The sequence below is a fragment of the Dendrobates tinctorius genome, unplaced genomic scaffold, assembly GCF_039654945.1.
Source record: "Dendrobates tinctorius isolate UK_male_01 unplaced genomic scaffold, ASM3965494v1 ptg000115l, whole genome shotgun sequence".
Classification (NCBI taxonomy): domain Eukaryota; kingdom Metazoa; phylum Chordata; class Amphibia; order Anura; family Dendrobatidae; genus Dendrobates; species Dendrobates tinctorius.
In genome coordinates, this window is record NW_027361783.1 from 11,839,788 (window position 1) to 11,911,876 (window position 72,089).

Below are 72,089 nucleotides of genomic sequence, written 5' to 3' on the forward strand. Positions count from 1 at the left end.
TTACTTTAATCCACTCCTCAATGGTGGTAAGCTAACACAGCAATATTTAGTAGATGCTTATGTCAAAATCGAAGCTAATCGCCTACATTACATCCGCAAACACCAAAAAGATTTAAAAGTGGAGGATTACTGCCTCCTTCAAGAACATCTACTCAAAAAATCGGTTCAAAAGGGCATCCCTATTGGGAAAACCGTCATTTTACCATCTTCTTTTGAAGGCAGTCCAAGAAACATGCAGCAGCGCTACCAGGATGCTATGGCTATTGTTACAAAGTATGGTCGACCAGATCTATTTATCACCATGACATGTAATCCTAAGTGGAATGAGATTACTACACATTTAGAACCGTGGCAGCGTGTTGAACACAGACCAGACTTGGTTGCACGTGTCTTTAAAATTAAACTGGAATCCCTCTTAAAAGACATTAGCAGTGGATTATTTGGAAACGTCACTGCAATGGTCCATGTCATTGAATTTCAGAAGCGTGGTCTCCCACACGCTCATATTTTAATTATTCTTGACAGCCTCTCTAAATTACGGACTGAGGCGGACATAGACAATATAGTCTGGGCTGAAATACCTGATGAAACAATCTACCCTCAGCTCCATAACATTGTTCTTCAACACATGATTCATGGTCCCTGTGGAGAACACAATCCTAATTCTCCCTGTATGGATCTTGGAAAGTGTAGCAAAGGTTTCCCAAAACAAAACCAACCATATACCATCAAAGAAAAGGATGGCTATCCCACTTACCGCAGACCCATTGGCAAAACATATGAACACCATTCTAAGACGATTGACAATTCATGGGTAGTTCCATATTACCCATTTTTACTCACCAAATACAAGTGCCATATTAATGTAGAAATATGTGCTTCCATTCAAAGTGTAAAATATTTATTTAAATACGTTTACAAAGGACATGACAAAGCCAACCTTGAAATTTCCCAAAATAACATCCAACATGATGAAACACACCAATTTACGGATACCAGATATGTTAGTGCACCTGAGGCTGCATGGCGGATATTTGCTTTTCCTATGCATAAACAATCTCATGCCATCATTCGCCTAGCCGTACATCTGCCTAATTCTCAACCACTCTATTTTCATGAGAATGACTCTGTAGACAACATCCATCAAAAGCTCAATTCCAATTCTACACTTATGGCGTATTTCAACCTTAATAAGATCAACCACAATGCACATAACTATTTCTACCGCGAAATTCCAGAACACTACGTTTGGAAACAAGGCACATGGGAACAAAGAAAACGAGGGGGTCTCACAGTTATTGGAAGAATGTATACTGTTAGTGTGAAAGACCAAGAACGCTATTATTTACGTTTGTTGTTACTGCATGTAAAAGCTGCTACCAGTTTTGACAGCATTAAAACCGTCAATGGAGTTATGCATGAAACCTTTAAGGATGCTGCGTTAGCACTTGGATTATTATTCGATAATAGCATCTGGAGACATACTTTAACAGATGCTTGCATTCTTAACATGCCTTCTCAACTTAGAGACATGTTTGTTTATATCTGTATTTTTGGCCCCCCCAGTAATCCACTTGAATTGTGGAATGAATTTAAGGACCATTTTTTACAAGACTATTGTCATACATACCACAGCAACACTGAAGAGTGTATCGATTGTGAAGGATATGCTATGAAAGATGTCCAAGATGTCCTCATAGTCCATGGAAAAACTTTTGCTGATTATAATTTACCACGCCCAGCAAAAAATATTAAACAACTCCTTAAACAATATGATAAGGATTATGAGTTAAAAAAAGCTGCAGAGATGAAAGAAACTCTTAATCAGGAGCAACTTTTTGCCTATGATGTCATTACTGAAGCTTTACAAAATAGCAGTTTAATACCAAAGTGCTTTTTTCTCGATGGACCTGGTGGCAGTGGAAAGACCTACCTATACCATCTACTTACACATCATTTAAGAGGACAAGGAGAAATTGTGTCACCTGCAGCAACTACAGGAATAGCATCTAACTTGATACAAGGAGGCCGAACAATCCACTCTCTATATGGCATACCTATTCCGATCAACGAAACATCTGTTTCCAGGATTAAAAACGATACAAATGCAGGAAAACATTTACAGAGTACAAAACTTTTTATTATTGATGAGTGCACTATGGTCCAAAAACATGCATTGAATGTGATAGATAGACTTCTACGTGACATCATGACAACAAATGTTGCTGAAAAAAATAAAACACCATTTGGAGGTAAAGTTATTGTTCTTGGAGGAGACTTCAGACAATGTCTTCCCGTCATCGCTCATGGTACAAGAATAGACATTGTAGATTCCTGCATTAAATATTCAGAACATTGGCAACATTTTACCAGACTACCGCTAATTAACAACATGCGCTCCACTGATCCTGAATACAGCACTTGGTTGCTTAAACTTGGAAATGGTGAGCTGTCTAATGAACATAACCTTGGAGAGGATGTCATTGAAATTCCTCCAGACATGCTTTGCACTGGCTCTATAGTAACCGAGATCTTTGGAGACCATATTTGCATTGATGTTAATGACCAACAAAGCCTCGACACTGCTGCATCACATGCTATACTATGTCCGAAAAATGATGACGTCGATTTTCTGAACTGTAAAGTAATGGATCGCATTAGTGGTGATTATACTGTATATACAAGTGATGATTCTGTCGATGCTGATGAGGCAGAGGAATGTGAAAACTACCCAGTTGAATTTTTAAACTCTCTGACACCATCAGGAATGCCATCACATCTCTTAAAACTTAAAATTGGCACCATTGTGATGCTATTAAGAAACCTAAACACCAAGAAAGGTCTCTGCAATGGCACTCGCCTCATTGTCATTGCCTTACTCCGCAACATCATACAGGCTAAAGTGATTACTGGCTCAGCTGAAGGAGACATTGTGTTTATTCCACGCATCGATTTGTGTCCTTCAGAAACTGGGTTACCTTTTAAATTAAAACGTCGACAGTTTCCTCTAAAACCTGCTTTTGCTATGACCATTAACAAATCCCAAGGACAGACCCTCAATCGAGTTGGAATTTTTTTGCCCGAACCTGTATTTGCCCATGGACAATTGTATGTTGCATTCTCCCGAGTAAAGCAACGCAGCAACGTTAGGGTCAAAGTGGTGGATACACCACTTCAAGGACAATTGCTACCTAATAGCCCAAAAATCTTCACTAGAAATGTCGTTTACAAAAATGTCTTACTTTAAACTATTTAAGTTGGTCCTGGAATTGATAGATATATAGATATATAAATAATAGTTACATTCTAAATAGATATAGATAATAGACTTCTAAGACTTCTATACATAGCTTGATATATGTTATATATATAAATATTTTAAGCAGATAGATATATCTTACACTAATTATCTCTTTCACATATATGTCATAGACATATTTAAATCCATAAAAATATACATAGGTATATGTATATATAGATTAAAAAAAAAAGGCAAAAACAAAAAAAATTTAGGCAAACATACGTAGATTTCAACTACATTGCTAACACATACCTACATAACTTAGGTAATAATAATTAATTTTTTATTTATTAATAGAGTACTATTATTTCAATAGCACTTTACATACATCAGTAATACTGTCCTTCTTGAGGCTCACTATGTAAATATCTTATCCACATAAAAACATAGGTGTGATACATCTATCTACTATAATAAATGCGCTAAGCAGCTTCCGGGTTGTAACAACTTCCGTCCAGTTGTAACTGGTGATGTCACAGCACACCTCTTGCCATGTTAACCCTCAACACACCACTCCTCCTCAACACACACTCCTGTCACCTTTCACTATCTCCACTAACGTCCAGTCGCAGGATTTTAGAATACTCAAGATGGCGTGGCCGCAAGAACATGTCGCCGGCGTGGACAACGTCGGGATTTAGGATGGCGCCGGTGGAAGAAGATGTCGGGGATCGTGGAGCAGCGATGATGACGGTGTGAGTATGAGAGACGGAGTGAGAGAAAGGGTCGTATGTGGAGTGAAAGAGTGAGTGGAGATGGTGAAAGGTAAGAGGAGTGTGTGTTGAGGCGGTGTGGTGTGTTCAGGAGGAGTGTGTGTTGAGGGTTCACATGGCAAGAGATGTGTCACTATCCTCCCGATGCGATAGCATCGGACCTTAATCTACTATAATAAATGCGATAAGCAGCTTCCAGGTTGTAACAACTTCCGTCCAGTTGTAACTGGTGACGTCACAGCACACCTCTTGCCATGTTAACCCTCAACACACCACTCCTCAACACACACTCCTCTCACCTTTCACTATCTCCACTAATGTCCACTCGCAGGATTTGAGAATACTCAAGATGGCGTGGCCGCAAGAACATGTCGCCGGCGTGGACAACGTCGGGATCAAGGATGGCACCGGTGGAAGAAGATATCAGGGAACGTGGAGCAGCGATGATGACGGTGTGAGTATGAGAGACGGAGTGAGAGAAAGGGTCGTATGTGGAGTGAAAGAGTGAGTGGACGTGAGTGGAGATGGTGAAAGGTGAGAGGAGTGTGTGTTGAGGCGGTGTGGTGTGTTCAGGAGGAGTGTGTGTTGAGGGTTCACATGGCAAGAGGTGTGTCATTATCCTTCCGATGCGAAAGCATCGGGCCTTAATCTACTATAATAAATGCGCTAATCAGCTTCCAGGTTGTAACAACTTCCGTCCAGTTGTAACTGGTGACGTCACAGCACACCTCTTGCCATGTTAACCCTCAACACACCACTCCTCAACACACACTCCTCTCACCTTTCACTATCTCCACTAATGTCCACTCGCAGGATTTCAGAATACTCAAGATGGCATGGCCGCAAGAACATGTCGCCGGCGTGGACAATGTCGGGATCCAGGACGGCGCCGGCGGAAGAAGATGTCGGGGATCGTGGAGCAGCGACGATGACGGTGTGAGTATGAGAGACGGAATGAGAGAAAGGGTTGTATGTGGAGTGAAAGAGTGAGTGGACGTGAGTGGAGATGGTGAAAGGTGAGAGGAGTGTGTTGAGGTGGTGTGGTGTGTTGAGGAGGTGTGTGTATTGATGGTTAACATGGCAAGAGGTGTGTCACTATCCTCTCGATGCGATAGCATCGGGCCTTAATCTACTATAATAAATGCGCTAAGCAGCTTCCGGGTTGTAACAACTTCCGTCCAGTTGTAACTGGTGACGTCACAGCACACCTCTTGCCATGTTAACCCTCAACACACCACTCCTCAACACACACTCCTCTCACCTTTCACTATCTCCACTAATGTCCACTCGCAGGATTTCAGAATACTCAAGATGGCATGGCCGCAAGAACATGTCGCCGGCGTGGACAACGTCGGGATCCAGGATGGCGCCGGCGGAAGAAGATGTCTGGGATCATGGAGCAGCGACGATGACAGTGTGAGTATGAGAGACGGAGTGAGAGAAAGGGTCGTATGTGGAGTGAAAGAGTGAGTGGATGTGAGTGGAGATGGTGAAAGGTGAGAGGAGTGTATGTTGAGGAGGTGTGTGTGTATTGAGGGTTATCATGGCAAGAGGTGTGTCACTATCCTCTCGATGCGATAGCATCGGGCCTTAATCTACTTATGATATAAGTGATATATGTGTGCAGCACAAAATTCTGACATAAAGACATCAGCTGTATTTACTGTAAACTGCAAAATGATGGTAATTGCAGTCAAAATGTTCTGTGTAAGTTTCATAAGTTTAAAAAAAATCACAGATCACTTAATTGTTAACAGACAGGGCAAAATGAGCCCTCTTTTTATGGACTGTTCTGGAATTTTTGGACCGTTGGAACACTGAAAGGGGAAACACTGCTGTGTCAGTCCAACTAATATCCTTACACTTTTCTATGTTCTTCTGACACTTTATTCTGATATATGGATTTATCATTTAACTACAGATAAACCAGATCATATTTCATTGGCGCTTGTCAGAAAAGGACAAATATAAAGCAAGCATTTCTTAATTTTTCCCCCATGACCTAGAACTCAGTCCAGAATTGGCAGTAACAAATGAGAAACTAACTATGCATAACATAGTTCTTATCAGCCAATGATATCGTGATATGAATTTCACAGTTTTACTTACTATTTCAGTTATGCAGTGCTAGGCTACCTGTAATCATTCTTACCAATTTCACTCATCCTTGGCTGCATAATTTTTAACAAAAAATACAAAATCATAATTAAAATTTTAAAAGTGAACTATTTAGAATTGTCACATTTCAACTAGTAATCTGCTGCAAAGTTGAATAGGTGAGAAATATTGCACGGAAGAAGTTGTGAATTTGCCAACAATCAACAGTCTTTTCTTTTCAAAGTGATAATGATCACATTTAAGATGAGTAAGAAGGGATAGGCTATTCTTATTATCACTTTCTAATGTGAAGTTAATTGTGTTTGTCATACGGTAGACAAACTTTATAACAAAGTCAAAAAGGAAATGTGTAACATGAAAATCTGAAAAATTTTGGATGATTTTTAATGTGAGATAATAAATGTAAAAGACATTTCAGACACCCAAATGCTTAGAAAACAATGCCAAATGGAGAAATCATACATTGAATTTGGTTTAAGTAATTTTGTAACATAAAATTATTTTAAGCAATGCCTAACACACTCATTTAATATTTACATTGTAAACGTGTGGTATCAGTATACACTACTGCTCCACTTAAAAACATATAGATAGTATAGGATAGATGTGTAGAAATCAACAAAACACATATAACCATAAATTAGTGGACCGCAATAGGACACAGTTGTGTAGAGAGTAAAATGTGAAAATAACAGTTGGTTTGATTCAAACAAGTGGTTTATAAGTATATTCACCAGTAGTAAAGAGTAACTTGTGCCCACAATGAAATACAGTTAAATATGATATATAAAGCTCAATGTGTGTGTGTGTGTGTGTGTGTTTGTATGTATGTATGTATGTATGTATGTGTGTATGTCGGGGATTGGCATCTGCACTGTTGCAGCTACAGCCACAAAATTTTGCACAGTCGCACGTCTGGACCCCGAGAGTGTCATAGGCTATGTTGTGTGGCGAAATTTTAACCCTGTGCGTTCCAATTCACCAAACAATTTTGCCCCTAGGTACATAATGGGGAAAAAGTGTATGTATGTGTGTATGTCCAGGATTGGCATCTGCACCGTCGTAGCTACAGCCACAAAATTTTGCACAGTCACACGTCTGGACCCCGAGAGCGTCACAGGCTATGTTGTGAGGTGAAATTTTAACCCCGCGTGTTCCAATTCACCAGACAATTTTGCCCCTATCTACATAATGGGGAAAAATTGAAAGGAAAAGTGTTAGAGGCAAATTTACAGCTGTCAGATGTGAACAAGGGGGACTTTAAGAATGAGAGTGATGGCGTCAAAGAGTATATACCGTACAGTTGCTAAGGTGGGGCCCTGACATGGGATACTCACCACACATGGGGATATGAACACGCACACAAAATGCACCACACACTTCCACGTGTTTCAACACATATACCACCCTCAGCACACATTTCACCACACATAACATAGTAACATAGTTTTGAAGGCTGAAGGAAGACCTTATGTCCATCTAGTTCAGCCTATTTTTATTGCAGCTGTCCTGCATTGTTGATCCTGGAGAAGGCAAAAAACCCACAGAGTAGAAGCCAATTTTCTCCATAGGGAAAAAAATTCCTTCCCCTAAGCTGGGTCAACCATCTACCTATAATATGCTGTTATTCGTAACCTTCTATACTGTTACTCACTAGAAAAGCATCCATTGCTTTCTTAAATTCATTCAGTGAGTTGGCCATCACCACTTCCTCAGGAAGAGAATTCCAGAGCCTCACTGCTCTTACCGTGAAGAACCCTCTTCTATGCTGGTGCAGAAATTGTCTTTCCTCCAAACGAAGAGAATGCCCCCTTGTTCTTGTCACAGTCCTTGGTACAAACAGTTCATTGGAGAGATCTCTGTATTGCCCTCTCATATACTTGTACATATATATTAGGTCTCCCCTAAGTCTTCTCTTTTCTAGAGTAAATAGACCTAATTTTGATAACCTTTCTGGGTATTGTAGTGAACCAACTCCATTTATCATTTTAGTAGCCCGCCTTTGAACCCTTTCAAGTTCAGTAATGTCTTTCTTGAGCACTGGTGTCCAAAATTGCACACAATACTCCAAGTGTGGTCTGACGAGTGATTTGTACAGAGGGAGAATTATGTTTTCATCTCGTGTCCGCAGACCTCTTCTAATGCATCCCATGACCCTATTTGCTTTGGTGGCAGCTGCCTGACACTTGGCACTTCAATTTAGCTTCTTATTGACTAAGATGCCTAAGTCTTTTTCCATGTCTGATTTCCCCAGCAGTTTCCCATTTAGTAAGTAATTATAGCATCTGTTTCTTCTTCCCATGTGCATAACCTTACACTTATCTGTGTTAAACCTCATTTGCCATTTTTCAGCCCAATTCTCCAATTTACTCAAATCTGTCTGTAGTTGCAAACTGTCCTCCTTTGTGTTAACTACCTTACATAGTTTTATATCATCTGCAAATACTGATATTTTACTGTGTAAGCCATCTACTAGATCATTAATAAATATATTAAATAGTAGGGGGCCCAATACAGAACCCTGTGGTACCCCACTAGTAACCCTGGCCCAATCCGAGTATGCACCATTAATAACCACTCTTTGTTTTCTATCACTAAGCCAGCTACCTACCCATCTACACCAACCTCACCATACACCAACCATAAACCAACCTCACCACATAAAAGTCGAAACACAAAAGTCACCACTCAAAACTCGCCACACTGTCTCAGAGCTGTTTAAAAGATGAAAAATGAGCTGTGATTGGTTGCTATCAGCAACAGTTTTCTTTGTAGACTGTTGTGGTAACTGAGGCCTATTATTCTTATCATTTCTATAGTGTTATCGTCCTTCTGTAAAGCTGAAAATAACACAATTTATTACTGTGCCAAAAAAGACCACACTCTGACACAGACTGCAGGGGGAGCCCAGTATCACACAGGATAGGATTAGATACACGGCTCAGCAATCAGTATCACACAGGACAGGATTAGATACACAGCTCAGCAGTCAGTATCACACAGGAGAGGATTAGACACATGGCTCAGCAGTCAGTATCACACAGGATGGGACTAAATACACAGCTCAGCAGTCAGTATCACACAGGACAGGATTAGATACACAGCTCAGCAGTCAGTATCACACAGAAGAGGATTAGACACATGGCTCAGCAGTCAGTATCACACAGGATGGGACTAGATACACAGCTCAGCAGTCAGTATCACACAGGATAGGATTAGATACACAGCTCAGCAGTCAGTATCACACAGGATTGGAATAGATACACAGCTCAGCAGACAGTATCACCCAGAGTAGTATTAGATACATGGCTCAGCAGACAGTATCACACAGAATATGATTAGATACATAGCTCAGCAGTCAGTATCACACAGGATAGGATTAGATACATGGCTGAGCAGTCAGTAACACACATGATAGGATTAGGTACACGGCTCAGCAGTCATTATCACACAGGATAGGGTTAGATACACGGCTCAGTAGACAGTATCACACAGGATAGGATTAGATACACTGCTCAGCAGTCAGTATCACACAGGATAGGATTAGATACATAGCTCAGCAGAATGTATCACATAGTAGAGGATTAGGTACACAGCTCAGCAGACATTATTACACAGGATAGGGTTAGATACACAGCTCAGAAACTGGATGTGCCAAAGGAGAGGACTAGAGTTGAGCGACTTTTGGTTTTTTAGGGTCGCGTTTCGTTTCGTGAAACCCGACTTTTCCAAAAGTCGGGTCGAGCAAGATCGTCCGATTATAGGGAAAAGTCGGGGTCGTCCCGAAACACGAAACCCAATGTAAGTCAATGGGGAATAAAAGTCGGCAGTGAGAGGAGGACAGGAAACACACCTACAGTGCCCATTTGAATGCCAAAAGCATCAATTCTTCTTACTTAAGCTTGTCAACCTTAATTAACTTCATAATACAAGTTACGCACTGAAAAATGGGGGTTATTTGGCTAAATTTGTGGGGGGGGAGGGCTGGCTGCAGGTTTTCATGTGCCCTGGGCGAAAGAGCGCCCCTTTAACACATACCACAACTCATCATGCTCCGATACGGCAGAGAAATAGCGGTATAGTACAATGAAAAATACCTCACTTTTTACATCTCATGACGAGGCCCATCTATTTCTCCATACAAAATCATTGGTCCCATATAATGTTTGAAACAGTATATGATGAGGTCCACATAATGCTACAGTATATGTTGGTCCCCATGGATGAAGCTCCACTGTCTTATGGGCCCAAATAATGCTCCAAACATAATGGGCCCCATTTCTAATGCTCTAGTGTATAATGGGCCCTGTAAATGCTGCTCCAGTGTCTGATGTCCACCTTTGGAATGTTCCAGTGTATGGTGGGCCCCATCTATCATTCTCCAGAGTATAGTGCTCCCCAAAAATTGCTGTCCCAACATAGAAAACAATCAAATAAGTCTCCTCGCTAGGGAATCCCTGTACTTGTCTGGACAGGTGCTGTAGCTTGCTTAACAGCTCGCCAGCCGTTCTCACGCCCAGTATGGATTGCACGTGATTGCACAAAGGTTAGAAAGGGTACCGTATCCCTGGATAACATGTATGGATAGCGTACACATTCAAAATATATGTCTATACAGCATGAGGCAGGCTCAGACGGTGTTAGGCCCAGTATGGATTGCACGTCATTGCACAAAGGTTAGAAGGGGTACCGTATCCCCGGATAACATGTATGGATAGCGTACACATTCAAAATATATGTCTATACAGCATGAGGCAGGCTCAGACGGTGTTAGGCCCAGTATGGATTGCACGTCATTGCACAAAGGTTAGAAAGGGTACCGTATCCCCAGATAACATGTATGGATAGCGTACACATTCAAAATATATGTCTATACAGCATGAGGCAGGCTCAGACGGTGTTAGGCCCAGTATGGATTGCACGTCATTGCACAAAGGTTAGAAGGGGTACCGTATCCCCGGATAACATGTATGGATAGCGTACACATTCAAAATATATGTCTATACAGCATGAGGCAGGCTCAGACGGTGTTAGGCCCAGTATGGATTGCACGTCATTGCACAAAGGTTAGAAGGGGTATCGTATCCCCGGATAACATGTATGGATAGCGTACACATTCAAAATATATGTCTATACAGCATGAGGCAGGCTCAGATGGTGTTAGGCCCAGTATGGATTGCACGTGATTGCACAAAGGTTAGAAAGGGTACCGTATCCCCGGATAACATGTATGGATAGCGTACACATTCAAAATATATGTCTATACAGCATGAGGCAGGCTCAGACGGTGTTAGGCCCAGTATGGATTGCACGTCATTGCACAAAGGTTAGAAGGGGTACCGTATCCCCGGATAACATGTATGGATAGCGTACACATTCAAAATATTTGTCTATACAGCATGAGGCAGGCTCAGACGGTGTTAGGCCCAGTATGGATTGCACGTCATTGCACAAAGGTTAGAAGGGGTACCGTATCCCCGGATAACATGTATGGATAGCGTACACATTCAAAATATATGTCTATACAGCATGAGGCAGGCTCAGACGGTGTTAGGCCCAGTATGGATTGCACGTCATTGCACAAAGGTTAGAAAGGGTACCGTATCCCCGGATAACATGTATGGATAGCGTACACATTCAAAATATATGTCTATACAGCATGAGGCAGGCTCAGACGGTGTTAGGCCCAGTATGGATTGCACGTCATTGCACAAAGGTTAGAAGGGGTACCGAATCCCCGGATAACATGTATGGATAGCGTACACATTCAAAATATATGTCTATACAGCATGAGGCAGGCTCAGACGGTGTTAGGCCCAGTATGGATTGCACGTGATTGCACAAAGGTTAGAAAGGGTACCGTATCCCTGGATAACATGTATGGATAGCGTACACATTCAAAATATATGTCTCAGGAGGCAGGCTCAGACGGTGTCAGGCACAGTATGGATTTGACGGCCCAGATTACACAGCGGAGGAGCAGGGAGAGGTAAAGATTGCAAATGCTGGGGCCCTGGCCAAGCAAGGGGGGCCCACTCGTGGGCGTCGGTACTGGCACTGGGCCCCTCATAGTACAGCGGTGTGTCTGATGGCGGGTGTGCACCACCACCGTCAGAGACACTTGATTGCACTATGAGGGACCCTGTGCCAGTGCCCGCGCCCAAGAGTCGGCCTACCCACCTGTACAGGGCAACGGCACTCACACGGTGTCGTGCGCTAGGTGGTGACCCCGGCCATGGGGGGGAGGCAGCACAGTTAGGGAGTTTTAGAAAGTGGCATATGTTGATGTTGGACATTCAACTGATGCAAAAGGCGAAATAGGTGAAGTACCAGGAAGAGGTGGACCAAAGCAAGCCATTTTTCTGTCACCCTATGTGTCATCAGGGGAAGGTGGGACAAAATCCTTGGAAACCCATGCGTGGTTCATTTTAATGAAGGTTAGATCATCCACATTTTGGGTTGACAGACGGGTCCTTTTTTCTGTCAGGATTGATCCAGCTGCACTGAAGACTCTTTCCGATAGCACACTTGCAGCTGGGCAAGCGAGCTCCTGTAAGGCATATTGTGCCAATTCAGGCCAGGTGTCCAGTTTAGCGGCCCAATAGTCAAAGGGGAATGACCTGTGTGGGAGAACATCGATATGGGAGGAAAAGTAGTTTGTAACCATAGTTGACAACTGCTGTCTCCTGTCACTTTCCATCGATGCAGTATTACCAGTTGTGTGAGCGGTATTTGAAAAATCAGTCCACAACATTGTCATGAAACCCCTGTCTCCAATGCCACTTCTGCTGTGTGCACCACGAACACCTCTGCCAAGCTGCCCCCGGCCCGTACGGCTCGTGTGAGAACCATCACCGCTGCTGTGTGCTGGGAATGCCTCAAGCAACCGATTTACCAGAGTTGCTTGTTTATTAGCCAATATTAGGTCAAGGTTCTCCTGTGGCATGATGTTTTGTAATTTGCCTTTATAGCGTGGATCCAGGATGCTGGCCAACCAGTAGTCGTCATCGTTCATCATTTTGGCAATGTGGGGGTCCCTTTTTAGGATCCGCAAGGCATAATCTGACATGTGGGCCAATGTTCCCGGTGTCAATGATGCACTGCGAGTGCTGGGTGGAGGAGCACTTTCTGGCAAATCCACATCCCTCCAGTCACGCACAAACCCTGTACCAGACCTTGCCACGCCAACATTTTCACTTGCCCCACGAGATGCATCCTCCTCCCCTAAGTAATCATCCCCATCATCCTCCTCCTCCTCCTCCTCTTCTTCCTCCACCTCGTCCAGGAGCGGTCCCTGAGCAGACAATGGCTGAATGTCATCAAGGCTTCCCTCCTCCTCTTCCTCTTCATCAACATTGGCTGCAGACGCCTGCTCCTTAAGGTGCATCAAAGTTTGCATGAGCAGACGCATAAGTGGGATGCTCATGCTTAGGATGGCGTCGTCTGCGCTTACCAGCCGTGTGCATTCCTCAAAACACTGAAGGACTTTACAAAGGTCTTTCAGCTTCGACCACTGCACGCCTGTCAACTCCATGTCTGCTCTCAAAGTGCCTGGCCGTGTATCCTCCCACAAATGCATTATGGCCTGCCTCTGCTCGCACAGCCGCTCCACCATGTGCAGGGTGGAGTTCCACCTTGTTGCAATGTCGATAATGAGGCGGTGGTTGGGAAGGTGGAGCAATCGCTGCAGCTTCTGCATACGAACGGAGTGTACAGGCGACCGGCGGATGTGCGCGCACAGTCTTCGCACCTTCTGGAGCAGGGCTGTTAACTCCGGATAATTTTTGAGGAAGCACTGCACCACCAGGTTCAAGGTGTGAGCCAAGCAAGGTATGTGGCTGAGTTTTGAAAGGGCTATGGCTGCCACAAAATTACGGCAGTTATCACTAACTACCTTGCCTGCCTCAAGATGTACACTGCCCAGCCATGACTCAGTTTGTCGCTTCAAGTACTCGGCCAGCACCTCGGCGGTGTGTCTGTCGCCCAAACACATCATCTGCAACACAGCCTGCTGACGCTTTCCACTAGCTGCTCGATAGGGGGACACATCGTGTGCAACAGTGGCAGCTGCAGATGGAGTGCTCGTACGACTGCGCTCTGTGGATGAGCTGTCGCTTCTGGAGGAGGAGGAGGAGGGTCGAACGCCTACAGCCAACTGTTTCCTATACCGTGGGCTAGGCAGCACTGTCCCACCACCGCTGTCCCCTGTGGACCCTGCATCCACCACATTAACCCAGTGCGCAGTGATGGACACGTAACGGCCCTGGCCATGCCGACTGGACCATGCATCAGTTGTGAGGTGCACCTTTCCGCTCACTGACTGCTTGACTGCATGGACAATGCGGTCTTTCGCATGATGGTGGAGGGCTGGGATGGCTTTGCGAGAGAAGAAGTGGCGACTGGGTAGGTCATAGCGTGGTACTGCATAGGCCATGAGTTCGCGGAAAGCTGTGCTTTCCACCAACCGAAAGGGCATCATCTCAAACGAGATTAGTTTGGCAATGTGGGCGTTCAAACCCAGTGTACGCGGATGAGAGACTGAGTACTTTCTTGACCTACTCATAGTGTCTGGGAGGGTGAGCTGGACTTGAGAGCTGCATATGGTGGAAGTAGCGGTGGACAGGGCGGACTGAGAGAGGGTTGATGATGGTGATGGAGTTGTTGTTCTTTCTGATGGCCTAGAATCAGTCTTTCGTTGATATAACAGTGGGATTCCCTGACTGCTGTGGCCTTGCAACGACACCTCAACATTTGCTGCTGTGCTAACCGGTGGGCTTACAGTGGGGAAAACAATGTAGCGTTGCTGACTACCTTCGTTGTGATCAGTTGCACATGTGGCACTTGAGGTTTGGTGTTGTGTCCACGCTTGCAAGTGCATGCTGGTTAAATGTCTAAGCATGCAACTGGTATTCAAATTTTTCAGATTTTTCCCTCGGCTAAAGATCTTTGCGCACTTCTTACAGATAACCTTGGCCTGATCATGAGGATTTTGTTCAAAAAACTGCCACACTGCACTCTTCCTACTTTGGCAGACATTTTGCGGCCTAGCACGCTGTGATCTTTTGACCCTCTGGACAAGCTGTCCAGCAACTCTTTTGATGTTTGGAACCTGTCTTTGGAGTGCTCCGGGCCTGCCAGATAACCGCTGTTGCGATGTCGATGTCTGCTGTGGATGCTCCTCATCTGAGCTATTGGAAGCAGCACCCTCTTCCCCCAATGGATGCCAATCTGGGTCAACAACTGGGTCATCCATCACCTCCTCTTCTATGTCATGTGCACCTTTCTCTGTGTCACCGTGTATGGTGGTATAGTGTGCGGGAAGGGGCACCTGAGTCTCATCAGGGTCAAAATCTGGCTCTGTACACTGCGAGGACAATGTAGTGTTCTGAGTGAATGTACCAGCAGAATCATCCATCAGCGGCTGTGCATCAGTGCACTCCATGTCAGATTCATCTTGGCCTGGGTAATTCACCATTTCACTTGATAATCCAGGCATGGTATGTGAAAACAGCTCCATGGAGTAATCAGTAGTATGGCCTGCGTCATCCTTCAATCTTGGTTGGGGTGAAGGACACAAGGAAAGGTGTGGTTCATGAACATGAGCCTCCAATGACGACTCAGTGCTTTTACTTTTTACAACTGAAGAAGAGGAGGCGATAGAGCTGGAGGCTGAGTCAGCAATGTAAGACAAAACTTTTTCCTGATGCTCTGCCTTTAAAAGCGGTTTGCCAACTCCTAGAAAACTAAGCGTTCGAGTCCTTATGTAGCCAGACGATGATGCAGGGTCAGCACCTCCTGCATTCGGTCCTATTTTGCTCTTGCCACTACCATCAGATCCACCACCAACACCATCATTACCAGCTGCCAACCCCGGCCCAATTCCACGGCCTCTTCCACCAGCCTTCCTCATTTTTGGTAGAAATGTAGACAAAATCCAACAAACTATATAGTAATGTAAAACAAGGTACAAGGTGTCTATAGGACAGGGGAGTTTTAGAATTTCTGCACACACTTGTGGACAGTGGACACTTGTGGATTGTGTGCGGCCCACTAATATCTGAGCGCTATGTGACACGCTCGATGGCACAGCTGCCTGTGACCAAAGTGACGAGAGGATAATGGAGATTTTGAATCTCTGCGTACACTTGTGGACAGTGGACACTTGTGGATTGTGTGCGGCCCACTGATATCTGAGCGCTATGTGACACGCTCGATGGCACAGCTGCCTGTGACCAAAGTGACGAGAGGATAATGGAGATTTTGAATCTCTGCGTACACTTTTGGACACTGGACACTTGGGGATTGTGTGCGGCCCACTGATATCTGAGCGCTATGTGACACGCTCGATGGCACAGCTGCCTGTGACCAAAGTGACGAGAGGATAATGGAGATTTTGAATCTCTGCGTACACTTTTGGACACTGGACACTTGTGGATTGTGTGCGGCCCACTGATATCTGAGCGCTATGTGACACGCTCGATGGCACAGCTGCCTGTGACCAAAGTGACGAGAGGATAATGGAGATTTTGAATCTCTGCGTACACTTGTGGACAGTGGACACTTGTGGATTGTGTGCGGCCCACTGATATCTGAGCGCTATGTGACACGCTCGATGGCACAGCTGCCTGTGACCAAAGTGACGAGAGGATAATGGAGAGTTTGAATCTCTGCGTACACTTGTGGACAGTGGACACTTGTGGATTGTGTGCGGCCCACTGATATCTGAGCGCTATGTGACACGCTCGATGGCACAGCTGCCTGTGACCAAAGTGACGAGAGGATAATGGAGATTTTGAATCTCTGCGTACACTTGTGGACAGTGGACACTTGTGGATTGTGTGCGGCCCACTGATATCTGAGCGCTATGTGACATGCTCGATGGCACAGCTGCCTGTGACCAAAGTGACGAGAGGATAATGGAGATTTTGAATCTCTGCGTACACTTGTGGACAGTGGACACTTGTGGATTGTGTGCGGCCCACTGATATCTGAGCGCTATGTGACACGCTCGATGGCACAGCTGCCTGTGACCAAAGTGACGAGAGGATAATGGAGATTTTGAATCTCTGCGTACACTTTTGGACACTGGACACTTGTGGATTGTGTGCGGCCCACTGATATCTGAGCGCTATGTGACACGCTCGATGGCACAGCTGCCTGTGACCAAAGTGACGAGAGGATAATTGAGATTTTGAATCTCTGCGTACACTTTTGGACACTGGACACTTGTGGATTGTGTGCGGCCCACTGATATCTGAGCGCTATGTGACACGCTCGATGGCACAGCTGCCTGTGACCAAAGTGACGAGAGGATAATGGAGATTTTGAATCTCTGCGTACACTTTTGGACACTGGACACTTGTGGATTGTGTGCGGCCCACTGATATCTGAGAGCTATGTGACACGCTCGATGGCACAGCTGCCTGTGACCAAAGTGACGAGAGGATAATGGAGATTTTGAATCTCTGCGTACACTTTTGGACACTGGACACTTGTGGATTGTGTGCGGCCCACTGATATCTGAGCGCTATGTGACACGCTCGATGGCACAGCTGCCTGTGACCAAAGTGACGAGAGGATAATGGAGATTTTGAATCTCTGCGTACACTTTTGGACACTGGACACTTGTGGATTGTGTGCGGCCCACTGATATCTGAGCGCTATGTGACACGCTCGATGGCACAGCTGCCTGTGACCAAAGTGACGAGAGGATAATGGAGATTTTGAATCTCTGCGTACACTTGTGGACAGTGGACACTTGTGGATTGTGTGCGGCCCACTGATATCTGAGCGCTATGTGACACGCTCGATGGCACAGCTGCCTGTGACCAAAGTGACGAGAGGATAATGGAGATTTTGAATCTCTGCGTACACTTTTGGACACTGGACACTTGTGGATTGTGTGCGGCCCACTGATATCTGAGCGCTATGTGACACGCTCGATGGCACAGCTGCCTGTGACCAAAGTGACGAGAGGATAATGGAGATTTTGAATCTCTGCGTACACTTTTGGACACTGGACACTTGTGGATTGTGTGCGGCCCACTGATATCTGAGCGCTATGTGACACGCTCGATGGCACAGCTGCCTGTGACCAAAATGACGAGAGGATAATGGAGATTTTGAATCTCTGCGTACACTTGTGGACACTGGACACTTGTGGATTGTGTGCGGCCCACTGATATCTGAGCGCTATGTGACACGCTCGATGGCACAGCTGCCTGTGACCAAAGTGACGAGAGGATAATGGAGATTTTGAATCTCTGCGTACACTTTTGGACACTGGACACTTGTGGATTGTGTGCGGCCCACTGATATCTGAGCGCTATGTGACACGCTCGATGGCACAGCTGCCTGTGACCAAAGTGACGAGAGGATAATGGAGATTTTGAATCTCTGCATACACTTTTGGACACTGGACACTTGTGGATTGTGTGCGGCCCACTGATATCTGAGCGCTATGTGACACGCTCGATGGCACAGCTGCCTGTGACCAAAGTGACGAGAGGATAATGGAGATTTTGAATCTCTGCGTACACTTGTGGACAGTGGACACTTGTGGATTGTGTGCGGCCCACTGATATCTGAGCGCTATGTGACACGCTCGATGGCACAGCTGCCTGTGACCAAAGTGACGAGAGGATAATGGAGATTTTGAATCTCTGCGTACACTTTTGGACAGTGGACACTTGTGGATTGTGTGCGGCCCACTGATATCTGAGCGCTATGTGACACGCTCGATGGCACAGCTGCCTGTGACCAAAGTGACGAGAGGATAATGGAGATTTTGAATCTCTGCGTACACTTTTGGACACTGGACACTTGTGGATTGTGTGCGGCCCACTGATATCTGAGCGCTATGTGACACGCTCGATGGCACAGCTGCCTGTGACCAAAGTGACGAGAGGATAATGGAGATTTTGAATCTCTGCGTACACTTTTGGACACTGGACACTTGTGGATTGTGTGCGGCCCACTGATATCTGAGCGCTATGTGACACGCTCGATGGCACAGCTGCCTGTGACCAAAGTGACGAGAGGATAATGGAGATTTTGAATCTCTGCGTACACTTTTGGACACTGGACACTTGTGGATTGTGTGCGGCCCACTGATATCTGAGCGCTATGTGACACGCTCGATGGCACAGCTGCCTGTGACCAAAGTGACGAGAGGATAATGGAGATTTTGAATCTCTGCGTACACTTTTGGACACTGGACACTTGTGGATTGTGTGCGGCCCACTGATATCTGAGCGCTATGTGACACGCTCGATGGCACAGCTGCCTGTGACCAAAGTGACGAGAGGATAATGGAGATTTTGAATCTCTGCGTACACTTTTGGACAGTGGACACTTGTGGATTGTGTGCGGCCCACTGATATCTGAGCGCTATGTGACACGCTCGATGGCACAGCTGCCTGTGACCAAAGTGACGAGAGGATAATGGAGATTTTGAATCTCTGCGTACACTTTTGGACACTGGACACTTGTGGATTGTGTGCGGCCCACTGATATCTGAGCGCTATGTGACACGCTCGATGGCACAGCTGCCTGTGACCAAAGTGACGAGAGGATAATGGAGATTTTGAATCTCTGCGTACACTTGTGGACACTGGACACTTGTGGATTGTGTGCGGCCCACTGATATCTGAGCGCTATGTGACACGCTCGATGGCACAGCTGCCTGTGACCAAAGTGACGAGAGGATAATGGAGATTTTGAATCTCTGCGTACACTTGTGGACAGTGGACACTTGTGGATTGTGTGCGGCCCACTGATATCTGAGCGCTATGTGACACGCTCGATGGCACAGCTGCCTGTGACCAAAGTGACGAGAGGATAATGGAGATTTTGAATCTCTGCGTACACTTTTGGACACTGGACACTTGTGGATTGTGTGCGGCCCACTGCTATCTGAGCGCTATGTGACACGCTCGATGGCACAGCTGCCTGTGACCAAAGTGACGAGAGGATAATGGAGATTTTGAATCTCTGCGTACACTTGTGGACAGTGGACACTTGTGGATTGTGTGCGGCCCACTGATATCTGAGCGCTATGTGACACGCTCGATGGCACAGCTGCCTGTGACCAAAGTGACGAGAGGATAATGGAGATTTTGAATCTCTGCGTACACTTGTGGACAGTGGACACTTGTGGATTGTGTGCGGCCCACTGATATCTGAGCGCTATGTGACACGCTCGATGGCACAGCTGCCTGTGACCAAAGTGACGAGAGGATAATGGAGATTTTGAATCTCTGCGTACACTTTTGGACACTGGACACTTGTGGATTGTGTGCGGCCCACTGATATCTGAGCGCTATGTGACACGCTCGATGGCACAGCTGCCTGTGACCAAAGTGACGAGAGGATAATGGAGATTTTGAATCTCTGCGTACACTTGTGGACAGTGGACACTTGTGGATTGTGTGCGGCCCACTGATATCTGAGCGCTATGTGACACGCTCGATGGCACAGCTGCCTGTGACCAAAGTGACGAGAGGATAATGGAGATTTTGAATCTCTGCGTACACTTTTGGACACTGGACACTTGTGGATTGTGTGCGGCCCACTTATATCTGAGCGCTATGTGACACGCTCGATTGCACAGCTGCCTGTGACCAAAGTGACGAGAGGATAATGGAGATTTTGAATCTCTGCGTACACTTTTGGACACTGGACACTTGTGGATTGTGTGCGGCCCACTGATATCTGAGCGCTATGTGACACGCTCGATGGCACAGCTGCCTGTGACCAAAGTGATGAGAGGATAAGGGAGATTGGATTGCTTTTAAAAAAGCAGTTTGCGGAGCAGTGGGTAAACAGCAATGCCAGCGTGTCAGGAAGCCTTAAAAGGCAGCCCAACAACCAACACCACTGATACACCACAATATAGCCTCCCCTTGCACTGCACACACAGTGACTTGTGTGTTGTGCAGGCCAAATCGCTAGCAGCAGAAGCAGTTTTTTTGTCTTCTTCCCTGCCTAACGCTCTCCCTACAGAATCAGCAGCAACCTCTCCCTATACTAAGATCGGCAGAAGTAAGATGGTGGTCGGCGTGCACGCCCCTTTATACCCCCTGTGACGCCCACCAAAGCAAGCCAATCACTTGCATGCCCTTCTGAAAGATGGTGGTGACCCGTGCCTATGTCATCACGTTGCCCACAGTGTCCGTGGATCCTGATTGGCTGAAAAAGAGCGCAAAACAAACTTTTGAAACGCGACTTTGGCGCGTAAGTCGCCGACCTCGTGGCCGACCTCATCCTAGGGTCGGGTTTCGTTTCATGAAACCCGACTTTGCCAAAAGTCGGCGACTTTTGAATTTTTTCTACCCGTTTCGCTCAACTCTAGAGAGGACATTTTCATTCCAAGAATTCCACTCATTCTATCTGATTTGTTTTTTGATTTTAAACACCTCCAGTTTCCAGTTCAACTGCCATTTGTAATGTCCATTAACAATGCTCAGGGACAGTCCTTGAAAGTAGTAGGGATCGATTTAAGTATTAGGGATCGATTTGCAATCTCCATGCTTTTCTCATGGTCAACTTTACATGATCTGTTCAAGAGTTTGAACTGCCAAAAATCTGTTCATCTTTGCACCGAAAGGAAAAACCAAACATGTTGTTTATCAAAAGGCTCTTGAATGAGTTGAAAATAAAATACTATCAATACTTGGGTAATCATTTAGTTAATCTGTAGTGTTGAATATATGATGTAAAATGTTTTTATCTGCAATATAATCATTATATACACTAGTTTCCTTAATATTGCGTTGATCCAGGGAGCTAGTCTGATTGCCGTATGTGGAGTCGGGAAGGAATTTTTTTTCCCCAATGTGAAGCTTACTGTTTGCCACGTGAGTTTTTTTTGCCTTCCTCTGGATCAACATGTTAGGACAGGTTAGGACAGGATATGGGTTCAACTAGATGGACTTAAAGTCTCCCTTCAACCTTAATAACTATGTTACTATGTATAATTTGTTATAACTAACCACAGTTGCTTACTGTCATGGTGTGTTTTGAGTTTTGGGTAGGTGGTGTAGGAGTTAACTCTGAGAGCCTCTCTGTGGATCTGGGGAGGGTTTTTATAGCTTCAGGGGAGAGCCGTCCCCTGTCGCTTTTACTCCTATCTGAGTGTGCCAGACCCTGCTCTGTCTGTGTGTCATGCCAATCATTGTCCGTCTGCCTGGTATTCTGACCCTGCTCTGTTACGGTTAACGTCTCTTGGCTTTGTCTGACCTCCCTCCTGAATATCCCTCCTGTACCTCGCTTGCCTGTACTTTGCATGACCTCCGTTTTGCCTGACTCTGAGTTTTCTGTATAGTGTCCTGCCATCTCTGAAAGCAGGATGCTAAGCCCCGCCCCCTTGCAGTCACAGGACCATAGGTCCTGTGACTGCTTGCTAAACTTCAGCATCCACAGGTCCTGTGCATCTGTATTTTCCGGCCGTACCTGTCCCCGGGCCCCCTACAGTGTGGGTGAGTCCCTGCTCAGCGGAGGCTGTACGCCAGCACTGTCAGGATCCTGACATTATAAGCGACCTATAACAGTTCATTCCCCCTGCTCCTGAGAGTAAGGTGTGTAAGTGTGGGAATTACAGCTTGCATCATGGACCCCATGCAAACATTATCTGACCAGGTTAAACAACTATCACAGATGTTTCAGAAACTTAATGTGGAGCAGCGCTCTATGGCCCAAACCCAGCAGCAGCTGGTTAATACTGTACAGGGAGCTCTCGGTCCTGAGATCAGGGACGTGTCACTTACTTCCCCGGAATCTCCGGTTAAACTGCCGGACTCTTTTTCCGGGAACAAAAAAGAGTACAGGGCTTTTAGAGAGGGATGCAAATTGTTCTTTTCCCTGAGACCCCATACGTCTGGGGGAGAATTTCAGAGGGTGGGGGTGATTATATCCCTACTTTGGGGTGCCCCCCAAGCCTGGACTTTCTCTCTAGCCCCCACAGCCCCAGAACGTATGACTGTGGATGAATTTTTTGAGGCCTTGGGCCGCATTTATGACGAACCAGACAGGGTTCGCTTGGCAGAGGACATTGTGATGAGCACATGTCAGGGTCGGCACTCAGCAGAGTGGTTCTGCTCTGAGTTCCGACGGTGGTCAGCGGATGTCTCCTGGGATGATGCTGCTCTCCATGGACTATTCCGTAGGGGCCTGTCGGAATGCCTTCAGGACGCCCTGGCTCTGCATCCACCTCCTGACAGTCTGGAGGATGCCATGACCCAAGCCGTGCGGATGGATCGCCGGCTCAGAGCCAGAGGGGTTATGCACTTCGAGTCATCCTTGTTTTACAGTAGTAAAGAGGTGGAGGCCAGTCCTGTGCCTATGGAAATCAGTGTCACCTCGGTCAGAGAGAAAGAGAGGAAGCACCGCCATGAGAAACAACTTTGCTTCTACTGTGGGGAACCAGGACATTGGTGGAGAGATTGTCCAGTATGTCCAACATCCTCCAAGCCAACGGGAAACTACTAGGTCTGGGTAGTGATCGAGGAGGCTGCCCAGACCCCCAAGTACTTTTTTCCTCATGCCCTAAATTTCTACTTAATGTTGAACTGGTAGTAGACAACTGTCATTTTATTTCTACAGCCTTGGTGGACTGCGGTTCATCACTTAAACTAGTCAGTTCCAGTACCGTCTCCAGGGTCAAGATAGGGACAGTCAGGTTGGAGACCCCTCTGAAAATCGTGGCCATTGACTCTTCCCCTCTCACCCATTCGGGGATTCATTATGTTACTAATAGTTTTGTTTTGCATGTTGGTTCCTCCCATGTTGAGGAGATGAAATGTTTAGGCATGGACAACCTGCCCAAAGGGCTGGTATTGGGCATGCTGTGGCTTCAATGGCACAACCCAGTTATTGATTGGGAGAAAAGAGAAATTGTTAAGTGGGGTCCTAAATGTATTGACTGTGCCTATAAACCTGTGTTCTGTGTTACACCTGCAAAACCTGCCTGTGAGTCTTCTGTTTGTCTGGAGGGTATTCCAGAGTACCTCAAGGACTTCGAGGACGTGTTCTCCGAAAGCGAGGCCGAGGCATTACCCCCACATAGGTCATTTGACTGCGCTATAGACCTAATCCCTGGGGCCAAATTGCACAAAGCCCGTTTATTTAATTTGTCATGACCTAAGTGTCTGGCAATGAAGGAATACATAGCAGAAAGTCTCAGAAAAGGGCATATAAGACCCTCAGTTTCTCCGGTAGCAGCAGGGTTTTTCTTTGTTAAAAAGAAAGATGGTGGCCTGCGCCCCTGCCTCGACTTCAGAGAACTCAGCAAGATTACTGTCAGGAATACGTACCCCTTACCCCTGATTCCAGATTTGTGTAACCAACTTTCAGGGGCAAAATGGTTTTCCAAATTGGATCTTAGAGGGGCTTATAATTTGATAAGAATTAAAGAAGGGGACGAATGGAAAACTGCCTTTCTCACGTCAGAGGGATTGTTTGAAAATTTAGTGATGCCGTTTGGCCTCACTAATGCTCCAGCGGTCTTTCAAAATTTCATTAATGTGGTGTTTGCGGACCTCATCGGCCACTTCGTTGTCATTTACTTGGATGATATTCTGATTTACTCGACTGACAAAGAGTCTCATTTGTTCCATGTCAAAACGGTACTTCAAAGACTCAGGGAAAACAAAATTATTTGTTAAACCTGAAAAATGTACTTTTTTCGTCCAGGATCTAACATTCTTGGGACTCATAATCTCACCACAGTGGTTTCGGAAGGATCCCAAGAAAGTGCAAGCCATTGTGGGGTGGGTCCAACCTCAGGACCTGAAAGGACTCCAGCACTTCTTGGGATTCGCAAACTATTACCATAGATTTATCAAGGGCTTCTCACAGATTGTGAAACCTCTCACCGATCTCACATGCAAAGGGGCTGATATCAAAAATTGGTCCCCCTCGGCGAAACAGTACTTTCTGGTTTTAAAAAATTGCTTTATGTCTGCTCTAATACTTGTGCAACCAGATCCGTCCTTGACATTTGTGGTGGAGGTTGACGCCTCTGAGGTAGGGGTAGGGGCTGTGTTGTCTCAAGGGCCAGCTACCCTGACTAACCTTAGACCTTGTGCTTATTTTTCCAAAAAGTTTTCTCAGGCAGAGAGAAACTACGATGTTAGGAATAGAGAGCTTTTGGCAATTAAGCTGGCATTTGAAGAATGGAGACATTTTTTGGAAGGGGCAGAACATCCGATTACGGTCATCACTGATCACAAAAATCTGGAATATATCAAAACTGGTAGGAGATTGACCCCCAGACAGGCCCGTTGGTCACTTTTTTTTTCCCAATTTCAATTCACGATTACGTTCCGTCCAGGATCTAAAAATGTGAAAGCAGACGCATTATCACGCAGTTTTGAACCATTGTCTGCCCCTGATCCTCCGTCATCCATTCTTCAACCTGGGGTAGTTTTAGCTGCACTGTCATCAGAACTGGAGCGGGAGATTATGGAGGTGCAATCTTTAGGTCCAAACCCGCTAAAAATTGTTTGTCCCGCAACACTTGCGTTCTGATCTCCTGCGAGAGTTTCATGACTCTAAACTGGGCACTCATCCAGGTATTGCTGCCACAGGTGAGGTGATAAAAAGAGTCTTCTGGTGGCCATGTATGTCGGGGGAGATTAAGAAACATGTCACTGAATGCGGGGTTTCCGCATGTTCAAAGAGATCTAATTGCCGGCTGGCCAGGGAATTGGTGCCTTCATCAATTCCAAGAAGGCCTTGTACTCATTTGTCCATGGACATTATCACTAACCTCCCTCCTTCTCGGGGTAATACGGTAATTTGGATAATTGTGGATAGATTCTCTAAGATGGCACATTTTGTACCCATGACTAAACTATCGTCTGCAGAAGTTCTATCTCGACACTTCCTTTCTCAAATTGTTCGCCTCCATGGGGTACCTACTAACATTGTCTCGGACAGGGGGACACAATTTGTGGCTAAGTTTTGGCAGGATTTCTGTAGGAAGTTGGGGATATCTCTGTCTTTCTCCTCAGCTTACCACCCAAAGAGCAATGGACAGACGGAACGCACCAATCAGTCATTGGAACAGATCCTCCAGTGTTTAACTTCCACATTACAGGACGACTGGTGTGAGGCCTTACCATTGGCGGAGTTCGCCTTTAACAGTCGAATAAACCAATCCATGCCTAGGTCACCATTTTTTATTAATTATGGATTGAACCCTTACTTTGGTGAGTTCTCACGGCTGGATTCAAGCTGTCCAGGGGCGGAAGACTCCGTCAGCAGAATAAGTGATTTATGGGCTAAGGTTCGGACAAACATTTCCAGAGCACAAGAGAAATATAAATGTTTTGCTGACAATAAGAGGGATCCGGGTCTGACACTACAGTGTGGGGATAAGCTATGGCTTTCTACGTGAAACATAACCTTAAAATTACCTTCAGCCAAGCTGGGACCTAAATTCATTGGCCCTTATGTAATAACCGAGGTAATCAATCCAGTGGCATATCGTTTACTTCTCCCTGCATCCTTGAAACTTCATAATGTCTTCCATAGGTCTCTACTCAAACCAGTAGGCTTGGTGGTAGAGGAACCTGGTTCCATACCAACTCCAGTGTTGGTAGACGGTCATATGGAGTTCGAAGTGCAAAACATTGTACAGTCTCGGTGAGTACGCGGTTCCTTCCAATATCTTGTACATTGGAAGGGATACGGTTCGGAGGACCGATCGTGGGTACCAGCCAGGTTACTGCACGCTGATTGTCTGGTTAGAGCTTACCATGCTCGGTATCCAGAGAGACCTGGGGGTCCGGAGGCCCCCCCCCGTTGAAGGAGGGGTACTGTCATGGTGTGTTTTGAGTTTTGGGTAGGTGGTGTAGGAGTTAACTCTGAGAGCCTCTCTGTGGATTTGGGGAGGGTTCTTATAGCTTCAGGGGAGAGCCGTCCCCTGTCGCTTATACTCCTATCTGAGTGTGCCCGACCCTGATCTGTCCATGCGTCATGCCATTCATTGTCCGTCTGCCTGGTATTCTGACCCTGCTCTGTTACGGTTTACGTCTCTGGTTTTCTGACTCTGTACTTGCTTTGCCTGTGCTGTGTATGACCCTTGGCATTGTCTGACCTCCTTCCTGAATATCCCTCCTGTACCGCGCTTGCCCATACTGTGTATGACCTTGGCTTTGTCTGACCTCCCTCCTGAATATCCCTCCTGTACCTCGCTTGCCCGCACTGTGTATGACCTCCGTTTTGTCTGACTCTGAGTTTTCTGTATAGTGTCCTGCCATCTCTGAAAGCAGGACGCTAAGCCCCGCCCCCTTGCAGCCACACGACCGTAGGTCCTGTGACGGCTTGCTAAACTTCAGCGTCCACAGGTCCAGTGCATCTGTACTTTCCGGCTATACCTGTCCCCTGGCCCCCTACATTGCGGGTGAGTCCCTGCTCAGCGGAGGCTGTACGCCGGCGTTGTCAGGATCCTGACAGATACTATGCCCAGGCAACGCTGGGCTCTTCAGCTAGTTAAAAATAAAAATAAACTTTAGGAGATCAATGTCCCCAAGGATGTCCCCTAATCCACTTCAGGGCTGCTAAAATGTGATTTTTCTAAGTATGTGCAGCAAAGTTTGTTCCAATGACTAAGTAATTATTGTACTTACTGATAACAGTCATCCAGCTCCCAATCCAGAGCTTTATGTGTTAGCTGGCAGCAGTCATCTGGCTTCCAATCCAGAGGAATGATTATAGGAAGGTCCTACTGCAAGGAGAATCCATTGCGGTTGCATTCTCTTGTGTATGCCTCTCTCCTTTGCCTGTCTGGAGATCTTAAGACGGTGGTGCGCTCCGGCCAAAAGCGCTACTGCTAGGCATGCATCATGAACGGGGAGAATGAAAAGTGTAATGTCACAACTATCAACAAAGCCACGGGACTTCCGTGCAGCCACAAACCGATGCGTTCCAAGGAGATGCTTTCCTTTCTTCCTCAGGGTGTGGCCCATACAGTTAATTCAGATATAAATAGTCTTTCTCATTGGGAGCAAAGTGGGAGCATGCAGGGTGAGGGGAAACCATTCAAGACCCATAGAAAAGGTGGAGAAAGAAAGGATTCAGTAAAACAACAAGGAGAAAAAATACACAACAAAAGAATGATTACAATCTTACTGTTTATTTAGTTTGATTAAAATATGTTCATAGATTCCAATTTTAATTGTTCTGCATGTTTGAAAAATACAAGTTTTATTCAGTAGACCGAGGGACATGAGCTATTGTTCATATGAGTCTGAATGTTAACTCTTGTTGCAGGTTGAATTGATGTTTGTTGATTTGGTGAATGGCTGCTGATTACCTATTCTATCAGCCCCAGCAGCTTATTCTTCTGATATGCTTGAGGGACAAAAGTGCACGTTAATTGAACAATCAATATTTGTTAATTTAGTGAATGCCTGCTCACTACTTATTGTATCAGTTGCTGCAGCTTGGTGCTCTGCAAACATCCAAGGGCAAAATATGCAGGTTAATTGAACACTCTAACAATGAGATATTTCCTCTTCCCACTTCCCCCCAAACCATTGGATAATGGCCTGAAGAACTACTATGGATATAAGTGAGACTCTAGATGACAGCAGTCAAGGCACAATGGATACAACTGGAGAAAAAAACAGATTTGATCCACTGCCCATCATTGAACCTATGGAGAGGATTGGAGGACTCTCGTTGGGACAATCAGGTCAATTGGCCACTGACCTCAAGGCACTTTGTCAGCTTCCTAAGCTTGTTGCTATCTCCTCTCTGTGGGTGCCCACCAAAATTTGGATGCCACTGGATTGGATAGTTGGCCCTGGAAATAGTGGAAGGGTGAGACTCTGTCATTTGCACCACCTAATGTACTTGCTGTGACTGCACTATATGTTGCTGACATTTGGTTATCCAATAAAATATCACCCCACTGTGTTACTCTCACCTTGAGATGCCTAAGTAGTATTCTGATCATGAGAAAGGAATAGAGTAGTATACTAGAAAAGCTAGGTAGGTCCATGTCCTAAGAGCAAGCAATTGTAACAGGAAAGACAGTACTATTACAACAAGAAAATGTGGAAAAATAAAATATTTATATAGGTAGACAGTTGTTTTTAAATTTCTGGATTGTGAAGATTTTTCTTTTATTTATTTTTTTACTATGGCTTGCCTAACTTACAAGCAAGGATGCACACTTTCTGTAACATAACAAGCCTTGGTTTGATGATTTTTCATTAGTAGCAAAATTAGGACAGAGGGATAGTTACCCTCCTACTTTTATGTGTTTGAATAAAAAGAAAACTTAATAGGATGCTTTTACTAAAGTCTATCACATATACAATATTTTTCAGATTATAAGACGCACTTTTGTTCCCCCAAATTTGGGGGGAAAGTGGGGGGGGTGCATCTTATAATCCGAATCTGTGTTCTGCTGTGCAACAGAGTAGGGAGGGCGCTCTGGCATGGTGTCAGGGGGCTGGGTTGGCTGCGGAGACAGCGGGTGGTCACGTGCTCATGTAATATTCACTGCACCCGCTGTCCATCACCTCGGTGCTGAAGCCGCTCTGAGTTGGTAGACAGGGGAGTGGTGCATATTACATAAGCCTTCTCTCTCACCCCTGCCCCGTCACTATATTCACCTTCCGATGATGGCTCCTGCTTCCTGCATCCTCGTGGCTTTTCCTGTGTCTGGGCTGACATTATCCTCCTGCGAGGGCGCGCGGCAGGAGCTGCTCATTCAGGCAGCTCATCGTAGCTTCAGGACTTTCCATCACGTGACCAATACGACCTGCAAGCACTGTGAGTCACGTGACCACAGGTCCTATTGGTCATGTGACAGAAGGTCCTGAAGCTACAATGAACTGCCTGAATGAGCAGCTGCTGCCACGCACCCTCGCAGGAGGAGGATGTAAGCACAGACACAGGATGAGCCATGGGGATGCTGGAAGCAGGAGCCATCATCTGAAGGTGAGCTAAGTGTTTGTTATTTTATGATGTGCTTGCCATCGGGGGGGAATATAGGGACAGGGGGCCATGTGAATGCCAGCAGGGGGAATATAGAAATGGGTGGCCCGTGTGCATGCCAGAAGGGGGGAAATATAGGGATGGGGGGCTATGTGAATGCCAGCAGGGGAAATATAGGGACTGGGGTCCTGTGTGCATGCCACCAGGGGGGAATATAGGGACGGGGGGGCCTTGTGCATGCCAGCAGGGGGGAATATAGGGACGGAGGGGCCGTGTGCATGCCAGCAGGGGGAATAAAGGGACAGGGGGGCTTGTGTGCATGCCAGCAAGGGGGAATAAATGGATGGGGGGCCATGTGCATGCCAGCAGGGGGAATATAGGGACAGGGGGCCTGTGTGCATGCCAGCAGGGGGAATATAGGGACAGGGGGCCGTGTGCTTTCCAACAGAGGGGAATATAGGGACGGGGGGCCTGTGTGCATGCCAGCAGGGGGAATATAGGGACTGGGGTCCTGTGTGCATGCCAGCAGGGGGAATATAGGGACGGGGGGGTCATGTGCATGCCAGCAGGGGGGAATATAGGGACGAAGGGGCTGTGTGCATGTCAGCAGGGGGGAATAAAGGAACAGGGGGGCCGTGTGCATGTCAGCAAGGGGGAATAAATGGATGGGGGGCCGTGTGCATGCCAGCAGGGGGAATATAGGGACAGGGGGCCATGTGCATTCCAGCAGAGGGGAACATAGGGATGGGGGGCCCGTGTGCATGCCAGCAGGGGGAATATAAGGACGAAGGGACCATGTGCATGCCAGCAGGGGGAATAAAGGGACAGGGGGGCCGTGTGCATGCCAGTAAGGGGGAATAAATGGATGGGGGCCGTGTGCATGCCAGCAGGGGGAATATAATGACGGGGGGCTGTGTGCATACCAGCAGAGGGGAATATAGGGACGGGGGCCCATGTACCTGCCAGCAGGGGGAATATAGGGACGGGGGGCCGTGTGCATGCCAGCAGGGGGGACGGGGGGCTGTGTGCATTCCAGTAGGGGGAATAACGGGATGGGGGGCCCGTGTGCATGCCAGCAAGAGGGACGGGGGGCCGTGTGCATGTGCTTCACAAAGCTTTGTAACGTAGAGACGTAAAATTAAAAAATCATATTTTTTCCACAAAAATGATCTTTTCACCCCCAGTTTTTATTATCCCAAGGGTAACAGGACCCCAAAAGTTATTGTCAATTTGTCCTGAGTATGCTGATATCAATTATGGTCGGGTAAACCACTGTTCGCGTGCATGGCAGAGCTCGGAAGGGAAGGAGCGCCGTTTGACTTTTTTAATGCAGAATTGGCTGGAATTGAGATTGGATGGCATGTCACATTAATAGAGCCCCTGATTTGCCTAAGCAGTGCAAACCCCAAATTCTAAATCCAGCCCTAATCCAAACACACCCCTAACCCTAATCACAACCCTAATCCTAACTTTAGCCCCAACCTTAACCCTACATTTAGCCCTAAACCTAGTGGGAAAATGGAAATAAATACTTTTTTTAATTTTATTATTTTTCCCTAACTAAGGGAGTGATAAAAGGGGTTTGATTTACTTTTTATAGTGGGTTTTTATAGCGTTTTTTATGTTTGGCAGCTGTCACACGCTAAAAGATGCTTTTTATTGAAAAAAATAGTTTTGCATCACCACATTTTGAGAACTATAATTTTTTCCATATTTTGGCCCATAGAGTCAAGTGAGGGTTTGTTTTTGCTGAACGAGTTGACCTTTTTATTGGTATCATTTTCTGTCACATGACTATTTTGATCACTTTCTTTTCCGATTTTTGTGGAGGCAGAATGAGCAAAAACCAGCCATTCAGGAATTGTTTTATTTTCTCCATTCTGCATGTGGTAAAATTGATAAGGCAGTTTTATTCTTCAGTCAGTACGATTACAGAGATACCTCATTTATATCTTTTTTTTATGTTTTGGCACCTTTATACAATAAAAACTTTTGCAGAAAAAATAATTATTTTTGCATCGCTTTATTCTGAGAACTTTTTTATTTTTCTGCTGATTGAGATGTATGGTGGCTTGTTTTTTGTAGGACAAGATGGCGTTTTCAGTGATACTATTTTTTTATGTTCGTCTTTCTGATCACGTTTTGTTCCACTTTTTCTAGGTGTTATAATGATAAAGCATAATTTTCTACTTTTTTACAGCGTTCACTGAAGGGGTTAACTACATAGTAACATAGTTATTAAGGTTGAAGGAAGACTTTAAGTCCATCTAGTTCAACCCATATCCTATCCTAACTTGCCCTAACATGTTGATCCAGAGGAAGGCAAAAAAAAACCCCATGTGGCAAACAGTAAGCTTCACATTGGGGAAAAAAATTCCTTCCCGACTCCACATACGGCAATCAGACTCGCTCCCTGGATCAACGCAATATCAAGGAAACTAATGTGTATACCCTGTAATATTATACTTTTCAAGAAAGGCATCCAGTCCCCTCTTAAATTTTAGTAAGGAATCACTCATTACAACATCATATGGCAGAGAGTTCCATAGTCTCACTGCTCTTACAGTAAAGAATCCGCGTCTGTGAGTATGCTTAAACCTTCTTTCCTCCAGACGTAGAGGATGCCCCCTTGTCCCCGTCACAGGTCTAAGAGTAAAAAGATCATTAGAAAGGTCTTTGTACTGTCCCTGCATATATTTATACATTGTAATAAGATCACCCCTAAGCCTTCGATTTTCCAAACTAAATAACCCCAAGTGTGATAGCCTGTCTTGGTATTGCAGATCCCCTTGATCCCTAATAACCTTGGTCGCTCTTCTCTGCACCTGCTCCAGTTCAGCTATGTCTTTCTTATACACCGGAAGCCAGAACTGTACACAGTATTCTAAGTATACTTTTATAGATCGGATCTTTACAGACGCGGCGATACCTAACATGTGTACTTTTTTTGTTTATTTTATTTTTTTTACCTAAAAATGTGTATTTATTAGGGATTTTTTTATTATTATTAGTATTATTATTAATATTTTTTTTATTTTTTTTACATTATTTTTTATTTTTTTTTACTTAGTCCTTTTATGGGACTTTCACTTTTTTACTTTTGATTGCTGATATAATACATTGCAATGCTTACAGCATGGTCTCAGAGGCTTTCCATAGCTGCATGACCCGGGGGATGTCATGACAATCTCGGGTCATCATGGCAGAGATCGGACCCCGCGACCCTCTGCCTCCCCCTGAATGCTGTGATCATGCACGATGGCAGCAATAAGGGGGTTAACAGCCAGGGGTGGCGCTGACGCCGTGCAGTGCAGCGCTGAGCTCCGGGACTGATTGGGCAGGAGATACTGAAATTTCAGCATCTCCTGCCCAATGATGCTGTGTTCGATCAGTCAGATTGACTGACCAATCACAGCGTTCTGGGTGCGGGGACTGATGGCATGGGTCCCCGCACCTATTGCCATGCCTGTCAGCTGTATATGCCAACTGTCGGCACTGAACTACCACTGCATGTTTCCACGCAGTGGTACTTCAAACGCATCACAGCATAATCCGTCATGGTGCTCTAACTTACACCCGGCCATGACGGATTGTGTCCATCAATGGACGTTAAGGGATTAAGCTAGCAAAATATAAACATTTCACATAGCATTTAAGATTTGGATAAAATGTGATGACATTTACTTCATAGATTTATGTAGAATTAAAGGCCTGTTTTATTGAATGAAAATAATACAAGCTTATTGCATCATTGTTATTATTATTATTATTATTATTTTTCTGTATTCATCTGGCTTAAGTTGTAGTTAACTATTCTGTAAATAATTAACAAGTATTAATGTGTAGATTTAGGTGTGTTTGGAAATGTCTTGTATTCTAGTTAATTCCTTTTTCCAATTTATATTTTATTCAAACATTAAATAAGTAACAATAAAAAAACATGTAAAGCAAATTCCATATACAGTATGTAACCAGTTCCAGTTTCTGCATTGGTCGCTAGGCGATGCTGCGCCTTTGTTAAGGGAGAGGCATGACAGCATCAATCCTATTTTTCTTCCTGAGACTGGTTACTCTGCCAATCCAGAAGCTGTGGGCTTAATCCTGTGTATCTTGTGGTTCATCCTTGTTCATTCTGTTGCTTCATCTTGGCTACTTTATTGACATTATTCCTGCTTGTCGATTTTGTACTTGCCATTTGTCCTGCATCTGACAGAGCTACCTACCTATCCTTCTTGCCAGATTGCACCACCAAACAGTAACTGACTCTATGGCTCTAGCCTGGGCACTCCTGTTTAAATCTAGATGCATGTACAGAGGTTAAAGATTGAAGGTCAGGGCAACCTCTCAGTACAAGGAAACAGAGTAGTTTGCACCAAGCCTGTTTGTGGTAGCCATTTTGGAGCTGCCATGTGACTACATATTGTGCCTACTTGACAACATACAGTAGAAGAACCCATATTAACATTTGAGCAATATTAGAAATTAGGCTATGAATACCTATGTACAACACAGTGTTTTATCTGGATTTCATGAGTGTTTTTTCTTATGATTAGACATTATAATTTAAATTACTTTACACATACAAAGGGCTGAATGATATAGCGTACACATGGGTCCAGATTCTGTTACCCTTAATAACTTGGAAATCTGATGGCCTTCTCCATAAATCCCCTTTCTAAACTTTATAGACATTCCCATTAGCAAACCATGGTTGTATGAAACATTTGATAGGGGATTTGTTCCCATATATAAATATTATTATTCCCAAGTATGCATGGTATCACCTATCCATAGGACAAATTTATGATCACTGATCAACCACCAGGACCTTCTGCAGATCTTTAAAATGGGGCTCTGAAATGCTTTGTACGAAGGAGCTGTGGAGCCACCAAGCTATTCATTATTTATGGGACTAGTGGTGGTAATAGAAAGGTATTTTTTAGACTTCCCTGTAGTATATGGACATTGAATTCACAAGATTGCATTTTTAACACCACAGAAAGAGAAAAAGATGGAAATTGGCAGCTGCCATACAACTCTTGCAGTGTGTATCTCTCAAGATTATTAAGTTTGTTAAACTTCAACATTGCAACCCTTGTTTGCCTTCAACACATATACACAGTAAGAAATTATTAAACGCAGTATATTGTCACTACATATTAAATTGTCATTCGATCCTAGTGACATCAAATTGTTATACATAACAGTAACTGGACAGGAGCCACCACCAGAGTATTTGCCAGGACTCTCCACCAACCTGGATTTGGTCCTACATACACATATTATTCTATTTTTCTTATTTAAATACAGTAATGTGCAATTGGAATTTCTCCTTTCATGAAATGTCTGAACTACATGTAAAATGAGCTTGTATGATCTGAGTCACAGTGCCTGTTAGAAACTTACCTTTCAGAGGGTAATAAATAGACAAATGTTATTTGTGATATGTGTCAAGTGCAACATAAACTAATTGTGCCTTATAAATCTGGGAAGTAGTGATTTTGCAGAACATCTAGGACGCCAAAATTTCGCAGATGTATTTTTTATTGTTCCTATGTGGGAACAAATTGTAGATGCCAAGTTAAAACACATGGCAAATAAAAAATATGTATATCTATCTATAGCTATATATTAGATATAGATTAGGAATAGTATGCAAATAGACACCTTATTATCTATATTCGAGTTTTAAGAAAATGCACAAATTTAATTGTCAGGTGCTATAAATCTCTTGATTTCAAATTCTCTGTAAATGAATATCATTGTGATCTTGTGAAGGTATTTCTGTAGTGTGACTAGCTGATAAGAAAGCATGCCAATTCAATTAATTAAAATTCACAAACTATTATCCATGTCCAATTTGGACACCACTTGCTTATTAAAGAACCATGTATAACCAAGAAGTCTGCTTGAGACAGCTGGAAGAAATGCCACATCCTATAGCTATAGTAAACAAGTATGGGGGTGGCAAAATTAAGTAACAGAAAGAAAAACAGGATATTCTTGCCCCTGAAATGACAACATTCAGCCCATAAACCATTTTTGTTTTAAATCCTTTGTATTTTAGATTACAAATGTGCAGTAACAGGTTTAAAATGAAGCTAAAAATCAGAAAAGGCTTCAAAGTGTACAACAGAATGTTAGACTTGAATAAATGCAATCTGATTTGTAATTAGATTGTTTAAAATAAGAAACTATATAGTAAAAATAAAATAAATTTGATTTTCTTTATACTAGGAAAACTTACTAGAATGTATTTTCAATTTTCCAAGTTAACGTTTTATTAGTTCATTGAAAGACCCTTTCTTAACCCCTGCTGCTAAAGTGCTGTCTGTCCACCACTGGACCTGTTCTTTCTTGACATGACTACAGCATATGACTGTTATAGCCAATCACCGTGCTCAATGTTTATGACACTGAAGAATTTGCAAGACTAATGAGCCAACTTTGATTGACTGAATAGGTCACATTCTGTACTCATGATGTCACTGCAACAGCTATATCAACAGTGATGGAAAACAGTGGCAGAGGGGCAGAGCTTGAACATCACCGGGTAAGAAAGTCCCTTTTTCTTATTAAGAAAAGGTCATTTAATCAATAAAGACAAAGTGTTACACAATGACCTCTTCTAGGCTGAATATCTCTTCATATATAGAAGCAGACGCAAAAAGAACTCATAGTTATATTAAAAATAATAACATTTATTTACAAAATAGTATAAAAAGACAAATCAATGTTAAGTTTGTAGAAAAACAAAAACATTAAAACATTAGAAAACATGATAGATGTGGGAGTATTTACGTGTTTTATACCTGTAAACTCCTTGGTTCATAGGGAACCTGTCAGCAGGGTTGGTATATGAAATACGTCTTGTGGCTGTTTCTTAATCTCTATTTTCAGTTTTGTGTTAATGATACACTTTTGTCCTAAGGCGGGGTTCATGTATGTGGTGCTCTGATTAGGTATTCATAATGCAGACTGCTGACAGGTCACTGATCCCTCACTGACCTGCCCCATAGTTTGCATAATAAATAAAAATATTTACTCACAACTTTAATAATCCAATTTTAATCTAAAAACTAGCTGAAGAGCCTGGCGTTGCCTGGGCAAAGCAACTAACTGTGGTTAGTTATAGCAAATTATAATGATTATCTTCCATCCCATAGTCCAGTGCCCATATACTAACACATCCTCCATCCCATAGTCCAGTGTCCATATACCCATCACACATCCTCCATCCCACAGTTCAGTGCCCATATACACATCACACATCCTCCATCCCAAAGTCCTGTTACCATATACCATCATACATATCCTCCATCCCATAGTCCCATGCCCATATGCCCATCACACATCCTCAATCCCATAGCTTCATGCCCATATACCCATCACACATCCTCCATCCCATAGTCCTGTGCCTATATACACATCTCATATCCTCCATCCCATAGTCCAGTGCCCATATACCCATCACACATCCTCCATCCCATAGTCCAGAGCTGGGTGACACTGAGCAGAGAGTTCCTGGAGATGTGCTGTTATGTAACCTGGCAGTGCAGCCACTGATGATGCAATTTTCTACATCAGTATCAATAGAGCGTGGCAGTAACAGAGGAGGGATGATTAATTTGTGTCATGTGCTCTCTGCTCCTTTCTGGCTGGCACACAATGGCTGGGAGCTTATGTTCCCAGGGATGCTAGATTTCCACCACCCGGTCCGTGTCTGCTGAGGTGTTGTGAATTGGGAAAACTGCTGCTCATAGCATCCAATCACAGCTCAGGTTCATTTAAGCAGCTCTGGTGAAATGAAAGATGCTTAGCGATTGGTTGCTATGGGCAACAAAGGCAAGTGTAAACTGTTGTGGTCAAGAAGATGTGCCTATGAAATATATATTAGATATGTATCTTATATATATGCCAAATATATATACAGTATATATATATATATATATATATATATATATATATATACACTCACTGGCCACTTTATTAGGTACACCATGCTAGTAACGGGTTGGACCCCCTTTTGCCTTCAGAACTGCCTCAATTCTTCGTGGCAGAGATTCAACAAGGTGCTGGAAGCATTCCTCAGAGATTTTGGACCATATTGACATGATGGCATCACACAGTTGGCGCAGATTTGTCGGCTGCACATCCCTGATGCGAATCTCCCGTTCCACCACATCCCAAAGATGCTCTATTGGATTGAGATCTGGTGACTGAGGAGGCCATTTGAGTACAGTGAACTCATTGTCATGTTCAAGAAACCAATCTGAGATGAATCGAGCTTTATGACATGGCGCATTATCCTGCTGAAAGTAGCCATCAGATGCCTGTTCTTAGCTGAGAGGAGTGGTACCCAGTGTGGTCTTCTGCTGCTGTAGCCCATCTGCCTCAAAGTTCGACGCACTGTGCATTCAGAGATGCTCTTCTGCCTACCTTGGTTGTAACGGGTGGCAATTTGAGTCACTGTTGCCTTTCTATCAGCTCGAACCAGTATGCCCATTCTCCTCTGACCTCTGGCATCAACAAGGCATTTCCGGCCACAGAACTGCCGCTCACTGGATTTTTTTTCTTTTTCGGACCATTCTCTGTAAACCCTAGAGATGGTTGTGCGTGAAAATCCCAGTAGATCAGCAGTTTCTGAAATACTCAGACCAGCCCTTCTGGCACCAACAATCATGCCACGTTCAAAGGCACTCAAATCACCTTTCTTCCCCATACTGATGCTCGGTTTGAACTGCAGGAGATTGTCTTGACCATGTCTACATGCCTAAATGCACTGAGTTGCTGCCATGTGATTGGCTGATTAGAAATTAAGTCTTAACACACAGTTGGACAGGTGTACCTAATAAAGTGGCCAGTGAGTGTATATATACACAGTTTTGGTCAAAAATATTGACACCCCTGCAATTCTGTAAGATAATACTCAGTTTCTTCCTGAAAATTATTGCAAACACAAATTCTTTGATATTATTATCTTCATTTAATTTGTCTTAAATGAAAAAACACAAAAATAATTGTCCCAAAGCCAAATTGGATATAATTCCACACCAAACATAAAAAGAGGGTGGACAAAAGTATTGGCACTGTTCAAAAAATCATGTGATGCTTCTCTAATGTGTGTAATTAACAGCACCTGTAACTTACCTGTGGCACCTAACAGGTGTTGGCAATAGCTAAATCACACTTGCAGCCAGTTGACATGGATTAAAGTTGGCTCAACCTCTGTCCTGTGTCCTTGTGTGTACCACATTGAGCATGGAGAAATGAAAGAAGACCAAAGAACTGTCTGAGGACTTGAGAAACCAAATTGTGAGGAAGCATGAGCAATCTCAAGGCTACAAGTCCATCTCCAAAGATCTGAATGTTCCTGTGTCTACCGTGCGCAGTGTCATCAAGAAGTTTAAAGTCCATGGCACTGTGGCTAACCTCCCTAGATGTGGACGGAAAAGAAAAATTGACAAGAGATTTCAACGCAAGATTGTGCGGATGTTGGATAAAGAACCTCGACTAACATCCAAACAAGTTGAAGCTGCCCTGCAGTCCGAGGGTACAACAGTGTCAACCTGTACTATCCGTCGGCGTCTGAATGAAAAGGGACTGTATGGTAGGAGACCCAGGAAGACCCCACTTCTTACCCCGAGACATAGAATAGCCAGGCTGGAGTTTGCCAAAACTTACCTGAAAAAGCCTAAAACGTTTTGGAAGAATGTTCTCTGGTCAGATGAGACAAAAGTAGAGCTTTTTGGGCAAAGGCATCAACATAGAGTTTACAGGAGAAAAAAAGAGGCATTCAAAGAAAAGAACATGGTCCCTACAGTCAAACATGGCGGAGTGTTGTGAGTTCATTTTTCCCTTCACCATTGAGGTCTGATGAACTCCCTCCTCTGGTGAAGGAAGGTAGTGAGGCTGATTACCAAACACATGGGCAGCTAGATGATGACTGGGTGGCTGGAATTGAGGACTGGATATAAGGCTGCCAACGCCCTTCTTCCTGGCTGGTGATTTTCCTGCTGGATTCTTGGAGACCAGTCTGATTCCTGCATCTCAAAGCTAAGTTTTCCTGCTCTGCTTTGTACTCTTCAGTTTTGTTTTTGTTTTGCCTTGTTTTTTTGGGAGTTCTGCCATCCCCGGCCGGGGGTGAGCTGAACTCCATTTTTGTCTCTGATCTGTTGATATTTTGCTCTGTCTTCAGAATATACCTGAGTGCTGATATAGTCTTTTGAAGCCTAGCGACTTCAGGGCCTGTTTTTCCTATCAGTCGGTTGGCTCATTTTGATAGGGTTTTTGCGGATGGCAGACAGCAGCTTTCCTATCCTGTCCTATGTAGTTAGCTTGGGCCCCATCATTTGCTCAACCTATCTTTCTATCTGTGTTAGTGTTTTCATCTTGCTTCACCGTCATTATATGTTGGGGGCTGCCTATTGCTTTGGGGTCTGCTCTGGGGCAGTTTAGTTTTTCCCCTTTCTGTCTTTAGGCTATATAGTTCTCCGGCTGTGATCGAGGGATCTATTGCACCGTAGGAACCCCCCACAGCTACTGCTAGTTGTTGTGGATAGGTTCAGGGGTCTGCAATCCGATAGCTGCCAACCTCTCTGGTTTTTCTGGACTTAGCTGGTATTTTGTTTTTTCCTCCTTCGGTGACTCATCACAACAGAATCACCAGCCATACCGCAGATCCTAGGGTACTCAATAGCAGGAGAGAATTGTAAAAAAAAGAAAAAAAAAAGTGTCAGAATTTTTTTTTGTGTGTGCATATTTTTTCCTCTATATCTCTGAGGCCGTAGGAGGAATTTTTCTCTCAATGGAGATGAAGCAATTGTCTGATCGTGTGGAGCAGCTTGCTGCTGAAGTGCGGGGAATTTCCGCCTATCTTGCTCATTCACATGCTGCTGAACCAAAGATTTCTACTCCTGATGTATTTTTGGGGGATCAATCTAAATTCTTGAATTTCAAGAATAATTGTAAATTATTTTTTGCCTTGAAGCCTAACTCGTCGGGGAACTCCGCGCAGCAGGTTAAAATTGTCATCTCTTTGCTGCGCGGCGATCCCCAGGATTGGGCGTTTTCTTTGAAACCTGATGATCCTATTCTGAATAATGTGAACGCATTTTTTCAAGCCTTGGGGTTGTTGTATGATGAACCTAGTGCTATTGATCAGGCTGAAAAGACCCTGTTGGCATTAAGCCAGGGTCGGGATTCGGCAGAGTTGTACTGTCAGAAATTCCGAAAGTGGGCAGTCATTACTACCTGGAATGATGGTGCCTTGGCAGCCCTCTTTCGGAAGGGTTTGTCAGAAACTGTAAAAGATACTATGGTGGGATTTCCTGTTCCCTCTGGTCTTGACGATTCTATGTCATTAGCCATTCAGGAGGATCGGCGTTTACGTGAACGCAAAACTACACGAGAGATGTTGCCACCTGTTGAACAAATGTCTGAACCTATGCAATGTGAAAGAGTTTTGTCTAGGGCGCAACATCAGGAGTTCAGAAGGCGTAATAAGCTGTGTTTTTTTTGTGGAGATGCCTCGCATATTATTTCTGTCTGCCCTAAACGAGAGAAACGTTGTGCACACACGTTTTCTGTGGGTGGTGTTCAACCCAAGTTTCTTCTGGCAATTACTCTGATCTGCTCCCTGTCCACATTTTCCGCCAAGGCTTTTGTGGATTCAGGAGCAGCTCTTAACCTGATGGACTTGGATTTTGCTAAACGTTGTGGATTTCCTATGACACCTCTGCGGACGCCTATCCCTTTGAGGGGTATTGATGCTACTCCTTTGGCAAAGAATAAACCTCAGTTTTGGACCCAGGTGGTAATGCGGGTCACCCCAGACCATCAAGAAAATTGCAGATTTTTGGTGTTGCATAATTTGCATGATACCATTGTTCTGGGGTTTCCCTGGTTGCAAATTCATAATCCAGTTCTGGATTGGAAATCTTTGTCTGTGGTGAGTTGGGGTTGTCGGTGTGCCCTTAGTGATGCTCCTGTTTTCTCCACCTCTCCCCATTCGCATGATGTTCCTGACTATTTGGCTGACTTTTATGATGTATTTAGTGAGAATGAGTCTGCGTCTTTGCCTCCTCATAGGAGTTATGACTGTGCTATTGAGCTGAACCCGGGGTGTAATTTCCCCAAGGGTCGGCTTTTCAATTTATCTGTACCCGAGCACGAGGCTATGCGATCCTATATTAAGGAGGCATTAGAGAAGGGTCATATTAGACCATCTTCTTCACCCTTAGGTGCTGGGTTTTTTTTCGTGGCTAAAAAGGATGGTTCATTAAGGCCTTGTATTGATTATCGTGCCCTCAACAAAATTACTGTTAAATATCAGTATCCGTTACCCCTGATTTCTGATCTATTCTCCAGAGTTAAAGGTGCTTGCTGGTTTACCAAGCTTGACCTCAGGGGGGCGTATAATCTTATTCGCATTAAGCATGGGGATGAATGGAAGACGGCGTTTAATACTCCGGAGGGACATTTTGAGTACCTGGTGATGCCTTTTGGGCTCACTAATGCCCCTTCTGTCTTCCAGTGCTTCATGAACGATATATTCCGAGACTTTGTGGATAAATTTTTGATTATCTATCTGGATGATATTTTGATCTTCTCCAAGAATTGGGACTCTCATGTGGAACATGTTCGGACTGTGTTCCGGATTTTGAGGGAGAATTCCCTGTATGTCAAGGGATCGAAATGCCTTTTTGGGGTACAGAGGATTTCATTTTTGGGATTTATTTTGTCTCCGTCAACTATTGAAATGGACCCGGCCAAGGTACAGGCCATTTATGATTGGGTTCAGCCCACTTCTTTGAAGGCCCTCCAGAAGTTTTTGGGTTTTGCTAATTTTTATCTGAAATTTATAGCTAATTTTTCTGGTATTGCCAAGCCATTGACGGATTTGACTAGAAAGGGTGCTGATGTGCTGAATTGGTCTCCGGAGGCTGTTTCTTCCTTTCAGGAGCTGAAGCGAAGATTCACTTCTGCTCCGGTTTTGCGGCAACCTGATTCTCACTCCCGTTTCAGGTGGAGGTGGACGCTTCTGAGATTGGTGCAGGAGCAGTGTTGTCCCAAAAAGATCCTGTGACATCTAAAATGAATCCTTGTGCTTTCTTTTCCCGAAAGTTCTCCCCATCCGAACGTAACTATGATGTGGGGAATCGGGAACTGTTGGCCATGAAATGGACATTTGAGGAGTGGAGACATTGGTTGGAGGGAGCCAAACACCAAGTCGTGGTCCTTACTGACCACAAGAATTTGATTTACCTGGAGTCGGCCAAGCGCTTGAATCCTAGACAGGCTAGGTGGGCCTTGTTTTTCTCACGTTTTGATTTTGTGGTCTCTTTTCTTCCGGGCACTAAGAATGTCAAGGCAGACGCCCTCTCTGGAGTTTCCTTTCTGATTCTCCTGGTGTGACTAAGCCTGCTACCATCTTAGGCGAGGGGGTAGTTCTTTCTGCCATCTCGCCCGATTTGAGACGTGCTCTGGAAGAGTTTCAGGAGGACAAACCTGAGCATTGTCCCAGTGGAAAGTTGTATGTTCCTGACAAGTGGAGGAAGAGAGTGATGTCTGACGTTCATTGCTCTGCATTGGCTGGTCATCCAGGTATTTTTGGTACTAGAGATCTGGTTAGTCGGTCTTTTTGGTGGCCCGCCTTGTCTCATGATGTCAGGAATTTTGTGCAGTCCTGTGGGACTTGCTCCCGGTCTAAACCTTGTTCTCGCTCTAGTGGCTTGTTGATGCCTTTGCCGGTGCCCAGGAGGCCATGGACACATATTTCTATGGATTTTATCTCTGATATGCCTGTCTCTCAGAGAATGATTGTTATTTGGGTGATTTGTGATAGATTCTCTAAGATGGTCCATCTTGTACCACTCCCTAAGTTGCCATCTTCCTCTGAGTTGGTGCCCCTGATTTTGCAACAGGTGGTTCGCTTGCATGGAATTCCTGAGAACATTGTATCTGACAGAGGAGTTCAGTTTGTGTCTAGATTTTGGAGGACTTTCTGTTCCAAGCTGGGAATTCAGTTGTCCTTCTCCTCTGCGTTTCACCCTCAGACCAATGGGCAGACGGAGAGATCAAACCAGACTTTGGAGGCGTATTTGAGATGATTTATTTCTGCCAATCAGGATGATTGGGTTTCATTTTTGCCCTTGGCCGAATTTGCATTAAATAATAGAGCTAGTTCTGCCACTTTGATGTCACCTTTTTTTTGTAACTTTGGTTTTCACCCTCGATTTTCTTCAGGGCAGGTGGAGCCTTCTGCCTGCTCAGGTGTTGACACTGTGGTGGAGAGAATGCACCAGATCTGGGACCAAGTAGTGGATAAGTTGTCTCTCTCCCAGGAAAAGGCCCAGCGGTTTTCCAACTGGCGTAGGACCGTTGGTCCCCTGTTTAAGGTGGGTGATATGGTTTGGTTGTCATCTAAAAATATCGCTATGAAGGTGGCTTCTCCTAAGTTTAAGCCTAGATTTATTGAACCTTACAAGATTTTGGAGATTATTAATCCGGTCTCTTTTCGGTTGGCTCTTCCTGTCACATTTAAAATTCATAATGTGTTTCATAAGTCCTTGTTGAAGAGGTTTGTTGAACCAGTAGTTCCTGTGGTGGCACCTCCTGACCCTATATTGGTTGAAGGTAACATGGAATATGAGGTAGAGAAGATACTGGATTCCCGTCTGGCTAGACGGAGACTCCAGTATTTGGTTAAGTGGAAGGGTTAGGGGCAGGAGGATAATTCCTGGGTCTCTGCCTCTGATATTCATGCCGAAAGATTGGTGCGTGCCTTTCATCGGGCTCACCCGGATCGCCCTGGTGGCATGGATGAGGGTTCGGTGACCCCTCCTCAAGGGGGAGGTACTGTTGTGAGTTCATTTTTCCCTTCACCATTGAGGTCTGATGAACTCCCTCCTCTGGTGAAGGAAGGTAGTGAGGCTGATTACCAAACACATGGGCAGCTAGATGATGACTGGGTGGCTGGAATTGAGGACTGGATATAAGGCTGCCGATGCCCTTCTTCCTGGCTGGTGATTTTCCTGCTGGATTCTTGGAGACCAGTCTGATTCCTGCATCTCAAAGCTAAGTTTTCCTGCTCTGCTTTGTACTCTTCAGTTTTGTTTTTGTTTTGCCTTGTTTTTTTGGGAGTTCTGCCATCCCCGGCCCGGGGTGAGCTGAACTCCATTTTTGTCTCTGATCTGTTGATATTTTGCTCTGTCTTCAGAATATACCTGAGTGCTGATAGTCTTTTGAAGCCTAGCGACTTCAGGGCCTGTTTTTCCTATCAGTCGGTTGGCTCATTTTGATAGGGTTTTTGCGGATGGCAGACAGCAGCTTTCCTATCCTGTCCTATGTAGTTAGCTTGGGCCCCATCATTTGCTCAACCTATCTTTCTATCTGTGTTAGTGTTTTCATCTTGCTTCACCATCATTATATGTTGGGGGCTGCCTATTGCTTTGGGGTCTGCTCTGGGGCAGTTTAGTTTTTCCTCTTTCTGTCTTTAGGCTATATAGCTCTCCGGCTGTGATCGAGGGGTCTAGGGCACCATAGGAACCCCCCATGGCTACTGCTAGTTGTTGTGGATAGGTTCAGGGGTCTGCAATCCGATAGCTGCCAACCTCTCTGGTTTTTCTGGACTTAGCTGGTATTTTGTTTTTTCCTCCTTCGGTGACTCATCACAACAGCGGAGGTTCCCTGATGTTTTGGGGTTGCTTTGCTGCCTCTGGCACTGGATTGCTTGACCGTGTGCATGGCATTATGAAGTCTGAAGGCTACCAAAAAATGTTGCAGCATAATGTAGGGCCCAGTGTGAGAAAGCTGGGTCTCCCTCAGAGGTCATGGGTCTTCCAGCAGGACAATGACCCAAAACACACTTCAAAAAGCACTAGAAAATAGTTTGAAAGAAAGCACTGGAGACTTCTAAGGTGGCCAGCAATGAGTCCAGACCTGAATCCCATAGAACACCTGTGGAGAGATCTAAAAATGGCAGTTTGGAGAAGGCACCCTTCAAATATCAGGGACCTGGAGCAGTTTGCCAAAGAAGAATGGTCTAAAATTCCAGCAGAGCATTGTAAGAAACTCATTGATGGTTACCGGAAGCGGTTGGTCACAGTTGTTTTGGCTAAAGGTTGTGCAAGCAAGTTTTAGGCTGACGGTGCCAATACTTTTGTCTGGCCCATTTTTGGAGTTTTGTGTGAAATGATTAATGTTTTGCTTTTTGCTTCATTCTCTTTTGTGTTTTTTCATTTAAGACAAATTAAATGAAGATAATAATACCAAAGAATTTGTGTTTGCAATCATTTTCAGGAAGAAACTGAGTATTATCTGACAGAATTGCCGGGGTGTCAATACTTTTGGCCACAACTGTATATATATATTAGATATTTTTTATATTAATATATTAGATATTATACGGGGCTTTGCATGTGGAGTGAGTGTGGCTATGTGGAGTGAGCGGGCTATGTGGAGTGGGCATGGCTTGATATACACACACCTACACACATACGTACACTCATTTTTATATATATAGAAGACTTGTGCTGGTATTGTGTTTTCATTAGATACTATTTTTATAAAAGTTTGTGTATTACAATTAGAGATGAGCGGATGACTTCGCAGAGGATTGAGTTTGAGTCAAATTTCCTGAAATCATGGTTTCACAAGAATTCAAGCATTTTGAGATTCAATTTGCAGTCAGAAAAAAAAACTTGCCCAGCACCATTTAGCACAGTGCTGAAGCATCAGGGAGCAGGCTAAACTTAATTTTGCATTGCTGTGTGGGCATTTCCATAATGTGCTACTGCTATAATATCAAACTGATTGTACAGGGATCTTCAGTACCTAAACCATCAGAAATCAGCGGTTTCTAGTGGAGCACCATTTGTATAGCCATTTTTCATCTCTAGAGTTACAGGGTAAGTATCTTTATTCTGCAGAGTGTTAGTTCTTATGGTCAATGGGGTTATCTTTCTCTCTCTTGTAAAGTGTAAGCCCTTATGATCAGTGTGGTCCTCTCTCACCTATAAAGTGTAAGTTCTTATGGTCAGCATGGTTCTTTTTATTTTCCCTTTGTGTATTTAATGAGCAATCACAGGATTTGTAGTTTTGACATCCACACAAATATATTCACTGCAAATCAAATTTTGTGGTAAGATTTGGTGAAGTCGTCAAATTCAAATTTCAAAAGAGCCGCTGATCTCTAATTACAACAAAATACAATAATCTAAAGCAATTAACTTTATAATATAGTTTTAACGAAATAGTGCATTCTTGCAACAGTGGATACAATACTCTACTATATAAATGTCCCTATTACAGTCATATTCGCAATGTAAGAAAGCTATAAAAAAAGATTTGAGGCAAAAAATGCTAATAATGACATTTCCCTTGACATAAAATGAGAGAAAAAGCAACTGCAGCAAAAAAAAAACTGTACCATGTGTGACAATCTATAATGTTTCACTGGTATTATTTCTGAACAAGAGAAAATAATGTAAAAACCTTAAGCACGTTCTTACCAAATATATCCTGTCAGTCTCCTGTCATGTAACATTTACATTACTAGACTAAAGTCAGTGTAACAGGATGGCTCATTATTTTTGCTTACAAGATCTCATTAGCTGTAGAAGTGAGAGCAGTGGTAGGTAGAACAAAATGAAAGAGAGATGTGGACAGGTCGGGCATTAGTCTAATGATAGACACAAACCTGTCTATGCAAGATGTGCAGTAGTCTTTTCTAAAGGTAGACAGTGGAAGGTAATTAAAAAGAAGATGAATTAAAAGGTTTGAAGAAGTATATCACACATATAATAAAAGTACACACTGTACATATGTGTGTATATATATATATATATATATATAAATCAAGAAAAATAGGCAGCACTCCAAATTAAATGTGAAAAAAGTGGATACTTTACTGATCCTCAGGTGGCGACGTTTTGACGGTGACCCGTCTTTATCAATATATTGATTTATATATAGTATATATATATATATATATATATATATATATATATATATACACACACATATATATGCATATGTGTATATACCTTATTTTTTAGATTATAAGAAACTTTTTTTCCACAAAATTTGGGGGTGGATATGGAGCTGCGTCTGATAATCAGAAAGTAGCTTACCACCATGCCCCGGGCTTTCACAAACTGTCAGCGGAGTCCCCACACTTCCCATCCTTTTCACTGTGGTGGACTTCGGGAAAATGGCCTCCCGAGGCGGTGCATGCACAGATTGAGATCTTGGAATACCCCCTGATAAGCTACCATAAATCTAGACTATAAGATGCACCACCATTTTATTAAAAAATGTTTTCCTATTTTCCTCCCTAAAATTTGGGCTGCATCTTATGGTCCAGTGCATCTTATAATGCACAAAATATAGCATATATGTTATTTTTAATTGGACCCACAACCCCAAAAAATATGTGAATTATAATAGAGTGTCAATACATTTGCTAATTACTGTATATATGTACATATGGTAGACTACCATTTACTCTTGTCTAGTCTGCTCTTCTCTACTCACTGTGGCTAGGAAGCAGAAACATTTAGACCAATTATTTTTCCTAGTAAAAGCATCAATAGCTAAAGACTCTAACTACAGTATCTACAGATCAATTATCATTCTTCCTTTTACTTAAATGAAAATGATGTTGCTCCATTTATATTGAACTGCATAATATAGTTCAAGCAGATGTCTGTCAATTATCCAGAAAACAAGAAAATATCATTTGCACTTTCCGGTATGAGCAGTTCTGATTTTTTTTCTTTTTTTTAGGAAAGTAGGAGTTTATCTTACTTTTTCTAAAAGTTCTATTACTGGTTTTTCTGTATTGCTAAGAGTTAGCAGCTGCACTGTGTGCATGTTCAAGTTACAGTAAATCAAAGAAATAAAATAGATTAGGTGGGAATTTATGCTGTAGCTGAACAGATGGAAAACTCAAACACCTAAGCAGACTTACAAAACGCGCCAAGTTGGTTTAATTAGTTTAGTTACTGCAAAATATTGGATGTTATTAAACTTTTTAGAACAGGTATTTATTTAAATCTTTAAACTTTTTATATCTCAACAGATTATTTTATACCTGGAAGAGTAAATACAGCACAAACAAAGTAATACTACAAATTGAAATTTTGCAAAAAGAATTATAAGTGTAATCTCATGAAAATAAAATTCAGCAAATGTTTTAAATGATCTAAGGTAATGCAAAAGTGCATATGTTGTCATTTTATACAATAGAAAAGACATTATAAGTCAATGCAAGAAAGCGGACGGCACCGCTGTTACCGTGCTAAGGTCCGTGGCTGGCAGCAGGCGGAGAGCTCACATCCAGGACTCCCGGGTGCTTGACCTCGTAGCAAGACGAATGTAGTTTCCAAGAGAAAAAGGTCGCACTCTGCAGGATAATGATGAATGTTTATTGACACTGAATTACATGTCACGTCGGAGATGTGAAGGAGAGTGTGTCAAATGGCTGACTACGGCCGTTTCACGCTACTCGAGCGCTTCCACGGGTCAAAGTGCAGGAGGAAATGACGGATACTTATGCATACCAATCACTCCTCCTGCCAGCCACTAAAAAAATAATAAAATAATAACAAGTGAAACAGACAAGTGTTACGTGCAGACATATAAAAACATACAATTTACCGCCTCAGCGGGAACAATACCTTTACATATAAAATTACAAAGATTACAAGGAACAATAAATCATTATCAGTGTTACTGGTTAACCCCTATAATTAAGTTAACTCTTCTGGATAATCTATTCCGGACCAAATATGTGCTCCCATTAAATATAATATAATTGTGATATATTGTGACTATGTCGTAGCTCCTGTCTCCAGGATAAAAATCACTGACACCTATCTTATTGCCATTTATATTATAATAATATCCTAGAAAAACTATTTTCTCACGATCAAAACGGATTAAGACAAATTTAACTATGTTGTACGAAATTAAGCGAATAATAAACTGCCCCAATTTTATATAAATTTTTTATCAAGCAAAATACCACGCCGAATGTCATAAATTTATATACCTCCCAGACATGATTCTTGTGTTATAATCTCATAATATTAAGCAAAATACATTTATATGAATCAATTATCATAAAAAAATAGCCATATCTACTTTATCATTGAAACCTGCGGGACCCGTCGCCCGTGTATCCATGATCCATTTCGATTCCCGCTGCAATAATAATTTATGCAAGTTCCCCCCTTGTGGGGGTAACATCACTTTTTCAATACCCGCAAAAGTAAGGACACCCGGATCCGTCCCATGTACAGTCCTGACATGGTCAATGAGACGTGGCACTCCTTTCCCAGATTTTATCGACTTGAAGTGCTCCCGAAATCGAACATAAAGTGGGCAAATTGTCTTTCCTATATAAAAAAACCGACATGTACAGAAGATAACATAAACCACATGATCAGTCTTGCATGTAATAAAGCTGGACACCGTATGTCTAACTGCACCCATTTGCAGTGTACGATCAGTACAATGATACCTACAATAGGGACATTGTCCACATTTATAATTACCTTTAGGTATTCCTTGATTTAACCATGTGTCACGTTGAGTTATTAAACGATTCTGGACTAAAACGTCCCTAATCCTTGTACTGCGTCTATTGGAAATCAAAGGTCCTCTGGACACTATATCAATCAATTCCCTGTCTTGTTCCAAAACATGCCAATGTTTCCTTATTAAGGATCTGATTTGTCTATCCATGGGGCCATAACGAAAACAAAAGGTAAATCTTTTTTCTTTCTTACTTTCTTTACTCTGTTGATTTATTATGCATCTCCTGTTATCATCCCATTGTGATTTCACTTTTTGAAGTGTAGTATCTAATAAATGGTCAGGGTACCCTCGTTGTCTCAATCTCTCATGTAATTCTCTGGATTGTCGTTCCCGACCCTCAACTGTATTATTGACACGAAATATTCGTAAAAATTGACTATATGGTAATGAATTAACAGTATGTGTGGGGTGATAACTGTCAAACCGCAATACGGAGTTGGTGGCTATAGGTTTCCTAAAAACCGATGTACATATAGTATCATCCTTGATCTCCAAAAGGACATCAAGAAACTCCAATTTGGTACCTCCAAAATTATATGTGAACACCATATTCATGTGATTCATGTCATTTAAATAGTTAACAAATTCAACAAATGTCTCTTTTGTACCCTCCCAGATTATGAACACATCGTCCACATATCTGAGGTATAATCTGATATGTCTGAAATACCTCTGGATATTATAAACGTATTTCTCCTCAAAAGCTCCCAAGAACAAATTTGCAAACGTGCAAGATCCCGGCGTGCCCATCGCAGTTCCCACATTTTGACAATACCATTTTGAATCAAAAGTAAAAGCATTGTGTGTTAGAATAAAACTCAATGCATCACAAACGAAATCTATGAAACCTTGCTCTTTCCCTGTCGTACCTAAAATTTCCCTAATAGTGTCAACTCCCAATTGTTGAGGAATTCTTGTATAGAGACTTTCTACATCTATTGATGTTAAAAAGAAACCAGGTTGCCACCCAAACCCATGTATTACTTCTAGAAAAGCTTTAGTGTCTCTTATATAGGATGGGATCTGAATAAGCAATGGCCGTAATAGCCAATCTACATATTGTGAAAGTGCGTCACTGATCCTATCCCAGAAACAATGGGGCGACCTGGAGGACAGGATAGGGATTTGTGTATCTTAGGTACATGGTACTAATGGGGACGCGTAGGAAAATCAGGCAACAATTTTTCTGCCTTTTTTTCAGAACTAATATTTTTTATGACATATTGCCTGAGTAAGGACCTCAAATCTTTTATGAATTGGTGGGTAGGATCCCCCATCAATTTCGTATATGTGACTGTATCTGATAGATGTCGGTGGGCTTCTGCTAGGTACATATCTCTCGGCAATAACACTGTATTCCCTCCTTTATCTGATGGTCTCACCACTGTGTCTGTCCATTCTCTAATTTCTCTCAATGCTGACTTCTCTGCCACTGTCAAATTTGAGGGAGCTGTGGGATATACTAATGCCTCTACATCTTTAATGACTAACGTCTCAAATAAATCAATAAGATTTCCTGGGGAGACAGGGGGCATATATTGTGATGTTACCCCCCCTAAAAAAGGTGTATAAATCGTTTGTGGGTAGTCACCCCTAGATTCAGTGACACTCAACAATAGGGCAGCATCTTCATGCACTTCTGCCAATGTACCTACTCCTGCCATAAATCCCAAAGGACCCACTTCACATTGCACCTCCCCTGATAATGGAGTGTTAATGGGGTTTTTTTGTAAAAATTGCTTATGCAGATGCATCTTCCTAATGGATTTAAATAAATCAATCTTAAATTCTGTCAAATCAAAACTATCTGGTATACAAAAATTCAGACCCTTGGCTAATAATGAATGATGTGAATCATTCAACACATGATCAGTTAAATTTATTACTGCATGCGACAGTGTGTCCCTTATCGTCTCGATCTCCATGAGACTTGCTTTCTCTTGCGGTTTTGTCCATACGGCCTTCCTCCTTCCTCTTCTGATCCTCCGCCTAAAGGGGTATTATGTCCAGACACACCTGCTTCTGCTGATATCTGCTGGTCAATTGCAGACATGGATAAACTGGCTCCCTCTCCCATGCTTGAATCAGAATCCGTTGTTAAATAATCTCTCCTGTGTGGAGCCTGATTCTGTTTACGATAATGGCGCTTATATTTCCCTTTTCCTGATTGTCCAGTATGTACATTCATTCTTTGCTTATTCCAACTGAATATCTGGCCATTCAAAAAATCATGTTTGTCTCGTAAAAATTTGTCTCGTTTTCTAGACTTAATCTCTGCCTGCATTGGCAACAATTTACTGTCCATTTTTTTATTAAATGTAAGCCACTGATTATCTGTCATTCTCGATTTTAACTCTTCTTGTGATTTCATTAAATCCTCTTTAACTGTGTCATAATTACGCAAGTTGGTATCCAAGACCAATTGCAATAAATCTTGCGAACATTTAAGTAGAATTTTCTCCCATTCCATTCTAAAGGAAGCATCACCTTTGAACTCAGAAATTTCCTTCCACACTCTCAATCCGCGAGGTACACGTCCACAGTCTCTGTAGGACTTCAATGAATTATTGGTCCAAAATGACTTTGTTTCCCTCTCAGCCAGATTCATTAATTTAAATTCCAAAGCTTTAGTGCTTAAAGCCTGCACTTCATCACACGTTTCACACTCTTTGAAGTAATTATCAACATCCTCCCGACCAGCCTGTAAGCTCTGTCCCAGTGTAGCTGTATCCGCCTCCATGTCCAAAGACATGGTTAAACTACTTCATGTGCTGCGTCTGGATAATCCAAACTAACAATCCGGTAACCAAGCGTGCTCAGTCCAGAAACAAATAATGCTAATGAAGTCAATGCAAGAAAGCGGACGGCACCGCTGTTACCGTGCTAAGGTCCGTGGCTGGCAGCAAGCGGAGAGCTCACATCCAGGACTCCTGGGTGCTTGACCTCGTAGCAAGACGAATGTAGTTTCCAAGAGAAAAAGGTCGCACTCTGCAGGATAATGATGAATGTTTATTGACACTGAATTACATGTCACGTCGGAGATGTGAAGGAGAGTGTGTCAAATGGCTGACTACGGCCGTTTCACGCTACTCGAGCGCTTCCACGGGTCAAAGTGCAGGAGGAAATGACGGATACTTATGCATACCAATCACTCCTCCTGCAGCCACTAAAAAAATAATAAAATAATAACAAGTGAAACAGACAAGTGTTACGTGCAGACATATAAAAACATACAATTTACCGCCTCAGCGGGAACAATACCTTTACATATAAAATTACAAAGATTACAAGGAACAATAAATCATTATCAGTGTTACTGGTTAACCCCTATAATTAAGTTAACTCTTCTGGATAATCTATTCCGGACCAAATATGTGCTCCCATTAAATATAATTGTGATATATTGCGACTATGTCGTAGCTCCTGTCTCTAGGATAAAAATCACTGACACCTATCTTATTGCCATTTATATTATAATAATATCCTAGAAAAACTATTTTCTCACGATCAAAACGGATTAAGACAAATTTAACTATGTAGTACAAAATTAAGCGAATAATAAACTGCCCCAATTTTATATAAGTTTTTTATCAAGCAAAATACCACGCCGAATGTCATAAATTTATATACCTCCCAGACATGATTCTTGTGTTATAATCTCATAATATTAAGCAAAATACATTTATATGAATCAATTATCATAAAAAAATAGCCATATCTACTTTATCATTGAAACCTGCGGGACCCGTCGCCCGTGTATCCATGATCCATTTCGATTTCCGCAGCTATAATAATTTATGCAAGTTCCCCCCTTGTGGGGGTAACATCACTTTTTCAATACCCGCAAAAGTAAGGACACCCGGATCCGTCCCATGTACAGTCCTGACATGGTCAATGAGACGTGGCACTCCTTTCCCAGATTTTATCGACTTGAAGTGCTCCCGAAATCGAACATAAAGCGGGCAAATTGTCTTTCCTATATAAAAAAACCGACATGTACAGAAGATAACATAAACCACATGATCAGTCTTGCATGTAATAAAGCTGGACACCGTATGTCTAACTGCACCCATTTGCAGTGTACGATCAGTACAATGATACCTACAATAGGGACATTGTCCACATTTATAATTACCTTTAGGTATTCCTTGATTTAACCATGTGTCACGTTGAGTTATTAAACGATTCTGGACTAAAACGTCCCTAATCCTTGTACTGCGTCTATTGGAAATCAAAGGTCCTCTGGACACTATATCAATCAATTCCCTGTCTTGTTCCAAAACATGCCAATGTTTCCTTATTACGGATCTGATTTGTCTATCCATGGGGCCATAACGAAAACATTATAAAATAACCCTTTTTTAGAGATGGAAAGTTTTAATAAAACAATTTGGGGGGTTTATTCACCATTTTCTGAGACCCATAACGTTTTTATGTTTGGGTCGATGGAGCTTTGTGATGGCTCATTTTTTGCGGGGCAAGACAAAAATTTTATTGATACCATTTTTGGATAAATATTAAATTTTGATCACTAGTTACAGCATTTCTTGTAGTATTGCTGTGACTAAAAAATGTAATATTGGTGTTCTTTTCTGTTTACAATGTTTATCGATTGGGTTAATTATTTTTATATTATGATAGATATTATGATAGATTTGTACTTTTCTGAATGCAGCGATACCACATATGTGTATTCTTTAATTTTTGTATTATCTTTATTTAATGGAGGATAAGGGGAAAAAATGCCTGTTTGATTCTCTTAAACTTTTTTTATTATTACCGTACTTGTTAATTCGCTTAGTGGATATGAACCTAAAATCATATTATTGCTTGTGTTATGCGCAGCATTACCATAGTATTACTGCATATATTAAAAATCACTTTTTTTGAAGCCCTGCCACAATGAGTGTTTCAAGGGAGTTCTGTAATGAAATGCACGGAAGTCTGAAACAGATCCCCTGCTGTAATTGCAACCCATTGGCAATCCATGATCACATCACTGGGGCATCGATGGTCTCATGGAATGATGCACCCAAATGCCAGCACATTGCTAATGCCGCTGTCACAGTTTGATGGCGGCATTTAACAGATTAACATTAGTGATGGGCGAGCACTAAAATTCTACGTGTGCACTTGGGCTATGTTCACACATAGCGTTTTTGATGCGTTTTTCTACTTTAGCATTGCTTTTAACCAACACAAATGTATTCACTGGGAAATGTCATTTTACAACCTTATCTGGCCATGTGGTGTATGACACATCATCAGACATACAAAGCCGAATTTTTTTAGGGCCATCAGGCGGCCTTTACTATTCATTCATCAGCCGGCTAGGCTTTGTTGCTCCCCCTATGAAACAATGGGTCTCCTATACTGTTATTGCCTATGCAGTGAGTGACAGAGCTGCCAAAAATTAGGACGCACCCCAATACCCCTTTGAAGAGAAGTACAGGATGGCCTCCTGAGATCAATGTTCCCATTATTATGCAGTGGTTCTCCCATACTATTTGCCTATGCAGTGAATGCAAGGCTTGCTCTCCACCAAATTTAGACACACCCCAATAAACCTTTGAAGAGCTGTACAGGAGGGCCACGGTAAAGCAATGCGGTAATAATTAGGAAGATAGTCCTCCCATACTGTTTGCCTATGAAGTGAATGCAACACCTGCCCCAAATTTGGACACACCCCAATAACCCTTTGAAGAGCTGTACAGGAGGGCCACCTGAAAGCAATGTTCCTATTATTAAGAAGTTGGCACTCCCATGCTGTTTGCCTATGCATTAAATGAAAGGCCTGCCCTGCACCAAATTTAGATGCACCACAATAACCCTTTGAAGAGCTTTACAGGAGGGCCACCTGAAAGCAATGTTCCCATTATTAGGTAGTTGGTACTCCCATACTGTTTGTCTATGCAGTGAATGCAAGGCCTGCCCAAAATTTGGACGCACCCCAAAACCCCATTGAAGCCACATACAGGATAGTCTCCTGAAAGCAATTTTCTCATTATTAGAAGCGGGAGCATTACACAGGCTGGACAGTACGCATTTACCTGACAATATGGTTATGGTCACAGCTGATGTGGAGTCGTTGTACACATCTATTAGAAACAAGGATGGTCTAGCAGCTACCTAATGATTTATAAGGTGCAGCAATTTGAAAACTGAATTGGCTGATTTTTTATTGACACTCATGGAATTTGTGTTAACACATAACAGTTTTATTTTTTATAAACTTTTATCAACTTGACACTTCCCCCTTTTTGTATTCTTTTCCACCACAGCTACACATAATGGAGATTGACAGTCAACATATGCCACACAGGCACACCGCCACTCCATACACAAGCTCAACTCCGGCAGTAAGCGCACTTGTTCATCTTGCTGCCCTCAGACTGTGGCGTCTCTGGTAGCTATGGCTCCGGGCTGACACTCATAGCAGCTGAAACCATGGTCACCTGCGTGCTTGTTGTCCTACCCCCTGAGATGATTAGTCCACTTCCAGTGAAGGGCGGTCGATGACATAGCAACTTACTTATGGCAGTCTTGACCACACACATGAGATGAATGTGTGGCGCCCCCAGGAGTATGGTCGCCACAGTGGCAGTACCTTCCTCCAGGGAGGGTGATGTCATGCTTGGAAGCAATGAAGGGTCTCTCTGACAGTTAACCATGTCATACAACAGAGTTCCCTCTCCGGGCCAGCAGAAGGAGCTCTGAACCAGGATTGGGGGAGGAGCGTGCTTTGAGGGCTAGGAGGGAAAATAGTTAGTTAGTGTGAGGAGGGCAACGAGTGTAGATGTGTGGAGAGAAACTGGAGGTTGAGCTGAGGAAAGAGAACTCCCTCCCAGTGAGAGCGCATAATCTGGAGCCTGGTCTCCACGGTTGTATGGATACTGAAGGTCCTGCAACAGAAACCAGAGGAATAGGAAGCTGTAAATGCTCTATTCCCAACTAAGACTCGGAGGCACAACAGCGACGGGTGAGCCAAGTGAGATAGAGGACTACAGCCAGTCTGTCTGCCATGCGAGGTAGTTCTAAGAGACAATAAGAAGGAGGAACTTCAGTGTAACTCTGTACTGCATGTACCTCAAGCCAGCGCTAGGAAGGAGACTACACAACCCATCTGATAGAGAGATTCCTGAGTTGCTTCCAGGCTAGCCTGCTCCTGTGCCATCTGTAATCAGGACCCTGGACTGCGTTTGCCAAGTAAAACTGCACCCTGTTGTGTCCTTGCCTCCTTCCTGCAACATCCTCAGCATTACTACATCTCTGTGCCAAACACTGTATCCTCTTCCTAAACATTCCGCTACACTGCCCTGGGACCAACAGCCCTACCTGTGGAGGGCTACAACATCATTGCTGCACCACACCATCTGTCCCAGAGGATCTGTCTGCAGCGTCGGCTTAACACCTCCCTTGCCGAACACCACAGGTGTCGTCACGAATCACTTATAAACTTTATTCCCAACTCAACCCTTTTACATGGGCACCCAGGGCCACGGACCGGGTCACCGCTGCTGTGACAATCCCCTCTGAGAGACCGGCCCGGTACCGAGTACCCCACAGCCCTGGGAGGGCGACCCAAATGCACACGGCTTATTGGCCCTGCTCTTATTTAAAAGGTCTGGTGTCCTTCTTCCCAGACATGCTCCCTAAAGAAGTGTAGACTAAACATGGATCGGGGTTGAGGGACGTGGCACAGACCCTACATTTTTCAGTGTGAGTTGCACTATATGGGCATTTAACCTTTTGCAATTAACAAATGAGAAAAAAGATAGATGGCACTCACCGTCTCTTCCTGCAGAGACCCATAGAAGTGCTCATTTGCACGAAACGGTCATCGTCTTTACATAGTATCCACTTAGAACTCTCCTGCCTCCGAAGTTTTAAGATGTCTCAATAAAGAAGTGAATTTTAAAAGAGACGGTTAGCGCCATCTATCTTTTTATCATTTATTCATTACAAGCACTTTTGGACTTTTTTAGATTTGCACCCTGTCTAGCTGAGTAAGGTGTCTGTTATAGCCTTGTGATTGTAACCCACTATAGAACGGTGTGTGTGTAGGGGCTGTGCGGCATTCCTATCTTCTGTTGTGGACCCTTTTGCAATTAGATACCAGCCACAATGGTGGTGTTTATTACCTCTGTTTAATACATACTCCATTCAAACTGAGTCCTATTGTATGTTTGACCCTTTTCCGTGTAATTAATAAGTGCCTTGTTGGATTGAGGAGTCAGTACAAAGTCTGTATAAAAATAATTGGATGAAATAAATGACTTAAGGTGAATTACACTCATTTGCACTAAGCACTTTATCATAAGTTACACTTAAGTGATACATACAATAGAATAATTTAGACATATATATGTGAGTACTACCTCATATCCACTATGCACTTTATTTTTCCTCTTATAGCCCATGCTCCACTATAACTTGATACAAATGTATAAAGGGGTCCCTAGCCTGATGCATCCCTCGCATTAGAAGCATTTGTCTTATTCTTATTTTGCTTGTATATTTGTGTAATAATTAAGATGGTTTTTGATATTTTTCGTAATTTTTGGTCTATGTGCTTATTTCTGATCACTCTCCTCACAAGGAGGAGCATAGTGAATCAGATTGGTTTGTTATATTATATTGGCACTATGTAATATTTAGATCGTATCCCCCTATGGACTTAAATACTGAGGGCCACCTGATGGCTCTGAAAAAAAAATTGTGACTTTCAGAGTCCCTCCTTCAAAAATTAAACAGGATGTGTCTGATCATGTCATACACTACATTGCCAGATAAGGTAGAAAAATGTTCAAATTACATTTCCTGGTGAATGCTTTTTTTCACCACTGAAAGCAATGTGAATGTGCAAAAATACAGCAAAAACAGTACCTGTGCACATAGCTCAAGGTGTGGACGAGCATTTTTTTCCCTTACTTATTTTGCTTTAAATATTAGTTATTATCATGGAATAATATTTCTTAATATTCTTTCCATGAAAATTCATTTTATCTTTGTTTTTGCATGCTTTATCGTCAGTACGTAAAATTGGCATAATACTCTGGCAAAATTGTTCACAACAGCGACTTGAGATTCAGAGATCATTCTAGGGGTGTTCCCTATGCAGTTCCCATGCCATTTCAGTTCTGTTTCCATTAATTTTAGCAATTTTTAGACAGGTGATATCGCCCATATTAGATATAGGCTGTTGGAATCCCTTAGTAAAACAATTAGCATCACCCCCCCAAAAAAAATTAAAATTTGTTAAATAAATGCATTTGAATTTGGTTTTTAATTTGTATGTATTTTATTTGTTTTACAAGTTTAGCAAAATGAGTTGGTGGGTTCTAGAAAACCTAAACAGATCTGGAGGCTTAATTTGGCAACAGGAGACTGAGATGGCCACTTCAGAACCTTAACGTTGATCTGCTGTAGCCAATGGCTGATCGAATTGACCTTGTGTTTTGGATCGTTGTCATGTTGGAATGTCCAAGTACATCCCATTCGCAGCTTTCAGGCTGATGAGTGCAAATTTGCCTCCAGTATTTGCAGCATGCTGATGCATTCATCTTTCCATCAACTTTGACCAAGTTTCCTGTTCCTGTGTAGCTTACACATCCCAAAACATCAGCGATCCACCTCTGCTTTATAGTATAAATAGTGTTCCTTTCATCATAGGCCTTGTTGACCTCTCTCAAAAGATAACGTTTATGGTTGGGCCAAAAAGTTCAATTTTGGTCTCATCACTCCAAATTACCTTGTTCCAGAAGTTTTGAGGCTTGTCTCTGTGCTGTTTTGCGTATTGTAGGCGAGATACTTTGTGACATTTGTGCAGTAATGGCTTTCTTCTGGCATCTCTACCATGCAGCCCATATTTCTTCAAGTGCTTCCATATTGTGCATCTTGAAACAGCCACAGAGCTAGTTAGAGATAATGGAATAGAACTCCATTTCTATTTTCTTGTTGGTAGGAATTGGGGCCAAGATTTAGAGCGGACTCAGTGGAAAACAAAGACTTGACTAGAAGGTGGATCCAGGATATTCAGGCAGTGAGAACAGTAAGTTTGAGCACGACTTCCCTTAAATCGAGAATCCAAAGAAACTGAGTAACCCTTAGGGCTGAAACACTCTGCAATGATCAGTAGTGTAAAAACTGCGTCTGTGTCCATCATCACTGTGAAAGTGCCGTTGAGAGTGCTCAAGTCAATAGCTGAGCGCAGTGGCTCTGTCCAAATTCATTGCATTAGCCACTCTGCCAGTGAGCACGGTGATTGGCTGCAAGACTGTCAATGTGACATCAGTGCTGAAGACAATATAAGACACAGGGAGAAGCAGTGGAGATTCAGATCATGGTTGGGATAGGTGGCCTTTAAAAAATTATTTTTACGTTATATTTACATAAGTCAAAAGAAGTAATGATAATTCAAAGTAAAATGTTAAATGTCAGACTTCTATATTTTACACAATATTTTATCTTCTCTTTAAAAAGAAAAATGACCAAACATTGGGAATAATATATCTTTTCATTCTTTTTTAAATAGAGAATATGTAAAAATAAGAGTTTATGCAATCATAAGAACATTGTGCTAGAACTGATAAGACAACTAGTCAGCAACCCAGCCATGTGACAAACCCAGAGGCTATTTGAGATATGTCAGTACAACTGCCCACAGAGCTCATTTAAGAATTTGCCTGTGGGTCTGTCAGTTGCCACAGCTGGAAGGATATCTTCCACTGTTTCATTTCAAGGTCTCATAATTATAAATGAATGAATAGGCAGCAAGATACATTTGATTATGCTTTGAGGATGTACAGCATTTTTTAACTAAGAATTATACTGTGTAAAGTTTAAAATGTAAATGTATGATCTGCATTATGTTGTATGTTCTATGCACATTAATTGCTAATTTTCCAACCTTCTTAAGAAAGATGAGCAACAGGGAATTGAAGGTGACAAGATTTTCATGTCTTAATCAGGAGTTGATTAATAAAAATAACAGGAAATATTGCGTTCTGTTAAACTTTAACTCTAGTTTGACATATACTGTAATTCTATATGTATATATCTATCTAGCTATCAAGAATTTTAGTACAAAGCAGCAAATTTTCACTGACCTCAACTATGATCATTAAATATTATTTCATATGTTAAAAACCAAATAATCATCCACAAAACTTGAATGCCCATTATATTATTAATATACTTAAATGCTAATTCCAGCCCTGTAGCTGAAGTCTAGAAAGTGTGGTTTTTCTGGGATGTCTTCTCCACAAACCAATTTTTTTTTAAAAGGGGTGCTTTCCATAAACTTTTCTATTGTTAAAGGGACAAAACTGTGCACTCATTAATACTAGGCAAGAATTTAATATCTAATGATTTCTGTATAGCTGCACATATGGCCGTGTAGCTACAGTAGCTACAACTGTGTATATGCAGCGTTTTAATGCTGATCAAAGTCTATCAAAGAACAATGCACAGTTGAGCCTCAAAAACTGGGACATGTAGCAAAAGATATAGGTATCCTGATCTGAGGAACAATGTTTTATTTTATATCAAGTAGATTTCTATGAAAGTGTGCAGTACTTACCTGAGTACGTGATGATCATAGTAAAGATGATCAAATCTGCTGATTTTCAAACTCTGTAAAGCAAACAAATGTATAAAGTAAGTTTTCTTTGCACCAAAATTAGTGGATGTGAATTGATTGTCGTTAATACATCTGAGGTCTATCCAGAATGCTCACCTCACTGCTCACCTGTTCTATCGACCTTGCAGTCTACAGTTCGGCCCTCCACACTTGTTCTTTAGCTTTCCTCTATCAGGTGCATCTTCTTCAGTCTATTTCAACCTAGAAAAGGTTTCCATCTGACTTGACCTCTTCTGCCCCTTTGTGCCATGTGACAGATCAAAGGGAAGCAGGGTGACGAAGATGGGTGTGACAAAGGAAAGCAAAATATAGACAAAAGGCTACAGTAGGAGCATGACAGGTAAGTTGTGGAATCATTAATATGTTGTTAAAAAATTTTTCGTTCTTCTATAGTTCAGAAAAATGGCAGCCATCTGGTAGCTGCAGTATTTTGCTAAATTTTCTTGGAGCAAATTGCCAAAAAAATCCATATCCTAAATAATGCAAATTTGTGTAAAATTTGAGGAGAATTCAATTTCACTTGAATATATCTGATTCTCTAAAAGCATTTGTATAGTGCAAGTTATTTTTAATGGTTTCAGCACTCCAATTAATTAATACCAATTATTGATATGGTTTTAATTAGCTATAATATATTACTTTCAAGGAGTCTAAAGCCCCCTTACACACTGCGATATCGCTAGCAATATCGCTGTAAAGTCACCGATTTTGTGACGTTGCAGCGATATTGCTAGCGATATCGCTGCATGTGATACTTACCTCCGACCGGCTCTCCCGCTGGTTATCGCTGATCGCGCGTGAAGCTCCTGGACCATTCCTCGTCGGTCACTTCCTGCGGTGCTTCCTGTGGCGCCAACGAGCAACGCGTGGAGCCGGGCGGGAGGACGCAGGATCGCCGCGTCTGACAGGTAAGTAGCGATCCCCGTCCCCAGCGATGTCGCTGGTGTGATCTGCCTGTGTGGCAGCTCACTAGCAACCACCTAGCGATGCACCAGCGATCCTGACCACGTCATATCGCTGGTCGGGATCGGTGGTGCATCGCTAGGTGTAACGGTACCCTAACAGAAGGTCATTGAAACTTGTTCAACCAGAGGGTCAAATAGTCCAAGGAGGGCAAAAACTGGCTTTTATTAACTTAACACTTATCTTCTAAACAAAGGACCTTTGACATTCAAAGATGAGAGGCAACTAATCAGTACTTTTCCAGATGTTTATCCAATGTATATATATGTAATTGGAGGCAGTTTCAGTCTCCAGTACACATACTTGGGACATCAAAGCCTCTCAATAAGATTCAGTGTAGAGTTTTTACATATAAAAGAGCACACAGACATATAGGGAGGAGTTACACACAGAGAGCAGAGACTGGAGATATGACAGACAAAGACCAGCTACCAGGTACAGGCAGCAAGCAGGAGAACATTTGTTAACATGGATTCTCAGATTATGTGATCTTGGGTCAGATACTATATTTTTGAAGAATCAAGAGGCATTAGGAATTGGTAGTATTTGTATTGATCCTATGGTAGGTCTAAAAATGAAACATGCAAAGGACACTGCAGAGAATTACTCTCTGTTGCATTTGGTGAGAGATTCAGGGGCACAAGTGTATGACTCTCCTATTGAATTAATACCACAAACACAATGGTAGTCTTTTGCAGATGGAGTTTAGAGATAGAGAGAAATTGCATGCATAGGTGGTATAACTCGCAATCCTTTGCCAGATTTGAATGGTCACTTTGCTGTTGTAGAGGATTGGAAAGGACAAGATGTCGCAATATTGACAGTAATGAAGAAGAATAAGTTCATAGAATGTGCCCCAGCTGCTTACAAAGCCCCATTGTTCACTATATTCAGTGCCCTTATGGGAAATTCTACTACTGTCTATGTAGTAGGGTGGGCCGGACTGGGGGGTGGTCCCTCATTTACCATGCACAGATGTCACAGACACAAGATGGAGGCAGATTTCGGGTACAACAGGTCCAAGTTTATTTAGTCGTCCGCCTGACGATCTCAGCAGTACACCGCAATTCTTCCACGGCCTTCCATTTCCAGGCCTGGGTACATACACCACACTTTTAGCGTTGTGACGTTCCTCCCAGCTCGGTCACTGTGACCGCCTTAGGCCTGTTCACCAACAGCACTTTACTGATTAGAGGTCATAGTCAATTTTGTATGTTTCCCTGGGGCCTTGTCTGTTCTGCGGTACTTCGTGTCGGGGCCACCCCCCTGACTTCCTTTCTCCTCAGTCCCCTAGTTGAGCTCCCTTCACAGCATGTACTCCTTCACTGACTCCTCTCCTCAGAGCTCCTCCCGGGACTGGAACTTTCTGGAACCCTCCTGTCCTATTTATAATTTTCCCAGATTCCCTATAACTTTGCCCCCCATGAGCAACGGTTTCTCTAGCCATAAGCTGCTGTCAAGTCCTGAACTCACACTCTCCCCTGCCATCTTGTGGTCAACCCAAGATACTGCACTCAATCTACACTTTTCCCAGCTGTTTCCCTAGTGTAATTACAAATATACACCTACAGTGCACAACCCATCCCTTCTTCTTGCTGACAAGTCCGTCCATCAGGTCACCTTCCCCACACTCCCCCTTCCTTTGTCTATTGTCGTCCCCGACAATCATATTCCCTACCTTTGTCCTTCTGAAACTTTTCTACTGTCTGTTGTCAGACCAGTTGTTGGGCCAAACCCACCGTATGCAGGGGCTGAACAAAACCGGGAGCACCATGCTCCCCTGAGCAGCCTACTGCTACTCACCTGAATGCACGCCACATGACAACTTCTTTCAGTTGGGCTAGGTACACCCGGATTTTTCTACGGCATGTATCTCCCACTACTCTCCCCTTCTGTCACCCTCAACTGTCCGGAACGCCAAGACCGAGGCCTTACGCCTACCAGGTCATTGTCAGCATTCGCCTATTCCTCTGGGGTGTCTGTGGTGTCAGGGACCTGGCTTGGGACTACTGTCTGATTCCATATCTTCCATATCTTTATCCTTCACTTTAAAGCAAGTCATGGTCGGCATCTCAGTCACACAGACCCCCATACCCGGGACCTGTTGCATATTTCTTATACATATTATACATTAAACCAACTTTATAATAGCATAAGTAACCCTTTTTTTTTCTTTTACTTTTTCCTTTATACCATCATAAAACAAGACAGGCATACTCCCCTTCCTTTGACAAATGTACTTCCCCGTATGCATTCCTGCTGTGTCAGGAGATAACATCTTTAAAAAAAAAACCATTTCTATTAACATTGACGTAGAACTGTCCTGTGAGCTGCACAACAGTGCATCGAATTCCCGGTAGTCCGGGCCATCTGCTGACGGCCGGTGTTCCTCCAACTCAGCAAGGGTCTCCACAGCCTTGAAGTCTCGGGATTCTTGGGGTGTCTCTGTGAGTCCCTTTTTGGGGGCACGTAGTCTTCAGGACAAGCGATCACGACAACGGCATAGTAGCCGCGGGGGCAGTACTCCTTATAGAAAGAGACTAAGTCTCTCTCCTGTAGAGCCCGGCCATGATGGATGGAAGTCACATTCAAATATACTTTTTCACCAGTAGCGAGGTCCCGGATGAATCCATAACCATTCTCCACATTTGTGTAAACTAGCCTCCCGATGGAACGTGGAACAGCCATGCCAGCCTCCCCTTTCTCATGAAGCAGCCCCCAGATCTCCCGCTCTCTGGCCTTTTTTTCTCGATGACCTATGCAACTCAAGCGGAGGGTCCAGTATAGGCCACAGAGTCCGGTGGGCAGGCCACAGTCGAGGTCGAGGGTGGGGCAGAAGCGGCCGCAGGCTCCGGTGGTGAGTAGGACGCAGCTGGCTTTGACAGTGAAGTCAGCATGGCTGCGGGGGAGGCCGCAGATGGAACCAAGGCAGCCACAGGCTCCGGCAAATCAACCACAGGCAGGGCCACAGATGGAGCAGCGACCGCAATTGCCGGTGAGTCAACCACAGCAGCTGACGGCCTGATTACAGCAGTGATCGGGAGTGGGGCCGACGTGGCGGCAAGCCACGATGAGTAGGCTGCTGCCGGAAGATGGAGCGCGGCAGGGGCGGCCGCGGGTTGGCTCCACACGGCACCACAGCACGAGTTGTCGGGCAGGGTGGCTTTGGATCGATGAAAGTGGTGAGGGTCAGCCTGGCGGGAGCCACATAGTGGTCTGAAACCGGGGCCACCGCAGAGTGAGAAGTCAGGCGGGGAGGCCAAGGATCGGTGTCGGGGTCTCAAGGTCTTTCTGATACACAGAGCGTGGAGACGGGATTGGTCTGGAGTGTCGCCGGCAAGGCCGGGAACACGGTCACCTTCCCCAGCTGTTGGTCTTCACCCCGCCGTCCAACAGGGCTGGCCTCCAGGTTCGACGGTTCCGCAGGGAGACTCCATGGGCAGGCCCCCCAAAGAGACTGAATCGCCTGGCGCCACCACCATTCCAGGCATCCGATACCCCGACAGCTGCAGCGTCTCATTCCGCCCAGGGTCCAGTAGCTGAATGGTGCCAAACAGCCGCAGCAGGTCTCTCCACCCGGGCCACTCCCGTTCTTGGGTGGTGCGGTGGTGGGTTTCTCAATCCATGTTCCAGGGTCCAACATGAGGGGGCGGTTCTTTCCAGATGAACACAACTCCCCCCAGGGGCGGATTTGATATAGCCCCGGATCATCCAGTTCAATTGTAAACGCCTGTGTCTCTTTCTTTTGATGCCAAATCGCCATAGCAATTTTTTCAGTTCTTATACCGCTCGGGTTCCTCTGGTGGCAGAAGCCAAGTCCCAAATTTCTAATCCACAACTAAGGCAGTTCAAGTCTTTTTGTCTTCCTCTGTCGCAGGCTTGCCACTGAAGTTGAAGTATTGGTGGCGGCTATCCTGCCGACTACGCCAAATGTAGTAGGGTGGGCTGGACTGGAGGGTGGTCCCTCATTTACCATGCACAGACTTTACAGACACAAGATGGAGGCAGATTTCGGGTACAACAGGTCCAAGTTTATTTAGTCGTCCACCTGACGATCTCAGCAGTACACCGCAATTCTTACACGGCCTTCCACTTCCAGACCCGGGTACATACACCATACTTTTAGCATAGTGACATTCCCCCCAGCTCGGTCACTGTGGCCGTCTTAAGCCTGTTCACCAACAGCACTTTACTGATCAGAGGTCGTCGTCAATTTGGTATGTTTCCCCCGGGGCCTTGTCTGTTCTGCGGTCCTTCGCGTCGGGGCCACCCCCCTGACTTCCTTTCTCCTCAGTCCCCTAGTTGGGCTCCCCTCACAGCATGTACTCCTTCACTGACTCCTCTCCTCAGAGCTCCTCCCGGGACTGGAACTTTCTGGAACCCTCCTGTCCTATTTATAACTTTCCCGGTTCCCTATAACTCCGCCCCCCATAACCAATGGTTTCTCTAGCCATAAGCTGCTGTCAAATCCTGAACTCACACTCTCCCCTGCCATCTTGTGGTCAACCTAAGATACTGCACTCGATCTACACTTTTCCCAGCTGTTTCCCTAGTGTAATTACAAATATACACCTACAGTGCACAACCCATCCCTTCTTCTTGCTGACAAGTCCGTCCGTCAGGCCACCTTTCCCACATCTACACAGCATGCAATTTAATCTCCCAGTAATCTGCTCTAGAAAGAGCAAAATAGTACAGTAAAGAGAGTAGGTCAAGGAAGGAGAAAAGAGGATGATACCCAAATTAGAAGGAGCAGGAAAGAATTGTTTTGTGACCTGATAGCTAGTGGAGTTCCATTCCAGGAGATAGATGGGATCTCTACAAGTGACCTGTTGAGGAGATGCCAATATCTGAGGAGGGAAAGAAAACTGCAAATTGCCAGGCCCAGGAAGGTGGCGACAAATGAGATAAGGGGTTGGAAAGATAGAGTTTGTTACACCTGATTGAGGCATACAAAGCCCCTACTGTAACCGCCCCTTACACTCCTCCAAAACCATGGCATACTACACCCCTGCCATGATTCCCTCATGGACTAATACAGATTTTAAATAAAAAAGTTGTGGAACATCCGTTTTTTGATGTCTAATGATGTTTGTTTTCATTCTAGAGCTTTTAAGAAGAGAAATATTCCTGTGAGCATACTGTGATGTATGCGCTGGCTGAGAAATATGATGAATTGGGTTTGGTCTTGGTGATGCATAAATATGCATTTCTCATTTGAGAGTTTGTAATGCCTTCCAACTGACAAGCTGATTGTCATTTGGTGCTAGACTTTGATGTTTTTAAATGGTGAAAGATGGTGAAACAGATGCAATATGATTCTGTATGTGGGTGCCATGTTAAAGAAACATACAAGGAAAAGAGGGAGTGAAATTACAGACATTGAACTAGTGATAGATGACTGATTATATACTGGGGTGGACTAAGGAAATAGATGACTTATTTGTACTACATGTTGTCTTTGTCACTGTATGATCTTTGTGTAACCCCTGTATTTGTCATGGATATCCTTTGTTAAATTGGTTCACAGCCAAAGAAAAAATCCACGTGGTATTTTTTTTTTTTAAGCTCATTCTTTCAATTTTGTTTGTGCTGTGTTTAGCACCCTTGGTTTTTAAAGGAACCGTTTTCTCTTTTCAGCCCAATAAATGTTGTATTGGGGTGGGATATGTAATTAACCTTTTGTTTGTCTGCAGGAGTGAGAGAAGAAACCCTTGGCCATTTAATTAACATGGAAATACAGTGCACAGTAAATAGATCATTTTTGCAGTGCTGAATATTTTCTACCTAAATTTAGATGATATTTTACTTTTATTTTTTGAGCTTTTCACATTTTTAATTTTTTGGGATCTCCCGTGCATATTGGGTTTTGAAGAACGCATACGTTAAAGAAATGATTTCAGTGAATGCTTGTTTATTAATGTCAGTCTTTTATTCTTCAGATATCAAAGAAACAATTTTCGGATTTAAACGTGCGCTGCTAGACAAAACGACTCCTTTCCAGATTGTGTACTTGTATACTTTTATTTTCCCAACGCGTTTCGAAGTCTCAAACTTCTTCCTCAGGGGATGACAGGTACATGTCATCCCCTGAGGAAGAAGTTTGAGACTTCGAAACGCGTTGGGAAAATAAAAGTATACAAGTACACAATCTGGAAAGGAGTCGTTTTGTCTAGCAGCGCACGTTTAAATCCGAAAATTGTTTCTTTGATATCTGATGATCTATGGTCACGGCGGGGCCATTTGGATGTGCAGCAGCTTTGACCTCTATTCCTTTATGCCTCTAACTCTCCTGCTATTGGTGAGTATAATAGCTTGAACTGTATCTCTTTTACCTGGGTAAGACCCTATTGCGCTCTTTCTCTTTTAGTTTTAGTCTTTTATTCTTGGTATAGCTTTGCACCTACACCTGAGTACAGTATTACATGCAATACAAATGTGTGGTTACCCAAAGTGTGTGTTTGTTTATATGTAACTGGGAAACTTTCCTGCTTACTGAATGAATGCATTAGGTTAAGCCAGGAACAGTGTGTGTTGATGTAATGTGTATGTTATAATGTAAAAAAATAATTTGCTAGAATTGGGTTAATAGCATATTGGTTTGGGTCTTGTTTTCACTAAAAAATGTGGAAACATGTAATTGCATTGATTTTGATTTAGTAGTAACATTATTTTGTGATCTCAATTAACATGATTGCACGGGTAATTATGATCATCTTTATGCAAATATGATTGACATGAATGTGATGTGGTTGATAATTGGTGTTTGATATTTTGATATTATGATTTATTTCAGCGTATAAGTCCATATATACGTGTATCTATATATAAATATTTTTTATGACATAATGGATTAATAAAGAAGAAGTTTTTACAAATCTGGTGAACTTTCATCCTTTTGCTGGATCCCAATTTCCTCATATTTCTATATATATAAATATATATATATAATTTCGCTGTTATTATCTAGAATAGAAATATTTGTTTGCTACAGTAGAAAATTTCAAAGGTCGTCTGGGCACAGTAAAAATTGGACCAACAAATTTCAAAGTTCAGTAACTTTATTTTATTCATTTGATTAAGAGGGTGTAAAAACAAGAAACAAGCCACCAGGACCACGACTGTGAATATATCATGGACTTAGTTATTTTTGACAGTCGCCTTGGACTGAGTTAGCTCTGCCAAGACTTTGGAACTTTCTCAAGTGTGATTTTGAATTTCACTCTCCCACATTGCAGACTGTATCTGCAAAATGTCAAAATGAGCACTGAGACTGAGCGCAGATGCTACTGAACCATCACCAGGATGAATCCCCATAACTGCCTGCTGATGACAAGCAAGGGGACAACTAACCCTAGAAGCTTTTACCTGAAACCAAATGGCATATAAAGTGAGGCTCTGAACAGCAGCAGCAATAGAAGATGAAGGAACTCTATGCTCAGCCATGGACACCTGCCCTCCCCTCACCCATTGCTTTGGAAAAATGAGGGGTTAATGTCATAAAAGGGCAGGGACAGATAACTCTTTAGAGTCTGTTCGTTTGCTATCCAGGGAAAGTAGTGAAGTCACCTTGGCATTAGGCATTGGTGATGAGGGCACAATAACCCCCTTGCTTCCTTGCAACAGAGACCCAATAGGATTGTGATCTATGAAGATCCGAAGAAAGATTTCTACAAAGACATTTGATATTTCAGTACCTGTTGGTCCAATGTTTTTTGCTTTTTGCTTTTCTTTTTGTTTGATCCAATGTTTGCTATTGTTTTGTTTTTTTCCCTTTTAAGCCCAGGAAGTTGTTTTTTACCAAAGTGGTTTTCTATTGGTAGCAAATATATATTTATATACTGTATGTAGGAACAATGCAATAAGTGAAAAATGGTATTGTTTAATGGCAGGTTAATCAATTAAAATGATTGAAACCAGGGGTGGAATGTATAGTACGAGTTATTTTTCATAATTAATTATACCAATTAATACCAATTATTGATTTGGTTTCAATCAGTTATAATATATTACTTTCAAGGAGTCTAACAGAAGGTCACTGAAATTTGTTCAACCAGATGGTCACATAGTCCAAGGAGAGCAAATAACTGTTTTTTATTAGTTTCAATGTAGAGTTTTTACATATAAAAGAGCGCATGGACATACAGGGAGGAGTTACACACAGAGAGCAGAGATTGGAGATGTGACAGACAGAGACCAACAGAGAGAGAGATGAACACAGATAGAAGGACTTTCTCCTTTAATAATGTAATGTATGTAATGCTTCTTTCTGATTCATATGTATTTTTTGTTGCTTATACTGCTTGTTATTTAATCTTATAATTTATTTAGTAAATCCAATTTAGTTTATTCAATTCTTGTGTGATTATTTTCTTATTCATTACAATCCTTTGACTCCATTACAAAACAGCATTAAAATACATTTTTGGACGAATCCAATCTGGTCGAGTCACTAGATCAGGGCAATGTTCTAGAAATCTTTGCAACTTTACATGCAAGTGGTTGTAACTTTGTGAAAACTACCTCAATATTGTTGTAGCTCAATACACCTGTTCATAGCAAAATTATTCTATAAATGCAGTGACCTTTTCTCTTTAAGCAGGAAAATGTGTTCTTCGGTACTGAAAAAAATTCAGAACTGGTTTGAGAAACATAATGAATAGTTTAAGGTGTTTATTTGCCTCCAATTCTCACGTTTCAATCTATTCATTCACCAGTGGTGTGTAATGGAAACAAATGGTCCAAGAATGCCTCACCTAGCAAATTACAGAAGTTAAATGAACTACTGTTAACATAT